The sequence below is a fragment of the Talpa europaea genome, assembly GCF_964194135.1.
Source record: "Talpa europaea genome assembly, chromosome: 5".
In the NCBI taxonomy this organism is placed as follows: Eukaryota; Metazoa; Chordata; class Mammalia; order Eulipotyphla; family Talpidae; genus Talpa; species Talpa europaea.
Window position 1 is genome coordinate 98,875,841 of NC_140071.1, and position 72,089 is coordinate 98,947,929.

General features: G+C 41.5%; 1 protein-coding gene across 1 annotated transcript; it reads right to left on the reverse strand.

Moving 5' to 3' along the window:
* Positions 1-51,378: 51,378 nt before the first annotated feature.
* On the reverse strand, positions 51,379-58,253 carry CCNG2 (cyclin G2; the record flags this gene model as incomplete). The annotated part of the gene is made up of 8 exons (XM_084233187.1): positions 58,223-58,253; positions 57,990-58,127; positions 57,254-57,391; positions 55,950-56,200; positions 55,679-55,757; positions 55,496-55,594; positions 52,983-53,188; positions 51,379-51,499 (listed from the first exon to the last, which is right to left on the reverse strand). Exons 2-8 carry the CDS (start codon positions 58,125-58,127, stop codon positions 51,379-51,381), a joined length of 1,032 nt encoding a protein of 343 aa, XP_084089313.1. The 5' UTR covers positions 58,223-58,253.
* Positions 58,254-72,089: the final 13,836 nt, after the last annotated feature.

The window sequence follows — 72,089 nt, forward strand, 5'->3', positions numbered from 1 at the left end:
TCTCTAATAATGTAAGAATGCTTTAGGGAACTGAAAAGCTTCTGTATAGCAAAAGAGACATTAAACAAAGATACTCCACTGATGGGGGAAAAAAACCTTTGCACTCCATGCAACTGATAAGGGACTCATCAAAGATATGCAAAGAACTCACAGGACTCAACATAAAGCAAAGTAAACAATCCAGTCAAAAAATGGGCAGAAATTAGACACTTCTCCAAAGAGGAAATGCAAATGGCCAACAGGCATATGAAAAACTGTTCAACATCCCTTATTATCAGGGAAATGGAAATCCAAACCACCTTACACCAGTAAGAATGGCACCTTAAAAAAAACTAGCCACAACAAATGTTGGCGAGGATGTGGTGAAAAAGACTCTTACATTGCTGGTGGGAGTGCAGACTTGTCCAGCCACTATGAAAAGCTGTCTGGAGGTTCCTCAGTCTACTAAAAATGGAGCTACCATATGACCCGGCAATTCCATTCCTGCTTCTTGCACACTATAATATGTAAAACCTGGAAACAAATGCCTAAAAATAGATGATTGGATGAGAAGATGTGGTATATTTACACACAATGTAATACTATTCAGCAATAAAAAAAGAAACTCATGCCATTCACAGTAATAAGGATGGAGCTAGAAGGAATTATGCTGAGTGAAGTCAGAAGGAAAATATCAGATGGTTTCACTTATAGGAGGAATATAGGGGAATCAAATAAGACATTAGGGGGAAAAATACAAAACACAACAAAAACAAAAACAGATAATTATAAACCAGAGACATCCTGCAGGGAAAGAGGGAGACGGATCAGAGGGAGGAAGGGAGGGAGGGAGGAGCACGGGGGACTGTGGTTGATGGTGCACGGGTGCATTGGTGAAGGAAATTCTGTGGCGAAATTCTGTGAAGGAAATTCTGTACACCTGATCGGGTTGAGGGAGGAAGCAAGCATTGTTTAAAATGAACAATGATGTAAAAAAATATACAAGAAAAAAATTTTTTAAAGAATGGTTTAGGGAATAGTAGCCTGGTTTGCAGAGAGGTATACTCCTGATTTGAAACCATGTTTATATATCAAGCAGTTTAATTCAACCAGGATGAACTGCATTGTCAAAGAGGAAGAACTGGGAGGGCATCATGGGAGGAAAAGATCGCTATAACACTTCAAGTCATGTGTTGGCATAGGCACTTGAAATTTGAAAGTAATGCATTCCAAGGGTGGTTATCACTAAGATTTAGTAAGTTTTTAAATCTTTCTCTTTGAAGTCATCCTGACAACTTCAGTTTAACAATATTTGGTCTGTCTCAAATGTTAGCCCTTAACCAAATGAGACAAAATCCACGAGCCCAATAGCTGATGCCATTTGTTCATAACCCAACTTCCTCCAAGGGGACTTAGATAACATAATCTAATTGCATGAGCAGATAAGGGGTCATCAATATTCTCCCTGTCTTCAAATCACAGCAGACTTCAAGTGTGCTCATATATCAAAATAGGTATGCAGTTATAATAGCACAAGCCATTCTTGAAGTTATGTTACATAATTGGAAAAATTATCAGTGAAATTTGAATTCTTGATACTGTGCATCTGTGAGACCAAATAGCTTTTTGAATTACAAAACTTTCTCAATTTTGCTTTCATCAAAAGATCCATGAATAGGAAACTCAGACCTGCAGTACATTTAAAATAGCAGAAAGAACCATAACTTTACAGAATGAAGTGACGAGTATTGAAGATGACTTTTAAAGATACACAAAGTAAATGAAAAGCTGTCAGAAGCTATGATGAAAGACTTCTCCATCCTGATCAGCATTACTAGTCTCCACTGGGAGTTATTAAAAGAGTGGTTTAGTTACTGCTATTCTTTGTAAGTAGCTTGGCTGTCAATCCAACCTAAACTGAATAAAATTAAGCAAATTAATTTGTGACATTAGAAACAGAGTGATTGAAGTACTGATATACAATTTTCATTCTACATAATGGTTTTCCTGATGTGCTACACCATTCTTAACTTTTAGAAAGATTACTACTGCCTAGAAAGCTAACCATTTTACTCCTGTGTCCCATTAGTTTCACTCGAAACCTTCCAACTAAAAGTAAGGTACTGTAGAGCAAAAATTGATTGCTTTTTGAAGACCAATCAAGCCAGTATATTGGGCTTCCATAAGTCCAAAATTTTCAGCTCTATCCTATCTCAAATCTTTTTTTTAAAGATTTATTTATTCATACAAGAACCAGAGTACAGGCCAGATTCACGGGATGGTGAGAGGATTCACCAGAGACAGAGTGGGGAGCAGAACAGGCAGACTGACGAAATATACTGCTGAGGGGAGTAGCGGGCACAACAGGAGAGGTCTGCCACACCATGTAGGATCCTCGTCAGCCGGCATCGAACTGGCTGCCAAGAGTCTCACAGTGCTGCGTTCAACTGCCTGCACCACCAGAGGAGTACCTCTCAAATATCTTGAGCAAATAGTTGTTCAAGAGAATAGCTAGTCTCAGGTGGGAAGGAGGGGTGTTGATAAATACCAACTCTAAAAGCATCACCTTGGGAAGAGACTCAGGCTAGTAAACACCCCAACAATGAGATTGGAGAATATTTATCAAAGCAAAGGTCAAGCCAGGGAGAGGACATAGTGGGGTCTAACTTCATGGCCTAGTGTTTGCAGAACCTTGGCCTTTGGTCAAGGGCTAGACAGGTGTGTCTAGGATTAAACACAAGGTGCTGCAACTTAAGCATTAAAATAGGGCATATCTCCAATCAGTGCTTTAAACGCATCTTCCAACAGGGGGTGCTTAGTGACTGTAGAAAAAAAAAGCTCAACTTAGTTGTGAAATCATGACTTCTTGCTGACTTGCCTGGAAAATTGGAGCTGAAAGTTTAGATAGTCCCACTTTAGAGGGGTAACTTACCATAGTGGCATAGACAGAGAAACTTTAGAAGCTACTCCTCAGTTTCACACTATTCCCAGAGGACAGTGAAGTTTAGAAGTCATGAATCTACCTTCATGCTTATTTCATCCAAGCTCTGCCTTTCCAATATAAGGGCCAAGCAGATACATTGATTCACACAGGGTCCAGGTTTATCAGAAAGGCTTAAGTCAGCTACTACAAGATTACTTAGGGGAAAAAAGACAAGTTAACAAAGGCAGAAGTTAGAAAACTCAAAGCAAAAGAAAAAGTGAAAAAATAAAGGTGAAAACAGATTAGCTGTCCATACGACAACAGAACAATCTTAAGCTGAAGTGGAAAATGTTGAACAAACAAGTTGGAGGACAAGGTCGATGATACAACTGGGTTAGTTATCTGTAATAGTGTATGGTGCTAACCATTTATCCAAAAGTAGGATAAGCAATTCACAGGGAACCAGGAATGAGGGTTCATCTATCACCCCATCATCTCTTCATGCAAGGGAGGCAGTGTCTGGTTTTTTTTAATTTTGCATAGAAGATCTAGGGTGCAAGCCAGAGGTGGGAGGAGGTAAGAGGATTCACCAGAGAAAGTGGGGAGCAAAACAGGAAGATCTACTGAAATACACTGCTGAGGGGAGCAGCAGGTGAGACCTCGCTCTGCCGTACCATATGTGGGTTAGCTCCCTTGCCAGAGATTGAACTCAGGCCTTAGCGATGATAACACTGATATGACATCAATGAAACTTATCCCCTAGGCCACCAGGGATTCCCAGTATCTAGATTTGGAACTAGGCCTGGGGTTCAAATCCTAGTGTCTTAGACTTTGGACTTTATGCCTCTGAGCATAATCTATAAAAGTTGGTTGAACTGAATAAGCTGAGTTATTTATCTGGCAGTGGGCCAGTGCTTAAAAGCTTTCTCAAATAATTCTGAAGCAGAAAACTGATGTCATATCACAAGGCAAGATTTCTATATGCGCTTGAGTTTATCAGGTGACAGGTATGAATTGCTTCACTAAGTCACATGTGTTCTGTTAAGTCAATCCAGATGTTACTAAGGGAATTAAGTACATACATGAGTTAATCGTGTGACAAGCAGCAGCCATTTACTGGTTTGACTTTATTAGAACAGTCTAGATATCCATTAGATGGAGTAAAGACACAAGGAGACACAGCAAGATTATGTTCCAAGTTATGATAGATTTACTCCGCCTTTTTCTCTTTTTGGTCATTTGGTCTGATGCAAATGGCCCATGACTAAGCTCATGCTATTTAACCAGTCACCTTGCCACACCATGAGCTTCTGTTCCATAATGGTAGAAGTTCCTTGTCACTCATAATTGACATTTGAGTCAATGTACACAAGAGCAGTGTAAGCAGATAGGACTTTGTGATACAGGAAGTGATTGTTTTTCCCCTAAGATATGTAGCTTCCTGTTGAGCAAGTCAAGAATGACATCTTCCTGACTAGTTTGGTTTATTTTAGAGATTCAAGTTAATATTGTAGTTATTGTTATCCTTTAAATATCAAGCCTTACTGTGTGAAGTTGTTTTATAGGCATGTTAAAGGTGAGTATATGGTAATCAGTCCATGAGGGATATGTTACAAGCCCCCCAGTGATTGCCTCACACCTCTTGTAGTACAGAAAGGGCTCAGTACCTATTCTTTCTATGATAAAGTTTAATTTGTACATTAGGTACAATAAGAAAATGAAATACAATTGCAAGAATATACTGCAATGAAAGTTGCGGATATAATAGTTTTGGACTATGTCAGTCATGGATAACAAACCCCGTGAAACAAATGGGATGAAGGGAAGACAAGTGTATAGTATACATAAAGGTACTTGAGAACAACCTAAAGTGAACGATTTCTTAGGTTGAGAGATTGAGAAGTGACTACCTCTGGGCATTTCTCGATGAAATGAAAATATCCTATCAGGTAATTGACTAGTAAGGACTAAGTGAAGCAGTATACAGGAAGCATTCGGAATAATGGTGTACAGGCTTAGCTACTGTTGCCATGATTCCTTGTCCATATCTATGTATTAGAGTTAGTCATAAGGGAGAACTAGAACGACTGATACCCAACTCGAGTTTGAAGTGCAGTGGTAAAACTGGATTAAAGATAGGAATTTGTACTCAAACAATAGGTGAGGAGATGGGATAAATGGTATAAAGTTGGGTTGGAGAGTAGATGTTGTGAACATGAAAATATGAGAATACTCGAGGAACACCAAGGGGCCCTGTTAAATGATCTAGTATAGAAAAAAAATTTGCTTTGAATTGACCTTACGGGCAATGTTATCTAGAATATGAGAACTTGAACAGCAGCATGTAATGGGAAATTTACTATGAAGTACACTGAGTAAACCTGGCTTCAACCTTAGAGATTCTCACATTTTCGAAACACTTGCATTGCATGCATTATTTGGGGTGACATGGCGTTGTTTCAGTAGTCCTGAAATTTTATGGAAACTAGTATTAGCTGTTGATCTGGTAAATCTTCCTCACCCTTATGAGGTGTAGAACCTTAAAGAAAAAATTCAACAATTTCAACAATAGGGATGGATAGAGAAAAGATGCAAATCTAATGCTTCGTAAAGCTTTGGAACTCTGATGAATTAAAAGATGTATGAGTTCAAGTTTTAGGTATCCCCAGAGAACTGAAGAGACATGGCAACTACAACCAAGTTGTGAAGTTTCTGGCACTTCATGTGTACCTAATAAGTGAAGACAAGCTGGTAAAACCCAATTCCAAGTTTCCAGGTTTGTAAAGTGCAAGAAAAACCCCCATAACTCATGGCAATGATTTAAGTAGCTATTAGAGGACACTTCATTACTGAATAAGGTCACTACCCATTTGCCCAAATCTGTAAGTTTCCAGTTGTCACAGAATCTCTGTTAGCATTACTTGGCTGAGGTGACAAACTGAATTATTTTACATCTTGGAATACAGCAGCTTAAGTTTCTTTCAGCCTGCTAAGTGTTAAGTCAGGCCAAATAGATACCAATCATATTTAGGTCTTTTGCCATTGCTGAGATAGAACCACCTTTGTAGGTATCTTGTTTCAGTAAGTAAGAGCTATTAATATGGTAAGAATTGCCTTTGCACTCATATCTGGCCAGTCTTTGCTTTTCATCTTTTAATCACATTACATTAGCGCAAGACCATAATTGGCTTGCAAAAACAAGACTTTTATGGCTGGGGCAGTGGCCAATGCTTAGCTTGGGAAAAACATAGGGTATCTGCCCTAAAACTAAGTAAAAGGAGCCATCGTTTGTTTAAAGAAGTTCAAATCAGAGTAAACTATCTTTGGAAGAACACACAAATTAAGTGTTACCTGTAAGAATAACTTCTCAGAGGTTAAGGTAACTTAGTAATGTGTGCCCTGCAGAGTGAAGGCAATCTTCAAGCTTTGGAGGCATCACAGACCCTGGTTTCCAATTAAAGAATCAAAACAGTATGGCTACAAAATAGGCATAGGTCAGTGAAACAGGATTGAGTGTCCAGAAATAAACCTATGTGCATATGGTCCATAACAGAGGAAACAGGAATACACAGTGAGGGAAAGAATCTGCGCAATGAATGGTGCTGGGAAAACTGGAAAGCCAGTAACAAAATAATGAAACTTGACCTCTACCTATACCATACACAAAAACTAAAAATGGATTAAAGATGTGACTAAGACCTGAAGCTGTAAGGTTCCTAAAGGAATAGGTAACAAGTTTTTTTGTTTTTTTTTTTTAAGATTTATTTATACAAGAACCGGGGTACAGGCCAGATGTGCGGGAGGGTGAGAGGATTCACCAGGGACAGAGGGGGATCAGAACAGGCAGATTGATGAAATACTGCTGAAGGGAGCAGTGGGTGGAACAGGAGAGGTCTGCCGAGCCATGTGGGACCCTCGCCGGCCAGCCGGATCCAACCGGCACTGCAGAGGCTGCTGACAGCTTCACAGTGCTGCGCTCAACCACCTGCACCACCACGGGAAGCCTGGCAACAAAGTTTCTTGACACTGATCTTAGCAAAGTTTTGGTTTTGTTTTTGGTTCTCACTTCCAAAAGTATGGAACTATAAACTAACAATCTTCTGTCCAGCAAAGGAAGCCATCAACAAAATGAAAAGTCAAGCTACTAAATGAGAAAATGTTTGCAAACTATGTGATGGAGGGTTAAAGTTCAATATATAAAGAGCTCACAACTCAGAAACAAGGGTAGAGGATCTGAATACACATTTTTCCCAAAGATATAGCAACAAATACATGAGCTGTTCAACATCAGTTAGGGACTTACAAGTCAAAAAACAAGATTTTCATCTCATATCTGCTTAGATTAACTGTCAAAAACAAGTACTGACAATGACTTAGAGAAAGGAGAAAGCTCATACACTGCTGCTGGGATATAAGTTGCAGCCACTATGGAAAAACAGTATGAAGTGCAAGAAGTTAAATACAAAATGCAGCAATCCCAATCTGGGTATTTATACAAACAAAACACTAACTGAAAAACAGTGTATATACATATGATATTCATCCATAAGAAAGGAAATCCTGCCTTGTATAACATGAATGACCCTTGAAGGCATTATACAAGTTGAAATAAGCCAAAGACAAATACAACACAATCTCATGTGGAATCAAGTTAATAGATCTGGTGACAGATTGGTGGTTGCCAGAGGTGAGGGTAGGGATCAAAACTGAAGGCTGTCTAAAGATAGACTTGCAGTTATAAAGTAGGCCATGGGATTAATGAATATGGCAATATAGGCAATACTATATTGCATATTTGAGAAGTTGTTAACAGTAGATCTTGATTATTTCACAAGAAAAAACAGGTTGTAACTAGATGTTAACTAGACCTGTTATGGTTATCATTTTAAAGTATATACAAATATTGAATTATATTGTACACCTGAAGCTTCCTATCAAACAGGAGTCAGTTTTAGAAATTAGGTGAGCTCACCTACCTGCCCACCAGGTTTAATAGAGTGGTGCCGGGGATGACAGGAGACCACAGAGCAGAGGTCCGAAGAGTAAGAATTGCATTCAGGAGCCCTATCCCAGGCAGGGTGGTCTCTAGGTCATGGCCAAATGAGGATGCCAAGATCTGGGAGCCACTACCCACAGGCATCTTCGAAGTCTAAATCCTTGGCCCAAGTTTGGAATGAGCCAAAGAAAAGTGTCCGGTTGTGGCAAGTTTTGTTTTGCAGTCCTGAAGCCAGAAGGCAGGAGCCTTCCAGGTGAGGGGCTGTGCCCTGGTGGTCTTCCTGCAGATCCACCTGCAGGATGAGGGTCAGGTGAACTCTGCTTCTGTCATCCTATTTATGGATCGACCTTGAGATGCCCTCACAGACCTTGGTGGGCTTCTATACTAGCAAGTTCCCCTGGAGCCCCTCTTCTCACTAGAGGCTACTTTGAAGTGGCAGATGGGTAGGAATTTGGGTGTCTACCCTTTGGTACTTCCAGCTGACTTGCTTTAACTACTGCTGAGAAGGAATGACAAATGTGAGCATTGAAACCTCAGCTACCCAAGGCACACACACCAGACAACCTACAAGTTCATTCCCGGGCTGGCCAGATTGATAGACTAAGCAGCTTCACCTGTCCTAGTCCTTGTTACACAAGGTCCATCCCCCTCAGTGAAGCTGGAATTAGTAACTTTTAGTCACTTTCCCCAGCAAGAGTTAGTATTGAAACTGGAACCACCTCACCCCCTTTTTGGGCTCAGGCGCTTGGCTCCTGAGCCCAGTTTTTGGGCAGTGCAAGTGGCAGCAAGAGGTGGGTATTTTACTGGCCACCACCAGTGACCCCACTGGCTTCAGGCTGAGGCAAGGGCCTGCAGTGAAGACAGGAAGCCATGCCCTACCTCACCGCCCCATGGCATGCATTCCCCGGGAGCCTCGAGGGGCCAGATCCCGAGCTATGGCTCCCTCCAGGTGCAACAGTGAAGAGACCCAGTGGATCTGGTGCCTGGATCATGTAATGGATTGATCAGATGTGTGTTTTGATTAGCAAATGGTCCAGTCAGACTGGCAGGTGGGGGATGAAACAAAGATAGAAGACAGGACAGAAGCCAGCTTGGGACCATGCCCGCTGGTTCACTGGACTGTTTCTCAGACAGCTGCCCTCCCGCACAGACTTGCTCAGACAGGACTCGCTGGACTTGCTGGGACTGGGCTGCTGCTCTCCCACACAGACTTGCTCTGGCTTGCTTGCTCAAACTCACTGGACTCACTTGCTTAGACTGGACGCTCTCAGAGGTGTCCAACAGTTGACCCTCAAAGAAAAGCTGAAAAGGTTTACAGAGGAGATAAAGAGCTTGGCAGAGGCTGGGCTGGCTGTACCTGCCTCTGGCCTGCCCAGAACATCACCTGAAGGGAGCACCAGGTCTTGAGCCTGATGCCTGAAAGAGCCGCTTGTTGGTGTGGGCCAACAACTCATGGAGAGATGTAACACTAGTGACTGGTAGTGACAGGCATTGCTGGCCGGTGCTACCCATCACGGTTGACCAGGGATTGGCACCCTGGGCTGCCTCAAGAGCTGTTGATAGTCCCAAAGCAGCCTAGCTTGAACTTGGGACTCCGTCTCATGCTTCTCAGACTCAATTCTGACAACTCAGGAGAAAGACCCATTTCTTCACATTCCTGCTCCCCAAACTGAAAGCTTCATCCTGCTAGTTAGAGGTCTTCAGTGACTACTCCTGGGAAAAGTCAGCCCAGCTGTTATAAATTCCAATCCAGGCTCAACCTGTTAACCTAGAAAACACTGAGTAAGGAAGTGTTGTCAAGAGTCCTCACTTCTAAGAGAACTACTCATTTTGTTATCTACTTACATTAAGTCCTTTGATACTGGCTCAATATCATCCCAGGCCAAGGAAATTAAAAAGGTCTATACTGTTCACTTATGAGGAATTTCCTTAACAGAGCACATCTCTGAAAAGCACACTCCAAGCTTAATTTGAGGGTAACAGAGGTATGTTTCCTCCCACCATGAGAGTTGGAGGGCGGGGACATCCTGGGAGATGTTCAATACTTAGGCACTTATCTAAGATACCAGTAACTCAACTTGGAAAATATTGAAAGACCTGCTTGTATTTTCCAGTGTCTTGTGCTTGGTATAGTCAGACTGTACTAAAGTATGCTTTGGGTACACATGGAATGGCGAATTCAGAGTTTGCCAGCAATAATCAAAGTGGTTGCTAGGAGAGTGCATGGTGATCATATTGCTGGGACAGGACAGCAATAAACACAAAGCGCAAATAGTTTAAGTGACTATGTTCTGGTTCTTGGAAATTTCCCTTAATATGTGCACTCAACTGACAACGAAGCAACACTCCAGTCAATTAGAACATATCTAATTAGATGGCTAATAAAATTCAAGAGGAGTAGTAGGCCTCAAGTAACCTTTTCTAATGTAACAGGACAGCCACTAGCCCTTAAGTATCAGATGGGGTTTGTCTACAACAAAGCACTTCAACTGAATGCAGAAAAAATGTCAAAGATTTGATATAAATATATGTTCATTAGTTATATATTGTTTTTACAAGACATGTTGAAATGTTTTTATATATTGGGTTAAAACAAGCTTTGATTAACAGGGCTGCTTAACTCTTAAAATGACACATGGCTTTTATTTGCGTTTTACATGATGTCTCTTGGATAGCATTAGAATCTAGACAGTTCTCTAAAGAATGAAGCAAACTGATCTAGAAGCTTTCCACAAATTCTTTCACTAGTTGAGGCTTCTTGGAAATGTGAAAACTTGATTTCAGAGCCAGAAGAGTTTACAAGATTGGTTTACACCATATCTCATATCCCTGGCAGTTCCTAAAACCCAGGCAGAGAAAAAAAAGGGTATTATCAGGTATCTGTTGGCATGGTCAACTGAAAGAATTATCTAAAGATCCCTCCAGAAATTCACCAAGCAGCTTCAGGAACCTCAGTGTCCGCTGTTGACCACTGTGAAACAAACTCAGGGTTTAGTAAAAGATGAAAGAACTAAACTGAGGATCCACACCTGGGAGACCAGACCTATTTATCTGATAATCTCCACCTTTATATAGGTATGTTACAATCACACAGTTACAATCACAGAATGCAGTATTTTAAGAAAAAAGTCATCTAGTATGATTGCCAACACTTTCAACTAAATGAAGTTGGTTTCATTCAAACGATCTGTTCATTGATAAACAGTATACATGACCTCAAAACCATCCCTTGACCTTACAGCGCTAATTTAGCCAGAGCTATCAGTTTGGAAGATGAAACCAAACTGGGTCTTTTGCTTCACCTAGAAAGTCAAACTCTGAACCATGAGAATGTCTTTGCACGGAGGTGCATGGCAGTGTAGACAACATGAGATAAGGTGTTCAACTTTCCCGGGAGGATTCTTTCTCAGAAATCGATAGATGTTTCTGATGTCACTGTCAACCTCAAAAGGGGCACAGAGTTTTATTAGGGATGTAACAATTTTCCAAGTTAACTGGCTTCTACTGTATTCCTGGCAATGGTTAACCATGAGGAGGATGTAACAGGAAGAAGGAACAAAGGGTGATTAGAGATTAAATCCACATTCCTAATTTCTAGTCGCAAAGTGGAAAGGATCCCCCTACATAAGGACAAAAAGTTATGTGACTCTCATCCTAAAAGCACCCCTCTAGATATGAGAGTGCAGTCAGGTTATTATCTCATGCTTCTTCCTCCAACTTGCAAACAGGATAGTGGCTCAGTCTGAGGGGCTTTTTGGAAGCGTTTCCACCCCAGGAAAAGAGTTACTGGTTCTAATGATTGGAACCAATAGTTCCAAACTCTTGAGGCAGCCCTGGCAGAGCTAAAGCAGACACTTTCCAACAGCACAAACAATTCTCTTAGCAAGACAAAAGCCATCCTGGAATTTCCCAAGTATCCCCATCATGGTGAAACTTGTTCTTCCTTCCACCAAGCTTTCATATCAATGAAGCAACCTTCATTTTGTTGTCATCTACAGGGTTTTCCTGATACTGAAGGGAATCGTCCTTCCCCTCACACTTCATACTTTGGAATAGGTTATTCAAATTTGATTTATCGTGTATTTCAGTAAGATTTAGCCCAGGTTAGACAGAAAGGACGTTGTAATGAGAAATTAACACCAAACTGAAGACTACTTCATTTTTTTCCAAAGTTATTTCAAAGAAAAAACCAACTTGAAAGTGTTCTAATTACCAGTCAAGAATGCCCTCACCCTTTTCTGTGGAAAGTTGCCATTGATTAGGCACAGGTGGCTGTCAGTTCCCAGCGTGTTCCGCACCGGGTTGTTGACTAGGTTTTTTCTATCATTGTTCATTTCTGTACAGTAATTAGTTTCTCGTCTCAGGTGTAGTCCCCATAGCTCTCCCACCACCATATCACCCATGTCCCATCACCACCTTCCCCTGTGCTTTCCTCCCCTTTTGATCCCCCTCCCTCTCCTTTCCCTGCTATATGACTCAAATCTAGGGTCAGCTTGCTTGTTTGTTTTTTCCAGCTTACTTGTTCTGAGTGTTGACTATAGCTGTCTTCAGACCAGTCCCACATAAGCAGCTTCAGGAAGGAGTTTTGTTTGCAACCACAATCCCTGGTCTCATGACCATAGTTCTATTTTCAGAGTTGAAAAAAGGAAATTGCTTGACCTGGACAACCTCTGGCCACCACAGCACTCACCCACAGGCTTTTAAAGGAGTGGTTCTCTGGAGGAAGAGACATCAGCCATGAGAGTCAGATGAGTTAGATGCTCAGGAGGGTTCTTTTTTCCTTTTTTTTAAAGAAGTGGGGTACAGGCCAGAGATGCTGGGGGCAGTGTGGGGGGTGAGAGGATTCACTAGAGACAGTGGGGAACAGACTGACTGAAATCCACTGCTGAGGGGAGCAGCAGACGAGACAGGAGAGGTCTGCTGTGCCATGTGGATAGCTCCCTGACCAGAGACCGAACATGTACTGCAGAGGCTGTGGATTGCTTCATAGTGCTGGGCCTTAACCCCTTGCACCACCAGGGAGGACCCCAGGAAGGCTCTTAAGTAACTGCATCAAAACAGTTCTGAACCATAGTGAAGGCCCAAGCTCCCTGTTCCCTATAAGAACGTTTTCTCCAAGTCCAAGACCATCCCATTTAAGACCTCAGACTTGACTGTAAGATGATTCAGCATGTGGTCAGCTGAACTTGATTTGAGATCTCCCATACACTAATCAATATTAGGTCTAGAGAAGGAGTTTCCAGGGGCAGTCTGAGAATCATAAAAGTTAACTCTAACCACACCCATAAACTTGAGGTGGCTTCCTCAGTAGACACTATTTTTAAAGGAAAAGTTGAGTGACCATCTTTCAATAAGGAAAAGTATTCAATATTTAGACGCCATTTAATACTGTTCTAGTTCCCTGGATATTCTTTGGCCAGCAGGCTACTGAAGAGAGCAGGCTTTTCTTCCACTTTTGTGAAATCTTTAGATGCAACTGTAGTGGCAAGCCTGAAGGCTGGCAAGGCAGGGAGGCCGGTAGCAACCAAGCCTCCCAGCCTCCAGTGAATCTTCACGCTTTTTCTCTGGGCTCTCTGGCATTCTCTGGCCAGCCATCTCATGATCTCGCTTTTTTTAAGTTTTTTTTTTAAAGATTTATTTATTCATGCATACGAGAACCGGGGTACAGGCCAGATGCACGGGAGGGTGAAAGGATTCACCAGAGACAGAGCGGGGAACAGAACAGGCAGACTGATGAAACATTGCTGAGGGGAATAGCGGGCAAGACAGGAGAGGTCTGCCCAGCCATGTGGGACCATCACAGTCTGTCCAGGATTGAACCCCTGCTACAGAGAGCTTCACAGCACTGCGTTCAACCGCCTGTGCCACCTGGGGAGGTCCATGATCTCGCCCTTCTGTAGAAACACTGCTTATCCTCTCACTGCCATAGCTGCCGCAGCTTTTATCCTGGCCTCCAGGCTCAGATGTGCATACCCATCCTCAGGGTGTCCACAATCAGGCACGTGTGACCCCGACCGCTTTCCCAAGCTGCTTCTGCAGCAACACGATCAAAGCCTCAGGTGATAGCCACAGAGGCCAGTGGCCAGTTAATAAAAAGCCCAGTTAATTCATTTACAAAGAGATTCAAACACCACTTGCTTGAAATACAACATCTAATATTGCTCACCTACATGTAGATTCATGGGGATTGGGGGTGTTGATAACCCTAGATCAGCTTATCTTTAACAAATCCCTCCAAAGACAAGAAGCTTCGCCCTGAGGCACAGTTGTTAGTTTACGAGGTTCTCACTTCTATCCTTGCGTTCTCACCTTTCACCATTTTCCTGTCACCTCCCCGCTTTCATTGCTTACTATTTGCCTGTGTGGCTTATTAGAAGGTGGTCTTCAACTAAGGACAGTTTTAGGTAGATTTGGTACTAAGAATATATGATTACAGTCAGTTTCCTGGGAAAGTAAGCACCCTGACGTTTAGAAGCTCTAGGTAAATACTGAATCCTAAGCGAAGCAGAAACCCCAAAAAAGTGAGTTGAACCTAAGCGACTTGACACAACTGAGCAACTTACTTAAGGCCATCCCCTAAGGGATAGTCAGTTTGAGCTTCTAAATAATGAACCCCAACAAGGCTTAAGGGACAATGTAAGCACAAGTTAGGGCTGAAATGAACCCAGTGGCTAGAAATCAGGCTGAATGCACATCGCATCAAAGCCAATTCCACAGATGAAATGGCTTTAGGCAATCATTAGCAGGGATTTTGCACTAATGTCTGTTCTAGGAGCAAGATGACATTTGAGAAGCTTGATTTTATTCAACCCTTCCTCCCAACTTTCCAATTGTGGTTTTAGTGGTGTCTTCTAACCCATCATCATAACATAGGTTGATACCTAGAGCAATGTGCCCATCCAGAAGTCTATGCAATAACCCCAAGTACCGCGAGTCTCTGAGGACTGACCTGTGGTTGAGTCCCTTAATTGATTAATAGGGAAAAAGTGATTTTGCCCTGTATCTCTCAATAGGAAAGCTTTTCAGTATCTCCACTCTTAGTTTGCTGTGGAGATCAGTTTTCTCTGCCCAGTAATCCACTGGAGTATTTTTTTAGATGAAGTGAAGTTATATATAGAAATTGCCTTTCCCTTGTGTCATAGCAGTTGATAGAAGTTTACATAAAGACTTCTAGAAGTACCCAGATCATGCACTTTATGCTGTAGAATTCACACTTGAAAATTTAACCAAATTCTTGGTTAAGAGAGTTAAGTTACTAGTGCATCAGTTTGAGGAATTTCTGAAAGCAGAACAATTTTACCACCAATGGAAATGACAGGATCAAGGCGAAAACTTAGTCATCAGAACATTGCTCTCAGGCACTCCATGAGGCAGTCACCCACTGCTCTCCCTGAGCTTCATTCACCCTGTGGGGTCCATCTTCCCATACCCTTCCCTTTCCCTATAAGGGATGCTTTGTCCCACAAGCTCAAGCAAACATCCTCAGATCTCTGGGTTACTGCCCTCTAACGAGATGTTTCCTCCTCATCCCAACTGCAAAGCTTCTCCTGACCAGTCACCTGGCAGAAGAGTGCTTTTGGGTGAGCAAATCTCTCCCTGAATGAGGAGCCCAAAGTGAGGTAATACATTTCCCCAACCTGCACATGCAGGTGAAAAGGTGAGTTTCATTTCTATAGGTCTTATATAATCTTCAGATGAGACAGCTGCTTTCAAAATGAATGTTACTAAGACCTTAACCGCCCAGTCAGAGCTCAGAAGCTACATGATGCTTCAAGTTCACTTCAGTTCTATCCTTCACTCAAACCCCAGAGAACATTTTCTTCCCTCAAGTTTTTGATGGACTATTCCCTCAAGTAGGCTGATTGAAAGAATTACATTTTCCTCCTGTATCTTTCACCTAAGCTGATCCAACTTATAGTCTCTGAAGCAGGGAAGAGAGGTGCTTTTTTTCCCTCACTTTCTGCTATTAGAAGTTTCTCTCCACTAGAAACTTTGGGAATCCAACAAAAAGCTAGAAGGAAGGTATTTAGAGAGTTCTCATGATGAAAGCAAGATTACTGAGTTTGCTTTAAGCATAGATGCTTTAAACCCATGTATTTCTTTTAAAAGTTTCCTACAACTGTAGTAAGTATTAGCTAGAAGTGATTTTGCTGAGAGTTTTTATGCTACGTAGAATTCATTGAAGAGGTGAGTTCAGAAAGATTTGAGCATGAGAGAACAAATCTCAAACTTCAAAATTCAATTCTTAAGCTTCTCCAAGAACTCTCTTTAGAATCTCCAAATAGAAAAATTTCTCCTGTCCCTATTTCGAAGAAGAGAAGACATGTCTGCTAATTTCAGGAAGTTGTCATGACCTATGAGGTATTTTCAGTTTGCACACAAATATTCCTTTGCCCTCTTTCAAGTTCCTCAATCTGTTTAGATTCTCTTGCCTTTCCTTCCTTCACCTTTCACTTTTACTGAGCTAACCAAAATTCCCCTCAAAAGCTATGAGAAGTTTGGTTCTTTCCACCCAAACCGCCCAACCGTCAGAAAACCTGGTAAGGCGCTAAATCTGCAAAACTTTGAAATAAGTTCCCCCAGACCAGCCCCAGACCACACCCAAAAGCAGAGCAGTCAACAGCCGCCTTTGACTTCCTTCTTTTTATATTCAAAGGCCCTCCTACTTCCTGGGTGCAGACCCAATGAGAATGCCTAGAAGCTACTTTAGCTCTACAAGGAATGGTGACTTCTGGCAGGTGAAACAAGTCTAAGGATGCCAGGATGCCTGGAGGCCTTCCCTGTGGGCTTAGTATTTTAAAGAGGCACTGCTCCCCCTCTCCTGTTTTATTACATTGTAAAGGCTGCTGAGTTGTTAAAAACATATTTTGAGAGGATAGTTAGCTTCACCTTGAAAAGTAGGTGAATCACCTTCCCCTCTAGCATTCAGTTTTAATATGGAAAAATTTAATGTGCATTAAGGAATTTCAAAATGAGAAATCGGAATAGTTATTTGACTGGTATTAGAGTCAAACATCTTTACTCTCCCACAAAGCTGATGATGTTTATGGATCATCAGTGTGTGTCATAAATTTATTCTTTCATCCTCACCTATTGAGGTCTACCTGTGATTCAAAGGAAATGACCTAGTCAGGCCTGGGTTTTGTTTACGCTTCAAAACCCATCTGCAAAGAAGCAGAAGCATCTTCAGGATATATATGTTCTGGGAAATCAACTCCACTTGTAGATTGGTGATAAAAAGTGTTGTTCTACCTTAAAACAATAGCAAGACAAACATAAATGATTTAATCCCTACATAAAAGGAAGGAGACAAATCTTCCTTATATAAGAATTTCAAGTAATAATACTATATCCATATTCCTCCATCTAAGAGGTGGGGTTCCACCCCCCTGGTGTGAGACCAGAAGAGACTAAGGAGATATGACAACTAAATGTCCTGTGATGCCCTGGGTGGGAAACTTGGGCCAGAAAAGATATTAGTGAAGAAACTGGTGAAATCCAAATAAGTTTGTGTTTAGTTCATAGTAATGAATAAATGTTGACCTTTTTGGTTTTAACATGTAATAGTGTGGTCATATGAAATGATAACATTAGGGGAAATTGGGTGAAAGGCATTTGCAGCTGTCTTTAATGTACCTGCTTCTTCTCTGTAAGTCTCAAATTATTCCTAAGTAAAACATTTATCTAAAAGAAAAAAAAAATAAGGAAAGACAATACAGAGTGAAATTTGGTAACTTTTTATGATAAAATCTGAGCCTTCAAAGAAATCTTATGCTTACAACACACTGCCTTAAACAATGCCCCCACTCCTAGATTTCTGGGAGGTGGTTTCCATTTTTAGGGGGTAGATTAGGGCAAAAATTTGAGAAGCAGCTTATTTAGCCAGATGACTCCCTTTTCTACTTAGAGGATGGGTATGAAGGGGATAAGACTGTAGGCTTTGAGGTCAGCTGGAATCAAGTTAGGATATAACCAAGACTGAGGCAATAAGTCAAAAGACAAGTAGGAAGAAATTAACCTGTTTATTCCTGAGATTGCTACCAATGTACTTTCTGGGAATTCATTCATTCCACCCATCACTTTCATCTTGAATGTCCACATGGACACAAAGGAGGTCCTATTTTAAGATAGCCAGATAGCATCAACAAAATTGCCAATTATGTTTGAGAAGAATATATTTTTTAAAAACAACATCTGAAAAAACAAAACCAAAATACCTCATCTGAGAATCAGGGTAAGTAGTGATTTAAATCATGGACTTTGGAAGTAGACAAACCTGGGTTTAATTCTCTACTACTCACTAGTTATGTGACCTCACACCAGTTACCCGCCCTAAGCCTCAGGTTCCTCATCTATGTAATGTGGATAAAAATAGTTATTACACAGAAGCGTGTCATGAGGATTGATTGAAAATATCTAAAATAGTTCCTGACACAAATACATACAGCACTATTACCCAAATATGCTCTATGTGCAATACATATTGACTCATTTAATGCTCACAACAATCCTATGATTAGTCTTTATGGTCGACATGAGAAATCTCTGCCACAGGAGGATGAGTAATTCGCCCAAGGTAACACAGTCTGTAATAGTGGAGCTCGACCAAAACCAAGCAGTCTGCTTCTAGAATCCTTGCTTTTGACTGATACACTGCCCTTGCTTCTTCTGTTATCAGAAAGTAAGGAACAAGAAAGGGCACATGGCATGTTGGAAAGTCCAATAAAAGAGGTGCTTTTATAAAAAGGAAATAATCAACATTTCTGTGACTTTGCAAATGTATAAATAATTCAGAGATTAGTTGGGATCAGATTCATGTTTAAGAGCCAAATGGAATGATAGCATTTGCTTCTGCAGGTCCAAAAGTTAATAAAGTCATGGGATAACACTGTAAAAGTAAAGCTCACCAAATTAGAGACACTTCCTTCCCATATGCTTATCACAGTGATTTCCCAGTTGATTTCCTGGACAGAAAGTCTAAATACCAGACAGTCCAGTTCAAAACTAGACACATAACAATCCTCACTGTAGAGGAACCAGTCAACATTCCACAGTTAATCATCATTCTTCAAGACAAAAGCCACCCCAAGCCTACAGCAATGTTCTTGAAGGCTGCCCCTGCTCTCCAGCCTAAGTGGATGACCCAGATTGGCTTCCTAATTTCAATCGCTTCCAGGCCTTTTGACTAAAATAAAGTATAATACCTAATGTGACCATTCCCTCTCTAGTTGACTGTTCAGCTATTAAAAGTTACCATCTTTTAAGCCCCTAGTCTGAGCCAAGTTTTTTATATACACACACACTTCAGCTAGCTTAACCCCCTTTTACTCTCATAAGATTCATGTAAATATTCACATTTATGACTTAGAAAATTTAGATTCAGAAGGAATCAGCAACTTTCCCCAAGAGGGTCACAAGCGTGTAGCAAGAGGCAGAAGCAGTATTTAAACCCAGATTGTTCTAATTCCAAACATAAATTCTTGCTTTTAAAAACTAAGCACTATAGTTGGGGTTGTCAAGAAAGTGAGCTTGACGGACTGTATCGGGTTGGCAGAGCCCATAACAATATGAGCCTCGTAACAATTTGTGGCCTACTATACTATTTTCAATGAGAGATCCCTAAAATTCACAAAAGATGATAAAATGCTCTTCCTGAGACAGGAGTTATCCTTAGGAATGGTGACACAGAGAAGGGTTGTGAGGATAGCTCTCTGATTTTTATTTCAACAGCTTTATTTCAGCTCTGTGGCCTTGGAACTAAGGCAAACTGCTTCAGAATCCTAGTCTTACCATCATTTTTCTTCTCTTTCTCATTCCTCACCACAACCACTACCAAAACCTGATTTGGTGGCATAGGAGAAACAGGAAGGGTAAATACAACTCCAGTTTCCATTTCCTTAACTCCTATTTTGATTTAGACTAATTCAGTGTGCTATTCACCAGAACTAACTGTTGATCTCACCACACTCTGATGCCACCCTGAATCCTAGGCCTGGTTTTTGATGAGCAAAGGCAGCCATTATCCACTCCAGCAGCAGGAAGAACTCCTTGTGTTGGTAGTTTGCCTTTGGAGCCTGGATTCTCTAACTCATTTGAGTGGAGAGCAGGGGGTGTTACATATCCAGATCTGACAGAGTATGTTTTTGATCTTTTACAACATTAATATACTATTGAACTTCAGAATGTACAAAACTAGTTTAGAATATAAACAGAGCTAGAACTTCCCGATTCCCTGTCATACCTATCTTTCTCTATCCCCTGTTAAAATAAGGGGGGAAGGGGTGCAATTGTATGGGGAATATAACCAAAATGAAAATTCATACATTGTGCAAAGATGAAAAATGATGTAAGAATTATATAAAATAATTTTTTTTTAAAAAAGTGAGAAAGTGGCTACAAGTGCTATAGTAAAAAGCCCATCCCTGTAGACTTTGTCTTGAGTCCTACATTGGCATCCACTCAACTCTGCTACTACCCTAGCCCAAATCCTTATTTCTCACCTATTCTTCCTTTGCTCTAGCTTCCCAAATGTCTCACTACCTTCAGGAGCCTGCTTTCTAGGCCATTCTCCACACTGCATCCAGAGAGAACTTCCTAAAACATAAAACCATTCTCTGGGTCCCCAGTTTGTTCACAATAAAGACAATGTTGGGTCTCCCTGGTGGCACAAGGGGTTAGGATGTAGCACTATGAAACTATCCGCAGCCTCTGCATCACGAGTTCGATCCCCAGCTAGGGAGCTACCCACATGGCCCAGCAGACCTCTCCTGTCTCTCCCGCTGCTCCCCTCAGCAGTGTATTTCAGTCAGTCTGCCTGTTCTGCCCCCCACACTGTCTCTGGTGAATCCTCTCACCCCCCACACTTCTGGCCTGTACCCCAGTTCTTTTATGCATAAATGAATAAATCTTAAAAAAAAACAAAAACAAATTTTCTTCCATGGCAAAGAGAGCGAGAGATCCCTTTACCAACTGGCCAAGCCTCCCATCAGTCATTCAAGGGCCATCTGTACTCTGGTCCCCTTTGCTTGATCCTCCTTCTAGCATTTTTTTCAATGCTGTTCCCGCTCCCAGTAATCTTCCTCTCCTGTTCAACTTCCCCCACCTACCTCACTGATTCCATCTCATCAGCCAATGATCAACACAAATTTTGTCTCTTCAGAAAATATTTCTCGGGTAGACTCCCCAAATGAGTTAAGAAACGCTGGCTCAGAGCAAAAATGCAAACATACCTCTTATCACAGCCCATTGTCACCATCTGTTCACTAGGCTATTTCCCTCATCAGAACTGAGTCATAGAAAATGACTCAATGTCTTCTTTACCTTTGTTCCCCAGTCCTGGCCAGAAATGGTTACTTAATCATGTTTTTTGAGGGAATGGGGCAGATGACTATATGGCTAGGTTGCTGGATCTGGAAACAAGTGATGTACTCACTCAGAAGGTATAATTGAGAAGTGTTTAATAAAGGGATTCAATATAGAGATGTAGACAAAATAATAGCAACCCTTTTTTTAAAGATTTATTTATTTATGCATAATTGGGGTACAAGAATTGGGGTACAGGCCAGAGGTGTGGTGGTGAGAGGATTCACCAGAGACAGAATAGGGAGCAGAACAGGCAGACTGACTGAAATACACTGCTGAGGGGAGCAGCAGGAGAGACAGGAGAGGTCTCATGCGCCATGTGGGTAACCTCCCTGGCCGGGGATCGAACTCGTGCTGCAGTGGCTGCGGATAGCTTCATAGTGCTGCATCTTAACCCCTTGCGCCACCGGGGAGCCTCTGTAATAGCAACCATTAAGAAAAAAATGAAGCATTCCTGGGGGTTGTAGGAACTAGTACCACCCACAGGCCTGAAGGCACAGGGAGAGACTAGCTCCAGAACCCAGAGAGAGTCAGTGTGGGGAAGGACCAACTAACAGGAGGGTAGAGCCTTCAGCAGAGGACGCATCCAAACTGCAGTGGCCTGACATAATGGGAGGGAATAAATGTCCTGAATTCACTCTCCTTGGGACTTCTGGTCTCCAAATCCTGCTTCTCACTGGCCAGACCTAGCAGAAAGCGGAGGTAAGAGAAGCCAGGAGGCAAGCAACAAGAACCAAACCCCCAGGACACAGAGCAGTGCGGGGAAAGCTAGGGAAGCAGATCTGGAAGAGCAAATGGAAAAATCTAACACATTTTCTCTCCAAGAAAATAATCACTGCATTCTAAAAGTTCAGAAGTTCAAGAATAGTGATCAGGGGGACATTTATCTTCTTTGAAGGTGGTAAGAGAATGGTTTTCAGGAAAAATACTTGGATAAGCCAGTTGTGATTAAGAAGAAAGCAATAGGCCAGCACCTAGACTTGCTGCAGAAGCGGCATATTTCTCTACATAAGAGGAAAGGGGGGAGAGAATGGGGTTAAAAGCCACCTTGGGGGAAAGTTTAAGAGGAAAAGGAGGACAATGACTGAGGACCAGGAAAGGGCACTAGGAGAAAAGAAAAATCTACTGGAGATTTTTTTTTAAAGTGAAATTGTGGGTACTCTGGGTGATGATGTATTTATATACCATTATGAATCACAGTCAGATCGGGGAAAAGTCATTGTATGCCCAGTATGAATGAATTTCTTATGGAAGTTAATGAAGGGGTTGAGTTCATTTACATCAAGATTGGTACCAGGCTACCAAAGACTAGGGAGCAAGGAAAAAGACATATTGCTTCATTACACAGAGAAGACACTGGGATTCTGGGATGTCAAGTGACTCAGTGAGGGCGACATGTTAGAAGGGACAGTAGGACTCAAAAACTGGTCTCTCTGATTCCAGACCCAGGCTTTAGGTGTTTCCCTCTGTGGATATCTCTTTCCATTTTGTCTCTGATAGGGAAGAAGAGAGGAGCTCATGAGCAAACCTATGCTTCCCTAAAACGGAAAATGATTATATAATTCTTATAATCTAAAGGTGCATTCTAACATAGGGGCTAGAATTTATTGAGTGCACACTGTATGCCCCAGGGATAATCTTGCAAAGTAACCCAAGAAAGCTTCTATTTTACAGATGAAGAAATGGATTAAAAGACCAAGTAACTTTCCCAAAGTGCAGAATTAGTATTCAGAATTCATACTCAGGCAATCCATATTTCTTGATCATCTCAATCGCTATCTAAAAACACTTACTGATCTTTAGTATTTAAAAGGAAACAATTATACTTTTTCCAGTGGAAACCTACAACTCAAGGTATTTTCTAAAACTGCTTTGTTATGAGCTGTTATCACAAGCATGAAGATCTATTATCACAAGTCTCCCTTGGTTTTTAGCTCCATTTCCTACTGGGTTTAGCCCCACTTCCTACACTCTCCGCTGCAGTTGTATTTTTTTCACATTTTCTTTTTGAACTGAGACTAACTGGGCAGCTTTGCAATCCCACAGTGCTTCCTCAGGATCCCATGTGTTAGAAGAAGTTCCCTACAATGATCTCTGCAGTGGATCATCTCTGCACTTGATCCTCTCTGCAGGTCTGCTTCTGGCCCAGCAAGTCAGTCAAAGCAGGAGGAAGAGGCAGCATTGTTATCTTCTGTGGTTTGTGTTTTTAATGGTAATTTCTTCAGATACTTGGATACCAATAGTATTTAATCCCACTGTTACTTCATCTTTGGAGCAGAATTCTGCCTTTATCTGGAATGTTCTTGATGAGCAACATGATCAAAAATACCGGTTTAACACTGTAGAGTAAATGAATTAAAAATCAGGCTTTTTTTTTTTACACTCTCCTGCCATTAGCCTATATGGCAACCACCTATGATCTTGCACAGCTTGATTGTGAACACCTGGGCCCAAAAGGCACGGGCGGAAGGGGGAGTGTGCATAAGTCAATGGAAGCACCTAAGGCTAAAAGGGTGGAGTCTCTCTGAGGAGAGAGGCTCAAGTTGCTTTGTCCCTACCTGGTCCTTTTCCCTGATTCGGTACTAAAGGCCCATAAAAATCTACCAAAGACTCCAAAATTATCTTTTCATCTGCAAGAACCCACAATGAACCTACCCTGTCTGGGATGGTTGCAAAACAAATGTCTTAGACTTTTCTTTGAAACACTTTATCCATGAGATATCAAATTTGTTAATATTGTCATTACTTTTCATATCATCTGTGAAATTATTTGCATTTTATAGACAACAAGAAAATGTCACATAGAAGGTAAGTCTACTGACATTGTCTAAGTCATATGTCAGTACAAAATGGGACCAATATCCAGTGTCCCTGGTGCCAGATGAGATTAATTTATCTCCTAAAAAATAGCTTGCTTTTCCTTTTCCAAAAGTCACCATTATCAACAGAGAAAAAAAAATACCAGTCTTTTAACCAGTTCCAGTATCTAATAAGCATCTAGTACTAGTTTATTCATGCTAAGAAACCAGCACCAACCTCTTAGTATACCTGTATAGCCCAGTAAACAAAAACTTTTGCATTGCAGTCAAAAAGAACTGAGTTTGAATTCTAGCTCCATCACTTGCTAGTTATGAATTTTGGAGCAAATTCCTTTTCATATCTGAGTCTTCATTTTCTGTAAGATGGTGGACACTACTAGTCACCTATCCAGTGTCTAGTCCCCTTTCTCTCTTCTACCAGAAACTAGACTATTGGTGTACCCAAGTAGAAACATTTGCTTCCACACTTTCTATAGCTAGGGGTACCTATTACACATGTGTCAAAGTTCTGGACAATGAGTCATAGCTGAGGGTTTCTAGAAAGCTTTAATTACATCAACAAATGGCCACCTATCCCCACCTCTTCTTTCCACTTAATCCCACTTTTCTTTTTTCTTCTCAACACCTGAATATTCATTTCCCTATGTATTTCCATTATGTTACAGGTCTTCCTTGATTTATGATAGAATTACATCCACATAAGGAGATTTCTGGACCTACTAAACATAGAGCTTCCATATGATCCAGCAATTCCACTCCTAGGTATTTACCCAAAGGACACAGAAACATCAATTCCAAAGAACACCTGCACCCCTATGTTTATAGCAGCACTGTTTACAATAGCTAAGCTTTGGAAACAACCCAAATGCCCAAAAATAGATGACTGGATCAAGAAGATGTGGTACATATATACCATGGAATATTACTCAGCATTCAAAAAAGATAAACACATGCAATTTGCTGCAACATGGATGGCGCTGGAAGGGATCATGCTCAGCGAAATAAGCCAAAAAGAAAAAGAAAAATACCGGATGGTTTCACTCATAGCAGGAATCTAGAAAACTTAAATAAGGGACCAGGAAAATGAATAACTATAAGAAAGTGAAAATCAAAATCAACAAAAAACTATGAACCAGAGACACTTTTAGGGGGGCGGGGGCGGGAGGGGAGGGATTGGGGTCAGAATGGGGGGCTGCAATTGTATGGGGAATATAACAATAAAATTTATAAAAAAAAAATAAAGAAGATTACTACTGTAAAAAAAAAATTTAAAAAGTAAAATGTATGATACATATGTTTTGCCATATTATACACCAGTAACACCTCACTGGAATCACAATAATATCTTATTCATTACCTCCAGAAGTTTCCTGAGGCTTCCTTATAATCTTTGCCTTCAGTCCATCTTTGCTTCCATCTCATTCCAAGACAATGGTTATTCTGCATTTAGTCACTATGGATTAGTTTCCTTTTTTTATTTTTTTTTAATAAATGGAATAATATAGTATGTTCTCCTTGCCATCTGGCTGCATTCAGCAGCTTAGTTATATTGAGATTCATCCATATTGTTACACTTACCAACAATTTATTCTTCCTTACTCTAAGTACCACAATTTAATTATGTTTTTATCTGTTGAATGCTATTTGAGTTATTTCTGGGTTTTGATTATTGCAAATAAAGTTTCTAAGAACAAAAAAAAAAAAGTGAGATTATGTATATGGAATGCTTCTTTCATGTATATTAGTATTTTTGATCCATTGTTAAAAACATTAAAAGTCATGGAAACTTTTTAAATTTAAAAAAAAAAAAAAAAGAATTACATCCACATAAGCCCATCATAAGTGAAAAATGCTGACTGGGAGCTGCAGCCGGCTGGCACTGACTGGCATTACACAGAGTACCTCAGTTTCTACTGAATGCATATTGCTTTCATGCCACCATAAAGCTAAAGGATCATGAATCAAACCACAGTAACTAGTTAACTAGTTGGAAGGAAAATTATTCTTCCCTTGATACCAACCAAAGTTAAATTGCCAATCACCCATCTCAGCGACTCCCAGGAGACCTGCTGAATCCAACTCTTCCCTGAAAAACTAAAGTTTTTATATATTTGTGTTTTCAGAATCTCTCCATTCTTGAGAAGCAAGTTACAGATGGCACAGACTGTTTCCTTCTCTCTCTTCTCCTTGTCATTTCCCTAGAGATATTCAGCACGATTATCTGCAAGTGGTTAAACACAGGAGGGCAGAAAACAGAGTGTCCTCTGTCAGTTCTTCAGATCACTTTCAAATCCTCTCCACTGTGCTGTCTACCCAGGGAACAGAAATCAACAGAATTCATCAACAGGGTTCTCCTGTTCTCTGACTTCTGGTTGGGCCAAGGGAATCCTCACAGAGATGAGAGGGAGGGAGCAGTGTGAGATCAGGATGTTTATCACTGGCTTCCTCCCTGAGGAGAGCTATGTTCCCTTAACCAAAGTCACAGACCCTCTCAAGTCACCGACCCTCTCAAGTCACCTTTTCTAAACAACTCTTTCTTTTGGGTTCCAATGACGATTTTCCTTTCATCCCTTAGGGCCTAATTTGATTACAGCTTTGCTGTTTCTGGCTCTGGATCACTGCACCATCCCTTAAGAATTCCCTACAGTTTACCTTTACCTGTAAAAAATAGTCCTTTTATTAAACTCTCTTTGAAATAGCCTATTCAGTGTGTCTCTGTTTCCCTGAGAACACTGACTAATACAGATGAGAAAATCAAGACAGTCCATTTGTGCTTCCAAATGGTGCTCCTCAGATTTCTCAGGTGTCAGAGCCCTCGCCCTGAAGGAACAGATACCCAGAGTTCACTCTACCTCAGTCCAGCAACACAGTATCCTCCACACTATCTCTGACCTCACCCCATATTCTCTTTCACCATATTTAAAACTTGACTATCCTGGAGGCCTCCCTGGTGGCGCAAGGGGTTAAGCACTGCACTATGAAGCAATCTGCAGCCTCTGCAGCACGAGTTTGAGAACTCCCAGGCCACCAGCGAGAAACCCACATGGCGCACGTAGCAGACCTCTCCTGACTCACCTGCTGGTCCCCTCAGCACTGTATTTCAGTCAGTCTGCCTGTTCTGTTCCCCATTCTGTCTCTGGTGAATCCTCTTACCCCCTGCATCTCTGGCCTGTACCTCAGCTCTTGTATGCACAATTAAATAAATCTTTAAATAAAAAAACACTTAACTATCCTGTATCCTTTTCCCACAGCTCTGTCTTCCAACATGACAATGGGCACTCATGCATTGATGGAAGAATGCAGACACAATGTTGAGTAGTCTTCTATAAAATAATCACTCAGAAAGTAAAAGAAAATTATCGGATGTTTCACTTCCAGGAGGAATGCAGAGGAACCAAATAAGTGATCAGGAAAAGAAATAATTATAATAAGTAAAAAATCAAAATCAACAGGCAATTATAAATCAGAGATGTTCTGCAGGGGAAGAGGAGGGGGAGGGATCAAAACAGGGGAGGGAAGCACACAAGGGACTATGGCGATGGTGCGCGGGTGAATTGGTGGTGGGAATTTCATGGGGACTACACCTGAGAGTAGAAAAAATACATTGTACAAAAATGAAGAATGATGTAAAATATATATAAAATAAAATTTAAGAAAATAATCACATTCAGTAGTTAACTTCCTAGAAGATACCCATTAGGCTTCATTGTCATATTCCATTGTTATCCCACAGATTACAATTAATCAAACCTGAAGATTCACCTAAGAAGTACAGGCTCTGTCTATTTCATTCCTTCATCACAGAAAAAAAAATCAAATAAATTATAGGTTTCAGGCTTCTAATGTTTTAAAAACTGTTGCAGCCTGGGACATATAACATTAGTTTACACTGGGATTTGAATAAATGTGAAACTTCTCGCTAAGATTGAAAAGTGCTAGCTTTGAGTGAAACACATCATCATCCTTTTCCAGGCTTAGTCTTAACTTCTCAGATCTCACAACTATTTTCTCAGTGTACTCAGTGAATACTAATTTCACAAGGACTGTCTCACTCTAATCAAAGTAGTAAGATATCAATGTGTAAATTAGAATGCCTACTTACTTTTTAATAATAAGTATCTGGTATATGGCAACTTGCATATAGGCTGTAAATTATGGGAACAAGGTAGCGAGTAACAAAACAAAAACAAGTAACAGAAAACAATGGATTAAACCATAATCAAATAATATTTATGCTAAGAGAATATAGGATCATGTCAAGCCAGGCTGCTCTAACATCCATTTTCTGCTGGGAGGATATTCCTACTGTGGGAACTCATCTCTCTTCTTTCAGAAAAGATTTTCATGCCCCCAGCCTATACTGGTGAACGTGGGCAAAGTTGACCTCTGATTCTCTGATATCCATTCAAGTCTCCTTGTCCTGTTGACTTATGCTTTTTTAGCCATGTTAAGTCCAGCATGGAATATTACAGCCTAGTCTGTTTTGCCCACTTGGGGCCCAGAAGATATTCTGCTTTTATCATTATTATTCATTTGTTTGCTTGTCTTGTTTCGCTTTAGGAGAATTCTCCAAATATTTCTTCCATTATGTATTGTCAATGTGATATCAACTCTCTGGATTTGGAGGCAGCATCTCTACCAATCCCTATAACTGCTTACACTATTCTTCTAGAGCCCTTTAAATCCCATCTGTCCTGGAGCATACTTTTCTCTGAGGAAACCTTGAGTCACTCCACTTGTTTACTTGCTCATTCAAACTTCATTTGTTAGGTAGCTACTATGTGACACACACTCAACTATATGCTGGACAGACAATGAAGAAGACACAGGCAATCTTCCAAGAAGCTCCTGGAAGCTGTTTTTAAGTTAAAGCTGGGGGGGAAGGAGAGAGGGGACGGGATGGGGGTCAGAAGAGACGAGATATAAGGGAAGAGAAGAGCAAATTCCTTATTAAAACTTTCCCACCATCTACATATTAAGCTCTCCATCCTCCATGAGACACAACTCCAGAGAGTTTCAGGCCAGCATATCCTGTCCATGCACTGGGTGGTGAACATGGATATGATTTGTTCTCTGGCCATTCAAGTTGCTTGCACCATCTGGCGCCACCTTCAGATCTCTGCTGCTGATAGCTGCCTGCCGGAGATGGCTTCTCTTGCCATGGCACTGCCCAAGTAGTGACTATTTCTGCCCAAGGAATACTTGCAGCACATTCACAAGTATGACTGTTAAGGTCTTTATCCTGTTTCTGTTTCTGGCTGCATTCATACTGAATGTACTCATTCCCATTTATAAAGGTGTTTCATTCCACTTTCCCACCATAATTATTTATATAATCATTTATCAGTTCTATCCTTCTAAGTAAAAATTAACAAAATTCAAGACAGACTTGACTGGGTGTAATCCAATGCTTAAAACAGACCCGATTGAATCATAGACTGGATGTAATCTTTAAAAACATGAGAACTAGAAATAATGACAGTTCTCTAGTCTAGGAATTAAGAAACCCTTCCCAAGAAGACAAGTCTTGAATCGTTTAGCATTTTCTTCTGTTTTGAAGTGAGCATGACAAAGCTACCATAGACCTCAGAAAGTCACCTAATACAAAACCCTCACTTTAAAAGAGGAAAATTAGCTCCCTAGCAGTAGAGTAGTTTGTTTAGGTCAAGCAACTATTACAGACCTGAGGCTAAACCCAAGATTCTTTACTCTCAGTTCAGACTCTCTCCAACAACTATCCCACGCTGAATTTGCCTGGTCACATTGGCTTCTACAGTTAATCCTCCTGCCATATTTTAATACCCACACTCCCCCTTCTTTTATCTGCAGCTTCTTTCTTCTCATTTTTTTTCTGGCCACATGTTTTTTTCCTAAAGATTTATTTATTTAAGCAAACAAGAGCTGGGATGTAGGCCAGAGATACAGGGGGTGAGAGGATTCACCAGAGACAGAGTGGGGCGAATAGGTGGATTGACTGAAAATACACTGCTGAGGGGAGCAGCAGGTGAGACAGGAGAGGTCTGCTGCACCATGTAGGTCACCTCCCTAGCTGGGGATAGAACTTGTGCTGCAGTAGCTGCGATTGCTTCATAGTGCTGATGCTTAACCCCTTGCACCACCAGGGAGGCCTCCACATGATTTTTTACATTCCTATTATTTCTGTATTATTCCCTCCTCCTGAACTCTGTTTTTGTTTTTTGCCATCAGTATGCACAGCTATCTTTGTATCTTCTACATTTGGTATCTTTATAAAAGCTTGATATATCTGGGTATTCTGAACTATTTTTAAATTACAATTCATTGAATAGACTATAAGATCTACTGGAAAAATACTGCTACCAAATTCCTAAGACTTAATACAAAAGCACTTCAGGGATGGCAGAGTAGATTTTTAAATTATTGTGTAGGGGCCTTAGGAACTTCAAGAAAAGGTGTAAAGTTCCCATAGGGGAATTGCAATCTTCTGTAATAGAATCAGATCAAAAAGTAATGGATGATCTTAACTCTCTGTAGTTGCAGAAAAATTGAAGGATGCAAACGAATAAACAAACAAACAAAAAAACCGAAGAACTAAATCCCTTCATATTAACTGGAGGAAGCTGCCTGCAGGTAAGCTGAGGTCTGACCTTGAACTCCAGTGACTCCATGAAGTATTTTCAACATGAGTTCTACCTGAATGTCCAGCCAACTTCCCTCGTTGGTATTGTGGGGCCCTATCTAGCTTCCGCAAGTTGATAAAAGAACAAATATCTATTGAGCATAATTGTATGGCTTTGACTATGGTCAATCTCATTGATTTTAAAAAAATGGAGTAGTGGCAATTAATAATTTGAGGAAATGGATAGCTCTGCCTGCTTCCCTCTGTGCCATCTTTTCCCATGTCCTTCCAACAGCCATCAAGAAAGCAAGAGGGGGCCTCCGCGGTGGTGCAGTGTTTAAGCGCTGGGTTGCGAAGCTGCCCACAGCCTCTGCAGCGCTGGTTCGATCCCTGGCTGCTGGGCGAGGGTCCCACATGGCACTCAGACCTCTCCTGCCGCGCTTCTCCCCTCAGCAGGGTACTTCGTCAGTCTGCCTGCTCTCCTCTCCCCTCTGGGTCTGGTGAATTCTCTCACCCTCCCATGCTTCTGACTGTACTCAGTGCTTGTATAAAATAAATAAATTAATTAAAAAAAAAAAAAAAAAGGAAAGCAAGAGGAAGCAACTGGGGCTGGCTCTGGCTAAGCAATCACACAGTTCTCTCTGCTCCCAGACAAAGGAGAAGTTCCTCTTGTAAAACCATTTCACTTCTTCCTTGAGCAGCCCTGTCCCTGGAACTCAAAGTCCTGGAAACTACATAAAGGAGCTATGTCACTGAACCTCTAACAGGGCTCCAGCCCTAAGTCCAGGCAACAGCTGTTAAGCAGCTGCACTGTTGTGCCCTAAAGCTCCTTAGAGTAAGATGCAAAGGGAAAGAGACTGGCTGGCTGAGGCTATGTGAAAACTGCAACCCCCGGTGACAACAGACGGCAGTTAACATATATCATGAAGACATTCGTGGCTTTAGAATAAATACATAATATATGACTTTTAAGTTAGTTTTTTAAGCTTTTCTTCCATAAGAGTATTCAGTTTAAGAAAAAATAATAGGGGGGAAAAACTAGGGAAGAACCCTGGCAGCTGGTTTAACACAGACTTGGAGGCAGGTAAAATGTGGCTCTGTCATCCTCGCCTCCTTTCGTGTCCCAAGCCCCACCAGAAAATAGCATGAAAGCCTTCCTTGGAGCAACCAAGATAAATGTCTGCTCCTGAAGACAGGCCCCAAGTTCAGGCACAGCACCACTTCTGAGAGTTGGCAGCTTGTCTAGCCTTTGATCACCTTTCCTTCACGGGACACGTCAACCTTGCTCCTCTTTAAAGTGCAAGATGGGGCAAGAGCTCAGGCCAGTAGGTATAGCTGCGGGCAGGGATTTCTCCAGCACTGCACAGCAAGGTTTCTGCCTGCCCGGGTTCAAGAGGAGGCAAGGAGCCTACTTGCCTGCCACATCCTAGGAAGGGAAGTCCCAGGCTTCTGGTGGCTGAGGACACATGTGTGCCAGGGCCTGGAACCAAATGGAAGGCAGGCAGCAGGATATTTTCCAAGCTTAGCTTTTGGGTCTATGTTCCTACACCCATTTCTTAGTGACATCTTCTTTGAACCCCTTAGGAAAATAATGATCCCATTAATTTTTTTTTTTTTTTTCCTGAGTCCTCCTCCTCTATTCCCATCAAAATCCTGTGGCACAGAAATAAGGAAACTCTACGGGGCCTCCCTGGTGGCGCAAGGGGTTAAGACGCAACCTATGAAGCTGTCCAAAGCCACTGCAGCAAGAGTTCGATCCCCAGCCAGGAAGCTACCCACATGGCGCAGCAGACCTCTCCTGTCTTGCCTGCTGCTCCCCTCAGCAGTGTATTTCAGACAGTCTGCCTATTCTGTTCCCCATTCTGTCTCTGGTGAATCCTCTCACCCCCCACACCTCTAGCCTGTACCCCAGCTCTTGTATGCATAAATAAATCTTTTTTTAAAAAAAGAAATAAGGAAACTCTTATTGACAAGCAGTATTGATGGAAATGTAAAATCCATACAATTTTTCAGGAGAGCAGGTCGACAGTATCTACATTTTAAATGTGTTTTCTCTATAGAGAAACCAAACAAAAGATCAGATAAAGTCAAACTTCAATATTAACCCTTGAAAGCTGCCCATAGGGCCTCCCCGGTGGCGCAGTGGTTGAGCGCTGGGTTGCAAAGCTGCCCGCGGCCTCTGCAGCGCCGGTTCGATCCCCGGCCGCCAGCTGAGGGTCCCACATGGCGCGCAGACCTCTCCTGCCGCCCGCTGCTCCCCTCAGCAGTGTACTTCGGTCCTTCTGCCTGCTCTGCTCCCTGCTCTGGCTCTGGTGAATTCTCTCACCCTCCTGCGCTTCTGACTGTACCCAGTGCTTGTCTAAATCAATAAATAAATTTTAAAAAAAAAGCTGGCCATAGAGCTGAGGCATCCAGAGCGGGAAAGGAGGGTCAGGGGAGAGAGCAAAATGGGGAGAGAGCACAATGGACTGTAGTGGTGGATTTTTTTTTTTTTTTTTTTTTTTTTTTTTTTTTTTAAATAAATTTTATTGTTATATTCCCCATACAATTGCAGCCCCCCCATTCTGACCCCAATCCCTCCCCTCCCGCCCCCCTAAAAGTGTCTCTGGTTCATAGTTTTTTGTTGATTTTGATTTTCACTATCTTATAGTTATTCATTTTCCTGGTCCCTTATTTAAGTTTTCTAGATTCCTGCTATGAGTGAGACCATCCGGTATTTTTCTTTTTCTTTTTGGCTTATTTCGCTGAGCATGATCCCTTCCAGCGCCATCCATGTTGCTGCAAATTGCATGTGTTTATCTTTTTTGAATGCTGAGTAATATTCCATGGTATATATGTACCACATCTTCTTGATCCAGTCATCTATTTTTGGGCATTTGGGTTGTTTCCAAAGCTTAGCTATTGTAAACAGTGCTGCTATAAACATAGGGGTGCAGGTGTTCTTTGGAATTGATGTTTCTGTGTCCTTTGGGTAAATACCTAGGAGTGGAATTGCTGGATCATATGGAAGCTCTATGTTTAGTAGGTCCAGAAATCTCCACACAGCTTTCCACAGTGGTTGGACCAGTTTGCACTCCCACCAACAGTGCAGAAGAGTTCCTTTTTCTCCACACCCTCGCCAACATTTGTTGTTGCTAGTTTTTTTAATATGTGCCATTCTCACTGGTGTAAGATGGTATCTCATGGTAGTTTTGATTTGCATTTCCCTGATGACAAGTGATGTTGAACATTTTTTCATATGCCTGTTGGCCATTTGCATTTCCTCTTCAGAGAAGTTTCTTTTAAGCTCTTCTGCCCATTTTTTGACTGGATTATTTTCTTTGTTGTTGTTGAGTCTCATCAGCTCTTTGCAGATTTTTGTGATCAGTCCTTTATCATTAGTGTTGGGTGCAAAAATGTTCTCCCAGTTGGTGGGGTTTCTCTTTGTTTTTGTTATTGTCTCTTTTGCTGTGCAAAAGCTCTTTAATTTGATGTAGTCCCAGCTGTTTATCTTTGCCTTCACTATCACTGCTTTGGGTGATGTGTCTGTAAAGATGTCTTTGATGTGCAAATCACGTAGTGTTTCGCCTATATTTCCTTCTATATATTTTATGGTTTCAGGTCTTATGTCTAGTTCTTTAATCCATTTTGAGTTGATTTTTGTGTATGGTGTGAGGTGGTGGTCAAGCTTCATTCTTTTGCATGTAGCGACCCAGTTTTCCCAGCACCATTTATTGAACAAACTTTCTTTGCTCCAATGCATATTCTTTGCTCCTTTGTCAAAGATTAGTTGACCATAAATCTGTGGGTTTATTTCTGGATTTTCTATTCGATTCCATTGGTCTGTATGTCTGTTCTTGTTCCAATACCATGCAGTTTTGATGATTATGGCTTTGTAGTATAGTTTGAAGTCTGGGAGTCTGATGCCTCCATTCCCTTCTTTTTTTTTCAGGAGAGCTTTGGCTATTCGGGGTTTTTTGTGATTCCATATGAATTTCATCAATAATTGTTCTATTTCTTTGAAGAATGACATTGAAATTTTGATTGGAATAGCATTGAATCTGTATATTGCTTTTGGAAGGATGGCCATTTTAATAATGTTTATTCTTCCAATCCATGAGCAGGGGATGTCTCTCCATTTCTTTGTGTCTTCTTCTATTTCTTTTAACAGTGTTTTATAGTTTTCTTTGTATAGGTCCTTTACCTCTTTTGTTAGATTTATTCCCAAATATTTGATTTTTTTTGTTTCAATAACAAAAGGGATGGTCTTTTTGATTTCTTCTTCTTCAGATTTATTGTTTGTGTATAGGAAGGCTACTGACTTTTGCGTGTTGATTTTGTATCCTGCCACTTTACTGAACTGATTGATGAGTTGAATTAGCTTTTCTGTGGAGTTTTTGGGGTTCTCTATATATAATATCATATCGTCTGCAAATAGTGATAGTTTGACTTCTTCTTTTCCTATTTGGATTCCTTGGACGTCTTTCTCTTGTCTTATTGCCCTGGCTAGGACTTCCAGTATTATATTGAAAAGCAATGGTGAGAGTGGACATCCTTGTCTTGTTCCAGATCTTAATGGAATTGCTTTCAGCTTTTCACCATTGAGAATGATACTGGCTGTTGGCTTGTCATAGATGGCCTTTATGATGTTGAGGTATGTTCCTTGTATCCCAAGAATTTCAAGGGCTTTTATCATGAATGGGTGTTGCACTTTGTCGAAAGCTTTCTCAGCATCTATTGATATTATCATATGGTTTTTATATTTCTTTTTGTTGATGTGTTGGATAACGTTGATTGATTTTCGGATGTTAAACCATCCTTGTGCCCCTGGAATGAATCCAACTTGGTCGTGGTGAATTATCTTATGGATACATTGTTGGATTCTGATAGCTAAAATTTTATTGAGGATTTTTGCATCAGTGTTCATTAGGGAGATTGGCCTGTAGTTTTCCTTTTTTGTGTTGTCCTTGTTCGGTTTTGGTATTAGTGTAATGTTGGCTTCATAAAACGTGTTTGGTATTGTCCCTTCCTTCTCAATTTTTTGGAAGAGTTTGTGAAGGATAGGCACTAATTCGTCTCTGAATGTTTGGTAGAATTCATTTGTAAATCCATCAGGTCCTGGGCTTTTGTTTTTGGGGAGGTGTTTTATTACCATTTCAATTTCGCTAATTGTAATTGGTCTGTTTAGGTGTTCTATTTCTTCTTTATCTAGCTTTGGGTGATTGTAGAGTTGTAGGAATTTGTCCATCTCCTCTAGATTGTTGAACTTGTTTCCATATAACTGTTCATAGTAGTTACTGATTATTCTTTTGATTTCTGCTGTGTCCGTTGTGATTTCTCCTCTTTCATTGATGATCCTGTTTATTTGTGCTTTCTCCCTTTTTTCCTTTGTGAGCCTGGCTAGGGGTTTGTCTATTTTATTGATTTTTTCAAAGAACCAGCTCTTGGTTTCATTGATCTTTTGGATTGTTTTTTTAGTTTCAATTTCATTTATTTCTGCTTTGGTTTTTATTATTTCTTTTCTTCTACTGGTTTTGGGGTTTTTTTGTTGTTCTTTTTCTAGATCTTTGAGCTTCGAGATTAGGTTGTTTCTTTGCGTTCTTTCTTGTTTCTTGATGTGAGCTTCTATTGCTATATATTTTCCTCTTATTACTGCTTTTGCTGCATCCCATACATTTAGGATATTGGTGTCCTCCTTGTCGTTCAATTCAAAAAATTTTTTAATTTCTTCTTTGATCTCCTCATTAGTCCAATGGTCTTCCAGTAGTGTGGTTTTTAATCTCCATGAGGTAGGAAAGTTCCTTGCCTTCTTTTTATGGTTTATTTCTAGTTTGATGCCTTCATGGTCAGAAAAGATGGTTGATATGATTTCAATCTTGGTGTATCTGTTGATGTTTGTCTTGTGCCCCAGTATGTGATCGATCCTGGAGAATGATCCGTGTGCGCTTGAGAAAAATGTGTACTCCGTTTTTTTGGGGTTTAGTGTTCTATAGATGTCTGTTAAGCCCAATTGCTCTAGGTCCTTATTTAGAGCTTTAGTTTCTTTACTTATTTTTTGTCTTGTTGATCTATCCATTGTTGATAGTGGTGTGTTGAAGTCTCCCACTACGTATGTGTTTTCTCTGATGTCTGTTTTCAGAGAGGACAACAGTTGTCTGATATATTTTGGTGCTCCTTCGTTTGGTGAGTATATGTTAATGAGTGTTATTTCTTCTTGAAGTATTGTCCCCTTGATCATAATGTAGTGACCCTTGGGGTCTCTTTTTATCTTTTTGAGTTTGAAATCTGTTTTATCTGATATAAGTATAGCTGTTCCTGCTTTCTTTTTTGGTCCATTTGCTTGTAGGATTGTTTTCCATCCTTTAACTTTGAGCCTATTTTTATCTTTTGTAGCTAAATGTGTTTCCTGGAGACAGCAAAAGGTTGGGTTTTGTTTCTTAATCCAGGCTGCAACTCTGTGTCTTTTTATTGAAGAGTTTAGTCCATTTACATTCAGAGTTATTATTGATATGTTAACATCTGTATTTGCCATTGTGTTTGTCTTTCCTTTGATTTTATTTATTTATTCTTTTAATAACTTTTTTTTTTTTTGGCCTTCTTTCATTGTTATTCGTCCCTCTGAGGTTCTGGCTTTAGGACTCCTTGTAGTATTTTTTGGAGTGGGGGTTTAGTTGCAATGAAATTCCGGAGTTTCTGTTTGTCTGGAAAGGTCCATATTCTTTCTTCAAAGAGGAAGGAGAGCTTTGCGGGATAGAGTATTCTTGGTTGGCATCTGTTTTCTTGGAGTCTGTTGACTATATCCCTCCACTCTCTCCTTGCCCGTAGTGTTTCTTCGGAGAAGTCTGATGTCAGCCTGATTGGTTTTCCTTTGAATGTTATCTGTTTCTTCCCTCTTGCCAGCTTCATTATTTTTTCCTTGTCCTGGATTCTTGGGAGCTTTACTATTATGTGTCTTGCTGTATTTTTCCTTTCGTCGTGGAAGTTTGGTGTTCTTCTTGCTTCTTGTATATCAATTTTCAGCTCCTTCTTCACATTTGGGAAGTTCTCTTCAATTATCTCTTTGAATATTTTCTCTGTTCCTACATCTCTCTCCTCTCCTTCTGGTATTCCTATAACTCTTATATTTCCTTTCCTCATGGAGTCAGATAGTTCCCGAAGTCTTTCTTCGTTCTTTTTCCTTCGTACTTCTCTTTCCTTTTCTGTTTTGGTTCTTTTTATTTCTATGTCTTCAAGATTACTTATTCGTTCTTCCATTTCATCTATTCTGCTTTCATTGCTTTTCCCATAATTCTTTAGTTCTTCCATTAATTCTTTGATCTCCTGCATTTCTTTTACTTCCCTCTTTAGGGACTCAATTTCTTTCTTCTGACCATTGTTTTCCCTCTCTAGGGACTCAATTGCATTCTTCTGATCGTTGATTATTTTTCCCTTATCATTGTTTTCCTTTATGACTTCTGTTAGTTTTTTAATCACGGCAATTTTAAATTCTCTTTCTGGAAGGCTCAGAAATTCTTCCAAGTTATTGTCTTTGCAATCTGGGGGCTGGCTTTCTTTTTGTGGTGTGCTTTTTCTCTGGAGAGTTGCTAGGTTGCGTGTGGTTCTTCTCTTCCCTACTGTCTGTTTTCTAATTTGCCGTATGCGTTGGGACAGTGTGTTGTTGGGACTGGCCGGCATCTTGGGTGGGCTTCTCTGTTCCCCTCTGGTTCTTCCAGGAGTCATCTGTCAGTTTCAAGCAGTCTTTACTGGAGAAAGGTCCCTGTTCTAAAATGCCGATGTAGGGACACACTCCCCTGTGCGCCTGGTCTGCCCCGGCGGTGGGTTCCTGCTCCCCTCTGGGCTTGGACTGCAGGCCAGAGGGGGTCTGGCGTGGGCGAACTTCCCCCGCTCACCTCTGGCTCCTGAGGAAGCCTTCTGCAGGTAGTCTTTACTGAAGAAATGTCCCTGTTCTAAAATGGTGATGTGGGACACACTCCCTGCGTGTCTGGTCTCAGGCACACTCTTCTGCGCACCTGGTCTGCCCCGGCTGTGGGTGCTCGCTCTCCCTGTGGGCTCAGACTACTTGTTCGGAAGGGGCCCGGTGTGGGCAAACTCCCCAGCTGGCCACTAGCTCCTTCAGGAGCCTCTGCTGGCTTCAAGTCGCTAGGTGGTGCCAGAGATCTCTCCTAGAGCCCTTGGGGAGCTGATTTTCCACCCCGTGGGACAGGGAGCAGAGCGGGGATGGTAGGGTACACCTCAACGGCTTTGGGGTGCTGTGTCTGCCTTGTGCCCCACCGTCGTGAGGAACCCACGCCCCTAATTTCGTGCCCCGGGTCTCTGTTCCAAAGCCCTCAGTTCCAGGACACGGGCTGTAGCCCAGATCAGTGGGGCGGGAATGGCGCCTTTTGAATCCTGCTCCCCTGCTTGGGCGCCTTGTTCCTGCTCACTCAGGATGGGCCTCCGCCGTCTCCCCCTAATTTCGTGCCCGGGTCTCAGTTCCAAAGCCCTCAGTTCCAGGATGCGGGCTGTAGCCCAGATCAGTGGCGCGGGAATGGCGCCTTTTGAGTCCAGCTCCCTTGCCTGGGCGCCTTGTTCCTGCTCACTCAGGGAGGGCCTCCGCAGTCTTCCCCTAATTTCGTGCCCCGGGTCTCAGTTCCAAAGCCCTCAGTTCCAGGACGCAGGCTGTAGCCCAGATCAGTGGCGCGGGGATGGCGCCTTTTGAATACAGCTCCCTTGCCTGGGCGCCTTGTTCCTGCTCACTCAGGGAGGGCCTCCGCAGTCTCCCCCTAATTTCGTGCCCCGGGTCTCAGTTCCAAAGCCCTCAGTTCCAGGACGCGGGCTGTAGCCCAGATCAGTGGCGCGGGAATGGCGCCTTTTGAATCCTGCTCCCCTGCCTGGGCGCCTTGTTCCTGCTCACTCAGGGAGGGCCTCCGCCGTCTCCCCCTAATTTCGTGCCCCGGGTCTCAGTTCCAAAGCCCTCAGTTCCAGGACGCGGGCTGTAGCCCAGATCAGTGGCGCGGGAATGGCGCCTTTTGAACCCCGCTCCCCTGCCTGGGCGCCTTGTTCCTGCTCACTCAGGGAGGGCCTCCGCCGTCTCCCCGCAAGCCTAGGTCGCAGGCGCGGGGACCTGGGCAGCTGCGATCCGGTCCGGATCCGCGCCGCTTTCCGCACGCAACCTTACCGGGCGGCCGGGGCTGTGTGCTGGTGCTGGTCTCCTCCTGGGGGGCGTGGCTCTCTTTAATGGCGCCTGGAGCTCACCTCCGCGGCGGATCCTGCAGGGTTCGCCTCTCCCGTTCACAGGGTGTGGTGGCTGCAATAGTTCCTTTCCACTCACAGTCCCACTTGCTGCGTCCGTTTTTCTTGTTGGCCGTTTTGGTTTGTTGTTTCCCTCCTTTCTGCCGGTCGGTCGGAGAGTGCCGACTTTGTGGGCGGGGGAGGGGAGCAGGGTTCTGCGCTTCCCTCCCTTCTCGTCCTCTTTTATGGCAACTTTCTTCTTCGGGCAGTTTGCTGGAGTCGTCCGTTTATCTTCCGTGTCCCAGTTCTCACTGGGACCTGCCGCTTTTCCTCCCTATTAACTTTTTTTAATGGGAGATCTTACTCGCAGCGTCTCCTCGCCGCCATGTTGCTCCGCCCCCTGTAGTGGTGGATTTTGAGCGTTTTGATGGTGGGGATACTATGGTGATCACTGCTGAGTGAGGGAGAGCCTACACCTACAAAATACTAACCACGATGTAAACCAACTGCACTTCATAAATAAGTACATCTATACATCTATAGATACATACATACGTTAATAGTCCTTAGAACAGACCCAAGAATTTCACGTCTAGAAATGTAGCCTCAAGAAATTATTACATGGGTAAGCGGAAATGTATGTACAGAAATGTTTATTGCTACTTTTGTTAAAAATACTGAATAGGGCCTCCACTGGTGGCGCAGCGGTTGAGCACTGGGCTATGCTGCTGCCCGCAGCCTCTGCAGTGCCGGTTAGTTCCCCAGCTGCCAGCGAGGGTCCCACAAAAAAAAAAAAAAAAAAAAAAAACTGAATAATTAGAAACAATATAATTACCCATTAGAAGTCAATCTGAAATAAACTTTCACATAAGCATACAATGAAACACTCTGCAGCTATCACAAATAAGGATGGATCCATTGTCAGTTGATACTGCCTAGTGCCCCAATACACTGTTCATGAGAAAAGTGGGTTACAGGATCACACATAGAGTAGGGCCACAATTATGTTTTATATTCGCATAAAAGCAATGAAATGATGACAAGTATTCTGTTGTCTGTGATTTTACTGCGGGATAGCATTGTAGGTATTATCCATTTTGTATTATTTACATATTTATAAGAGTTATATTAACAGATTTTGATGTATTTTTCAAAACCTGCTCTCAGGAAAATACCTGCAATGGCCTCACACTAACAACTTGTACAGCAGGTCCTGAAACAACGTCACCTCATTTAACATGTTTCATTAAAACATCTATGTGAACATCATATATGCCAACCAAGGCTGAAGAAAGCAATCCTATTTGAGGACCTGCCTTTGTTATATATTTGTTTATGTAAAGTTGCGATTTCCAAGACTTGTTGATGACATTGAGTATTTGTAAAGAGCTCTGCACTTTATAGATATTTTTATTTTCTTCATTAACTTGTTCAATCCTCATATGTCTGGGAGGTAGGAAAGGCAGATCTTAGCATTGAGGCAGAGAACAAAGCCCAACATTAGTTAAAGCTGTGAAAACAGACACTAGGAGAAAGAACTGCTCCATTCCTAAATTTGTACAGTGGTCACTGGGTGTTTTAAAGAAAAAGCAAAGGCATAAGGAGGGGAAGTGAGTGGAGATTACAAGCTGGTGAGAGTAAATGATTGGCCAGTTGTGTCTGCTATTTGGCAATTGTCAAAATTAGGATTCTGTCTCCCACTGAAACTAAGAAACAGGCCCTGTCCTTCCTGATTCTTACATTTCAGATAATTGAAAAATATCCCTGAGTTCCAGAAGGTACATACACATCTCAAAATGACAGAAAAAAGATTCACAATTCTGAGGGGGTAAATGCTCTAGAAAAGGGAGGTCAGGTATTGTCTAGAACAAACTAAATTCCTTTAGCATTTGAGTTTTTCCAGATAGGAACTGAAAATAGGGCAAGATTGCCTCAGGGGCACAGCCTTAGGCTGCTAGAAGTCTTTCAAAGTTTGGTCAAGTCTCTTAGTGCAGAAGTTTGAACGGAGTGTCCTTGCCAAGAGTTTTTTCAGTTCTCAGCATCTCCCCTTTTTAGATTAAAAAATTAGTTCCCAGAGAAGTTATATGGTATGGCATCTTGGAAGTGAGCCAAACAGATCTCCCTTCCAGAAGGAACCAGCCATTCCATTACAAGGAGGGCAGGGACTATCAGTCTCCAGCTGCAACCCTGAACTTTGGGAGCCACCTCAACATTAAAGCTGGAGCCATGCTCTTCCTGAATAGTCCTCAGCCAGCAACTGCGCACTCAGGGTGCTAGATTTGGCCATCTTCAACCACCATGGAATTCAACTAATACAGAATTTTGTTCCCAAGTCCCATATTGTCTGAATTTATGTCAGATCTGCATCACAGTCCCAGGTTCTCCCTGCCCCTTTCTCACTCACAGGTGCCATTTCCAAATACACCTATTGCACTTCTGACTTCATCATACTATTTGCTACCTAAAGTACCCTACATACATGGCTTGTCCAAAATTACACTCACAGAGAATAGATGCTCAAACCTTGACTCATATAATAGGTTATAAATCCCATTAAAGTGTAACTTCATTGGAGGTATTTGCATTCTCACCATACTCAATGTCTTTAGCTAAACTTTACCTAATGAAAAGACTTTCTAAAAGTGGGAATGAGCTAAAAGGAAACATGAGATGAGAGGCACTAGAAAGGGGGTAGACCATCAGGAACTCCCTGGAATGACTGATATCATACCAAATAATCTTTCAGCTCCAAACAGAAGATTTGAGAATCCACGCAGTCTCAAAACAAGGACTCTAACACAGGGCCTTGTACATATTTCTGTTACTGTACTTCTTATACTACATGGTAATTGATATGTCTTCTCTGCCTTTGGAATCCTCAATGATCAGAACTATGCTTTGATTCTTTGATGTACCCTTTGTGCATTCAAGAACAAAACCTAGTATCTCATAGGAGCTCAAAAGTTGAGTAGTGGAATAAATAATTGAGTTAAAACAGTGAAGTAAGAAGGTAGGGGCAAAAGTAGGTTTATAATTATTATAGCCAATACTTACTGGTGAATCATACTTTAGCATGTATCATCGTGTCATTCAACACACAAGCAACCCCATGAGGCAGCATTGTAGGTGGTGGTGTCCAGGTAACAGACTCTAAGACGCAGTTTAGTGTCCTCCCACCTCAATCAGTCATTATATACTGGCCCTCCCAGGAAGGGCGCGTCCTTGAATGAGGCTGCTCTCTTGGTAAGCTGGCCAAAGGGGCTGTCATCTGAAGTCTGTGTATCAAAAGCACTCCCAGCACCTGGGGCCTCTAGGCAGTGCACTTCCCTGTCCCTCACAGGAAGCTGATGTTATTGACCTCTTTATGTAGGTGAAGAAACTGAAGCACACTTTAGTTAACAGCCAGTCAGGGCAGATAGTGAGTGGCCAAAGTGTACTCAAACCCTGACAGTCTGGTTAGAGAGTCTGTGTTTCTGTTCATTACATCCTATTCACATAATTGTAACAGTGGGGTAGGGGCCTCCTGTATGCCCCAATCTACAAAGATTTGAAATCCTAACTTTGTAGTGAATTCATCCTTGTATGCAGGGAAGTTCACCTTTACAAACTATGAATCATGGCAATCAGTGAGACAGGGCAAGCAAAGGTTATTAGGCAGTTTTAGGGACAGTGCAGGAGGGGACCTCTGAAAAATTTAGGGAGGCTTCAGAGATAAGGACAAGCAAGGGAAAGTAACCCATTCCATTAGGAAAAACAAACATGCCAGGACCAAGGACAACATTGTTAATGCTGGTCCTGGTTTCCTTCAGGTGGTAAAGGGAGGCGGAGATTGGAGAAATGGAGAGTGGTTTAATTTATGGTCACATTAGAAGGGCAGCTGTTTAACTTCAATGCAGGGATGCCCATCCAGAAGACTGGGCCATAAATTTAAAGATGCAACAAATGGGGAAAGAGAAAGCTGTTAGAAAAGGAATGTGAAGATCCCCACTCAGTAGCAAATTAAGTGAGACAGCCGAGAACTAACCAATCACAAAGAGACTGGGGCAGCTTTAGAATAATGAGGGAAAAAAGGTCTATATTCCCTAAGACACGACTCTACTTTGGCTTCCTTGCCCCTCCCAGGCCTGGTTCCCTGGCCTGGGAGTCCCACTTTATTTCTGCTCTTTTTCTCCTCAATAAACTTTTTTCTTCTAAACAAACCTGCGCTTCTCGCTTGCTTGCCTGAGCGTCTGTGAAGTTCCTGCTGCAGCTTCGTGAGACACCAACCCGTGGGGGTCTAGCGGCTGGGGCTCAGCGCTGCCCTGCAGCCTGAAATCCGATCCTGGCTGGGAGACTAGGCCTGACAATTCCGGCACCATCAGGAATGGAAAAGACGGTCAGTTGTAATATATGTAGAATAATGTTGACATGTTTATCCCAGCATTACGCTAGGCACCTTGAAAGACAGAAGGGAAGCATAATACATGGTCTCATCTCAAAAGAAGCTTTGAGTTTAGGCAAGGGGATAAACCCCAGACACATGAAATATTTATCGGAAAAATTCTAAAGCAGTAGATGAGTAAGGGGGAGACTATTGCTATGTTAATAGTAAAATAGGCAGAGGGAAAGCATTTCACCAATAGTCTTCTGTTGTTACAAAGTTTCACCCACATTAATGCCAAATGAATATGATGAGCCTGTGGATCTCAGATAAGTTGAACTATAGTCTAAGTGCAAAAAGAATGAGGGGGATAGGCCTCCCCTTGTGGCACAGCAGTTGAGTGCTGGGCTGCAAAGCTGCCCGCAGCCTCTGCAGCGCTGGTTCGATCCCCAGCCACCGGCGAGGGTCCCACAAGGCATGCAGACCTCTCCTGCTGCACCCACTGCTCCCCTCAGCAGTGTATTTCGTCCGTCTGCCTGTTCAGTTCCCTGCTCTGGCTCTGGTGAATACTCTCACCCTCCAGCACTTCTGACTGTACCCAGTGCTTGTATAAATAGATAAATAAATCTTTTAAAGAAAAAAAAAAAAAGAAAGAAAAGAATGAGGCATGGATGGGCCTAAAAGCCTGAGAGCAAAAAAGTTCCCAGGGCAAATTAAAATCCCCAGCTTCTGATGAGGCCTCATCTTCTCTACCACTAAACTGCCTTGAATTTTTTACATTACCATCTGTGGCCCCTGGGTGACTGCAGATATTTTAATTATGAATTTTAGCCATATTTCCTTTATATGGGTGAAAACCTTTAAAAATTAAACAAAAGAATACTATAGTTTATTACTATAGTTTATTATGAGGATTTTCCTTATATAAAAAAAAACTTTTATGTCATTCTGATACAGGGCAGCAAAGGGCACTAAAATTGGCCAAGGACAGTGTCCAAATATTTTACCAGTCAGCCTGAGTTCTTCACCCACGTGCACAATTGCAAGAACTACTCAGGTTCAGAGAACAACAATAATGGGATCTATTTAACAAACAAGGAAAAACAAAGAGTCACTGAGGCCACAAATGGCCACTTACCTCACCCGAAGCAGTGTCCAGTGTTTTAAAGTCCAACATGCATAGTCTCCTAAGACAGAGTCATCCTGCCATTGAGGGCTTGAAGCACGTGGCAACCAGACAATAGGCCGGTTTCCAACTCACAAAGATAACATAAGACACAACAGGAGCTGCTCACTGGGGCTGCTGAGATGTGCCAGCACATCACCAGACAATTGACACTGAAAATAGCAGCTGAGCCACCTGAGAACAGGCCCACACTCATGCAGCACAGAGAGGCGCCCAGCTCTGGGTCCTTCCCTTCTAAGCTGTAACAGCAGCAAAGCTGGGAACAGTTTCGTTCGCATGGCTACCTGCAAAGCCTCTGGAGTTTTCTCTGAAATTGGCAGATGGGAGCCTCTCCACATACTTCAGAGGCCCACAACAGCCTTCTGGGAGATCAGCATGATGGGGACAGAAATGGATGACCCTGGAAGCACTGAAGATCCTAAAACGCTGAAATACGGTTGAATCCTGGGGGCTGCTTCTTCAAGTCCCTGAAATTTCTTATCAGAAACTCCACTCCCACCAGCACTTTGTTCCTATTTCCCCTGGGGCTAGTCATCCTCACCACCACCCCTCTCCAGGCAGTGCCATCTGAAACATTGTGTTTGGCTTCAGCCCCTGGTTACATTTCAACAATTGGTTAAATTGTACCATCAACATTTGGGTAGTAGTTTAGCATTGTGTTAAGAACACAGGGTTTGGAAGACAGATTTAGTTTGAATTGTAGCCCTGATCAGATATATGTCAAAGTACTTCCCTAATCCTTAGTTTCTTTGTATGTAAAGTGGAATTTATAGCAGTTCTTTTCCAGGTGACTGTGAGAAGGATTAAATAATTCATGTAAAGTGCCTGGAGCCATTCAATGGTCAGTAAAATTTCTTCTTGCCAATAACAGCAGCAACAGCAGGAGGAGTTTGAATGAGATACAATAGTGGATGCTGGGGATTCAACAATGAACATGATAAATAGCACCTGCCTTCCCAAAGAAGCTAGGTAAGGTAAGCAGACAGGGGACAAAGCATTTACTGCCAAGAGTTTTTATGGAAACATGTAGCACTGACAAAGAAAGGAGAGCCAGAGAGTTTCAGAAAGATTTCTTGGAAGAAAACATTGCCTTTAAAAATTATATTTACTATGAATCATTTGGTTCTGCCACTAGAATGTAAGTACGTGAGGGCAGGGATATTATGCAGTTTCATTTTATATATCAAGCACTTAGTGTGGAGTTAGCAAATCAGAGGTTGGTGGGTAAATGAGAGAGTAATTCAAGTGATACCACAGGTGAAAAGGTAGATCAGGATGACAGGAAAGGTATTCCAGGCAGATGAGCATGCATGAAGTCTCCTTAGTGAGTGAAAGCATGGTGAGTGGGAGGGCTGCAACTTGGCTGGAAAATACATGTATCTGGGGTCTCCCTGGTAGTGCAAGGGGTTAAGCACAACATCGTGAAACTATCTGCAACCTCTGCAGCACAAGTTCAATCCACAGCCTGCCAGGGAGCTACCCACATGGCGCAGCAGACCTCTCCTGTCTCGCCTGCTACTCCCCTCAGCAGTGTATTTATTTCAGTCTGTCCTGTTCTCCACTCTCTCTGGTGAATCCATCACCCCCTGTACCTCTGGCCTGTACCAGCTCTTGTATGCATAAATAAATCTTTCAAAAAAAGAGAGAAGATATGTCTATGTGGATGCCATGAGAAATGAGGCTGAGAAGGGAGCAAGGACCAATCATGCAGGGTCCTGTAAGCCGTAGTGAGGTCTTAGAACTTGATGCTAGGGAGCAATGAAAGCATGAAGGATTTTAATCAAAGTAAGGATATTATCAAGTTTTTTTAAGCACCTTCTTTATTACACTAATACACTAATAATTCAAGAAAAAATGGAAACTACAGATATATCAATAGAAAAATCACATGTAATCCCACCATCCAGATAAGTACCATCTGTACATAAATAATAACCTGTTATCTATTGCTATGTAATCAACCATTCTAAAATGTAAAACGTTGATGTATTGCTGTTCATGAGTCTGTGGGTTGATTGGGTCACCTTAGTGGCTCCTCTGTTGCACGCTATAGTTGACGATACTCATGTGTGCTGCATTCTACTGGGAGCTTAGTGAGGCGTGGATATGCAGAATGGTCTCTCATACTCTACAGCCTCCCTCCACATGTCCACATGCCTTCTCATCTTTTGATAATCAACCTGAATTTCTTTGCAACATGGTGGCTGGCTTCTAACAGGAATAAAAGCAAAGTTGCCAGGAAATCCAAGGCTGGGACAAGCGCTGAAATTCTCCCACTATGCTTGAATAGGCAAAGCCAGGCTCAAGACCAAGTGAAATTTGAGGGGAATAGACTCCACCTCTTAATGGGAAGAGCAACCTGTGCACAGGGATGGGAAGACTCACTGGCTATTGTGAATCTGATTTCTAACACAATGGTCAGTAACTTGCTCACCATTTCTGGTACAAATAATTACAAAAAGTCAGTTCAAAAGTGACACATGCAAATAAATGGACTTGGTTCTAACAAAAATCTGTTAAATGGGTTGCCTAAGTAAGTTGAAAATTTGCATGAGCGCAGTGCAAGGTGGGAGGCAAGCAGAAACATATTAGAGTCTAGTTTTGAAATGAGTTAAAGGAAAAACTCAGGTCCTAGACAACAACAATGGTTAGAATTATCATTAAGTGTTTTGCCACCAAGGCCTTTACAGTTATGTTGAGTATGAACTCAGTGTGACAGGTGACCGCAACAAGTTATTTGTCTAGTATAACTTTGAAAGAGTCAAAAGGATGGAGACCAAGGGACCAGGCAGAATAACACTTCAGCAGGACAATTGCAAGTGCAACAAAATGTGCATACATTCCTAGGAGATGACGGGCTTGAAACTTGAAAAGTCAAATCTCTTGCCAAATCAAGGATCAAATACAAGACTATAATGATAGCCTTCTCCTCCCACCTCTGCTGTGAATGAAGCAAGAGTCGTCTCAATTCTATTCATCACAACCACAGAAAAAACCACCTGGTTGATGGTCCAACGGGACCCTAATGATGCCAAGAGAACAGAGTGTCTCTCAGTTCCCACCAGTTTTCCTCCCCCTCCTTAATTCAGTCCTTCTCTTGGATTTTTGGCAGGACTTCTGATCAGATTCCGTGAGATCTACCTGCTTAAGTCCACCTTCCACATAGCTAGCTGCCAGTTACCTTTTTTTTTAGATTTATTTATTTATGCATAAGAACTGGGGTACAGGCCACAGGTGTGGGTGTTGAAAGGATTAACCAGAGACAGAGTGGGGAGCAGAACAGGCAGATCTACTGAAATACACTGCTGAGGGAAGGCAGCGGGTGAGACAGGAGAGGTCTGCTACCCAATACTGTGGTGGCTGCGGACAGCTTTATAGTGCAGATACTTTACCCTTTGCACCACCAGGGAGGCCCCTGCCAGTTACTTTTCTTTACATTTTCTAGTTTTAGGAAATGGCAAAGAAAAAAAAAGTCAAGAGACAGGTGGTGTTCCAATTGAGACTTGTACATCATGATAAGGACCTATTAACCTGATTGCGGTACCTACTGAACAACTTGTCTGGCGACATAATCAAATGTGCACATTTTTCAAGGTTACCCAGGCAGCAAGGGGAAGAATAAGCCGGGAGGTTGAACCACCACAAAGAGATTTTTGTAAACCTGCTGATAGATTACAGGCCTCAGCTAAGCCATGACCAACAGAGACAGTCAGGCTCTATAGTAGAAATCATGTAAATGATGAATGGGGACCTCCAGTGAACAGGCAGGAAATGAGGCTATCACCTAAGTTTCCAGTGTGAGACAATGAAATACATAGCCACCAAGATAAACATTCAAGAGGTTTGGGAGTGATCAGAAATTTCTAAGGTTGGACAGTTGTGAATAAACAGGTTGGGAACTCAGTAAAAAGATCTACCCTAAACATAATGAAGATCAGAAAGGGGACTGATAAGTCATGTGTGGACAGACTCTAGCAGAATGAGCATCTAGTAAAAGAAAAAAAAAAGGCAGTAAAATCTTAGAGGAACAGAAAAGGGTTTCAAATTTGAAGTTTCAAATCACTTATATTTCAACAAATCAAATTCTGAAAGAATATATTGTCTACTATTTATTAAGAAATGGAGGAGTCATCCTCAAGCACCTTCTCCATTAAGCTGGTAGGAAAACATGCTGTATCTCTGGGAGAGACTACATGAAAATCACTCTCAGCTATCTGATTTTCTAACCTAGAGAAAATAAAGGTCCATAAAATCAATCTAAATGAGGAACCTGTGCTACACACACACACTGATGCTTACTCACCAAGGAACCTTATGATTAGAATTTGGCTGATCTGCAGAAAGAGTATACTGACCTGAGTATTCCAGTTTATTCAATACCTATTTGCTTTCACTATAATTTGATTGGCATTCAAGTTAATACTTAACTCTTTTAATGAGTTTACCCCAGACAGAGGTCAATTCTCAAGTGACAGATACATTTTCATTATCTCTAAAGCTAAGGGCCAAACTGTGCTGAGGATACATTACCTGAAGGACATTTGGTAACAAGATAGATGGTTTATTTTGAAGGAAAACCAAGCCATATTTCAAGTCATCTCATTGAAACACATCAAGGATTTTTTTCTTTTACCCAAAAATTAAAAATTAAGATGTAATACAAAAAGGAGTACAATTCATTATTTTTATTTGGAATTATGGTCATTACTTGAAAAATATCCACTTCAGAAAGCATCCAATGGATGTTGACTTACCAGTAAAAAAGTAAGTCATCAACGTATATTTATAATACAGAATACACAATAAATTATATTTACATGCAATGACTAGACTATCACACACACAAAGTAAAAAAATACAGTATTTTATGTACATTTTTTAAAATTTACATTTCCATGTTCGGCTTATAAAGTTAAAAAATTCTCTGTACAAAATCTCACGTGTACAGAGTTTTATAAATTTCTATTTTAATGGCTGTACCAACACACAGGAATGCTTCAAACTCTACTACTACAAACACAGTTTTTTTTTTTTAACTTCATATTCATTCTTGGCACCCATACACTAGTATCATCTGAAATGTGAATTACAAAGGAAACAAAACTTAAACATGCAGACTTTTTTTAATATAAGAAAAGATGCACTACTCAATTGACATTTATCAATTCCATACTTAAGTTCTGGTCAACTTCCTGCACTGCTTTCATACAGGTGCATGCAAAACTAGCAGATTATGGATTGTTTTAATAACATTAAAATAATACTACAGTTTGACAATACTTAGGCATTAGGAATGTGACTAAAGACCCTCGTCTGTCAATTATTTTTGCTGTAGGAAAAACCTCATTTGAAACATTACCTAAAAGTTTACAGAAATGTGAATATGTAATTCCTAGCTTTATAGAGTCTGCATCAGATAATACACTGATCACTTAAAAATCAACAAAAAAGGTGTTTGACATTATTCTGTTCTGAGAATGGGAAGGGGAGAAAGAGCTAAGATAACCATTAAAAGATTATCCATTGTCCCTGCTAAGGAAGCACTTGCACACTCCCAATCTGTTTAAATAGACACCTGAAGACTTTATAAAAAGTTTAAGATAAGCTACACTATTCATCTTTAAAAATCTTGTTGAAAAGTAATAAATTGAAGGTTTCAGCACCTTTCCTCCTTCCCCAAGTAGCTAAAAGACCAACGAAAAAATAAAGTGCCAGTGTCTAAAGTACTGTTAACTGTTTTAGAGGCACTAACCCATTTGATGGCTTAGGATTAAATATGAAAATAGGCCAGATCTGATCTGAATAATAAATAGAAGATAGGTATTCCATTCTATGCAATTCCTGCCTAGAGTGGGCGCCGGGGGTGGAGGTGGGGGGGGGCACTAGACCAGAAAACTACCTACTCCCCCATTTATTGCTTTAAAACTTACAGACACCTTAAATTCTGACACAGAACAATTAGATTCCTAAGATGGAAAGCACAGAGTCTGTGCCACTTTGAAGTTGAAAAAGAAAGCACATTCTTGATCACTGGGAGAGCTGCTGAGACACTCTTCTCCACAGCTCATATCTTCACAAGAGTCCTCACTGAAAGAAAGAAGTCAAAGAAGATTCCATTATTTAAAATACACTGAAATGCTTTATAGGCAAAGTAAACTGTGAAACAGGTATCTGGTATTAGGATTTATTTTTATAATTAAATTTAAGTTTTACAGAAATAAAACTTCTAAAAACTTCCTTAAGTCTATTATAATCCCATTAGAAAATACGGATTATCTGAAGAGCCTATTCCAAACTACTATTTGTCAAACTATTATACCAATTAATAAGCATCATTAACTAAACATAGAAATATTTTGAATCCAATATAGAGTAAGGCCAAAATATATTCTATTGCATGGTTTTGGTATCTTTCTTGCATCATCAGTACTCACAAATATCAAAACAAAAGCCAGTGAGCTATGAAAATGGAACTTCTGGTCCTTTATCTCTATAGTATAAAAATCAAATTTAAACTAAGTAATAAGTCACTTCACAAAGATCAAGCAGGAATAAGAAAATGGCACTTGATAAACTAAATAAATCTAAACTGTAAATATTAATATACTGATAGTGGTGGTTTTCTTTACTTCCTAGTCATTTAACCTGTCTCTTTCTATAAAAGCGCACTAATATTAAATTCACACTAATATTAAAAACTCCACTATGCTGTTTTGGTTTGTTTTAACTATATTGTCTTTCAAAGGTCAAAGGAAATGGGAAATAACCAGTTTTTTAAAGGGGGAGAGTGAAATAAGTCAGAGATATAATGATTATCTTCAACTAATATACATAACTATATATTATACTATATATTATGTATATATTTTATATATATCGTATATATTAGGTCAGATAATAAGATGAGGGCCTCCCTGGTGGCGCAAGGGGTTAAGCACCACACGATGAAGGATCAATCCTCAGCCTCTGCAGCACAAGTTTGATCTCCAGCTGGCCAGGGAGCAACCCACATGGCGAAACAGACCTCTCCTGTCTGGCTCGCTGCTCCCCTCAGCAGTGTATTTCAGTCAGTCTGTCTGTTCTGCTCCCCACTGTCTCTGGTGAATCCTTTCACCACGCCCCCCCACCCCGCATCTCTGGCCTATACCCCAGCTCTTGTATGCATAAATAAATAAATAAATCTTTAAATAAGTAAATAAGATCAAATGCTATCTGATCTCACTTATATGTGGATCTTTAAAAAAACGGTACAAGGAATCTGAGACAGGTTGGTGGCAGTTGCCAGAGGTAGGTTATAGGGCATTGGGAGTTAGGGGTGGGGGCAGTGGCAGGCAGCACAGTAGGCCATGGTGGTCAAAAGGTATAAACCTTCAATTTTAAGTCCTAGTAATGTAATGTAAAGCATAGCATTTTGTTTTGTCTTTAATAAAAGAGTACACTTCTAGATAATTATTATTTTAATGAAACAAAGCTTTCTCTGAAGCCTTATAATATTCTATTGTTCCATTTTGATTATGAAATCAGTAATATTTAGTCTGGGGCACTCTGATTCATGAAGAGACCCACTTACCTTTCACTTTCATCAAAACAACTTCCCTCTGGTATTGTTGGCAGCTCAGGAACACTATAATAGCTGTTGTGGAGGTTCTGGGCTGTGCGCCTCGAAACAATCCAAACCAATTTCTTAAGATCAGGTTTACAACATTCAGGAGAAGAATATTCTGCCAGGCATTTAGAAACTAATTCCCTCCAGTAAATGAATTCAGTGTCATTAACCTGAAAAATATTTTAAAGACAAGGTTACAACAGTGGTTCCCAAACCTTGCTGCATCTTAGAATCACCTTGTCATCATTAAAGCATCCTGATGTCTAGCTCTCATCCTAGATATTCTTATTTAATTGATATGGGACATTACCCGAGCATCAGATTTTTTAAAGCTCTTCAGTAGAGTCTAATGTGCAGCCAAAATTTTATAACTGGTTTATAGGTACATCAGCACAGGGATAAATAATTTAATACATATGAAAAGCTTTGCCTATTTTCCTAGTGACCTAAAAACACTAGATCTGTTAACAAATCAATTACAAAGTATAATCACTAACAGTCTCAATGCAATGGAATTTAACAATTTAGGATTCTGTAACACAACAGTATTCAGATTGCTAACAATATACATTTACACTAAGACACTAGTTACCAGATATATGCTAATAGAGAAGATAGCAATTATGAAAAGAGGAATTTCCCAAAAAGGAATAGTTCCTCCACCACTAGGGAGTGTGTCAATTAATTTCACAAAATCAATTTTCACAGAAGATATTATAAAAGGTTTAGATTAAAACTAAGACATTTGTGATAACAAAACCTAGGAGTTATCTGTTAAAAACAAAATACTTCACATTCATGCTTTTTTTTAACCACTAACAGAATACTTTTCTATCATCTTGACCTCCATTTCCATTTAATCCAGTTATGTACTAGCCTCTTGCAATCTGCTTTCAACTATTCCCTTCCACCTCTACTATCACCACCTCTGAACTATACAATGACCTTCCTTTAATTCTCATTATACTGACTTCTCATCAAAACTCAACACTTTCAACCACCTCTTTTTTGAAAACCTCTTGCAAATCTCACCAGAGTCTTAACTTGTCCAGCAGATCTTCCCCTTCACTTGGTTCCAAATGGGGAAACCATCAAGGCTGAAAATCCACTTTCAATGGACCCCTAAGCAAACTCCCATTTATTTCTTATAGAAGTTGCAATTATTATTTCTTCATGAGAAATTTCAAAGCCAATCTCCAACTATGACTTCTCATCTGAGTTTTTTCCTAGACTGCCAAATAGCTACTAGACACTTAATGTATAAAACTACTTAAAATCACATTTTTTGAACATAAATTAACTTCTCTCAAAATTCTCTCAATGGGGCCAATAGTGTCTCGATCCTTAAGTCTAAATCTTATTTGTGAACCCTTGCCTCATTTTCATGCTCTGCTTTCAAAATCATTACTTAAGTTAAATATTTGAGTTAAATATCCGTATTTCTCAAATAACTATTTCTATTTGTTTCTACCACTTAGACAGTCTATCTGCAAGTCAGTCCTAAAATGAAACTCATACCCCCCAGCCCACCAACTCCCGGGCCATAGCATTTGCTGCTTAAACTTTCATTAAGGTTCTTTTGGTCAAAGCAGACTCCCAGGCATAGTGCCTCTCAGTCTGCCTTACTTCTCTAACAAAACTTCATTATTCCTTATGCTCGGTATTATTATCTGGCACTGAAACAGAATAATAATTAACAGAACACATCACCTCATGTTATGTTCCATATTTCTCCAACTTGAGCACTAGTTTAAGGAAAAAAAACCCTGTGCTATTGTTTTATACCTCTTATGACTGCAAAAATGGATTGAGCTTGCCTAAGGGGTTTAAGAAAAACACAACGGGTGTTATTTTGGTAATGCTACTAGTGATGATTCAGCCCCACAAATGTAATGGGATGCAATTAGTGTGTTTACTAGTATGCACTTTATTTTTCTTTTTGAGATTTATTTATTTATTTATACAAGCACTGGGTACAGTCAGAAGAGCAGAAGAGTGAGAGAATTCACTAGAGCCAGAGCAGGGACCAGAACAGGCAGACTGACGAAATACACTGCTGAGGGGAGCAGCGGGCGGCAGGAGAGGTCTGCGCGCCATGTGGGACCCTCTCTGGGGCCGGGGATCGAACTGGCACTGCAGAGGCTGTGAGCAGCTTCGCAGCCCAGTGCTCAACCGCTGCGCCACCGGGGAGGCCCTAGTATGCACTTTAGAACAATGTGTATGTGGCACAGTAGATCACTGTATTATTAACTATCAAGAATACTACAGAAGGGATGTCTGAATGCTGAAAGAAGTTAGGCTACGTGACTGAGTTCCCATCCACTTTAATACTTTTGGGTCGAACCTACATTTTGAGAATTCAACATTTGAAATACAGGGAAAAAATGCAGTATTACTTTAATGTTCAAGTCATCACAGGAAAAAAAACACATTAGGAAGGACACTTGCTTTAAAGAATAAGTAATGATGACATTTACCTTGGAATGTTTTTTAACAAGCAGTAGAATTTCCAATAATTCAATAGATTTCAAAGTTTCTACTTCCAAATTGAGAAGGCACAAGGCTAATACAGAGGGCTGCAAGGAATAAAAGTAAAAATGTAAATCTTTTTTCAATTCAAAACAGAAACTATGAAACATGCAAGCAGGAAATCAACTTACTTTTGCTTTTGAAAAGGTAAGTCGGCAACTGCAAGCTTTCAGCTGAGCTTCTAGTTTATCAAGACTCAATATTTCTTTCCTAGACAATGAAAAGAATGAGAAAGTATTTATTAAACTTCCAAAGACTTTAATGATTTTAAGGGCTTGCCATTAAAAATCCAAACAAAGTTTAGCAGGAAGAGTAAATATAAATTCACTGGCATTCCAATCATTCACTCTTAACTACTGTAATGCTAAAAATACAAAAGTTTAATTTTTTAATCCCACTGACCTTTCTGAAGTATGACAAAGTACAATAGTATGGTATAAGTGCAAAAAGTTTAAGGCAGTAGTAGCTTCCAATTCATAGTGCAATTTTTCTGAAATTATTTTTTCCATCCGTTTTATATCAGAAGCAGTACATTTACACTGACTAATCCGGATTACATCATGAATGGATGGAATATTGCATTCTTCTTCAACTATTCTAGCAGCCAGCAAAAAGCAACAGACTCCAATGCACGACAAATGTTTAGGTTTCACCTGAAAAACAAAAAACAAAAGACTTCTATCAATTGTCACTTCGATTTAGCAAAGCAGACACTTAAAAAAATATTGTAATGATGTCCCCAGTCCTAAAACAGAACACAATAAGCTAATTCCTTGTCCTTACCCTTATCTACAATTGCATTTCATCAATTTTGCATCTTAAGTTGCCCTAATCTTTCTTCTTTTTTAAGAAAAAAAGACACTTTGTGCATTTAAATTATTTAGTTTAATTGCAGGCCAAAATTTAAATATAAGTTTCTAACAATGAATTATACTACTTTATATTTCAAACAGGAAATCTCTAATAGTATAATCTCTCCCAAATAAAATCTTTCAAAATAAGGAAACATATTTGATTATAAAAATAGTACATTCTACTTTTTATCTTATCTATTTATCTTCACATTCCATGCCTCAGTGGAAATGTGCCCAAGAGAAATGGTGCCTCAATTGTGCAGAGTGGAGCATACGTAAAAGCTGCCATGGACAGATGGCTTCCCTTTTCTTCTCAGTGCCCTGAAAACTGACCCAGCAGCTGACAGCAATCCTATTGGCAGAAGAATCACCACATTTTCTAACAGTGGCCTGTAATTGTTATTAAGAGGGTGGCTCTCTGCTTTGAAAAGAATTCTCATCAAAAAGATAGTAGGTCACCTTTAGCATACTGCTATACATGTATTGTTTTAGTATTTCAAACATCTAGGCTCCAACAGAAACGCCATGGAAGATGAAAAAGTTATCTGAGGACTGTATACCTAAATAGAGAATACCTAAAAAATCATCTTCATTTTAATCACAAAGAAAAAGTATGTAAGAGGTACAACAAAACCTACCTTAAGAAAAAATATGTTTGAATTTGTACTCTTGATCTGTCACTATATCTGAAACTAAAGACCACAATTCTGATTATTAAGAACGTCTACTCAGTAAATATTTGGCAAGTGAATGTAATAATGTTACTGAATCCTTGGGTACTAGGTATTGTGCTAGGTACTAGGTATAGAAAACTGAAGTTTTTTTTTTTTTTTTATAAAAATGAAGAAATACCTTCATAAGAGCCAAGAAGCGGTCCAAAATATTCACAGCCAGTACAAAAGTTTCAGTGCAAGATCCAAAAAAGTTGGTTAAACTCCTTAAATCGTCTACTTTGGCATTTCTCAATCTTGGACACAAAGAGTTATCATTCTGCAATGAGAATCAAGAGCCAAAGTTTATGACTTTCTTCCCACTAGATACACATACTCAAATAATATATTTTTTCCCCCTTAATCTTCAAGACTATGGGAGTAAGAGTGGTCTATACATTATACAAAACATATATATCATGGCTCTTAATACACGTAATAGTTTTAGCAATTCAATATAAAGTTAACCATAACCACACGTTCAGAGGGCTTATATAACCCAATTCTCTTGTAAAGGACAAAGAGTTCCCCTAGTTTGTCTTTTTTTTTTTTTTTAAGTCATTTAAGTGCTTACTATAAATAAATATTTCATGGTGGAGGGTATTTCCACAAATGAACGTCACAATTCTCAGGGAGTCTCCCATCCACAAGCTGTAGGCCCAGAACACCACATTTGGAGAAACACTTCTCTAGACTTGGTTATCACTCTCATTCTTGTTAAGAAACAAAAGCAAAACCCTGTATATTAAGACCTATCTTAGTATTCCACAAAGACAGATTTGGGTCTTAAACTTTTCAGCCTTGTCTTGATATCAACTCAAAAAAACAATGATCCTGTCCAAGTCCTCACAGCAAGTTACCTTCCCAGGGAAACGTACCTCTGGTGTGGCCTCGATCAAACTCAGCCCTTTTTCTCGAGGTTGGAATCTCTGCTCCTGTTCTAGGTAGAGGTTCAACACTCCAAAGAGCTGGACACCTTCACAACCTGCCAAATACTCTGCCCCCAAATCCTTCATCTGCAGCAAAAACATCACACAGTTAAATCAAAGTGTGTCCTGGAGGGAGGGATGGGGTGGGGGGAGAGAAGGCATAAAAGACCTGGTGCCATTACCTCCAGCGAGGGGCGTCCCGGCCCACCCCGGAGAAGAGTGGCTGAGGGCATCAGTCACGTCCAAAACTCCGGGGCAACCCTCCCCCACCGCCGGGGAGGTGTGGCAGGAGGAGGGGCCGCGGTCTGACCGCCGGCCCGAGCTGGGTCGGCCCAGCCAGCACCGAGGTCGTTTCACAAACAGGAAACTGTCCCCGAGCGGCGTCCCGGCCAAAGCCGCGGGGGCAGGTACATCGGCCGGGCGCACGCACCCGGGGCCGCGGCACCAGGCTCTGGGGAGGGGGCTCCGCACAGCAGGGAGGAGGGAGAGACGCTCTCGCCACTGAACAAAGAAGCGGAGGGAGGAGACTGCCGAGCCCCGCCCCTCCCGGAGCCCCGCTCCCGAAGCCCCTCTCGCCCGAGCCCAGCCCCCGAGCCTCCCCCAGCGCTCCGGCTGCGCCTCCTCCGACGCGCCCGGAGGCAGAGGTCCCGGGCCGAGCGCGCGGCGCGGGGCGCAGCCCACAGCGGCTTGGGGGGGACAGCGCCCGGCCGCCCCGCGCCGGGCAGCACCGTCCACCCTCTGGCGCCGGGAGCTCGGGTGCTGTCAGCGCCCAAACACCACCCCAACGAGTCCCCCTGACAAAATGGGGGCGGGGAGCACCGACGCAGCAGCCTCGGGGTCCTCCACCTTCCGGGCGCCCCAGCGGCAGCCAGCTCCCCGCCCCCGGGCGCCCACCCCCTGCGGCTGAGCGCACGGCCCGCGCGGCTCCGGGCTGAGGTGGGCGCCCGCCTCCCCCCGCCCCAAGTCCCGCGCACGAACAAAGGAGCCCGCGGCCCACTCACCGTGCCCGGGACGCGCGGCCCCCGGCGCGCGGCGTCGCGGCCCGGCGGGCACCGGGCCGGGCAGGGCAGAGGCGTCCGGACCTGTCTCCGGGGTCGGGGCCGCCGCCTCAGCGCTGCCCCCGGGCCGGCCTCCGACCCTTCCCCCCCGCCGCCGCCGCCACGCCGGCCTCACAGCCCCAGACTCATTCCGCGCCCCGAGCGCCCATCCGCCAGCCGGGGCGCAGCGCTGCCCCTCCACCGGCACGGTCGCCGCCGCCGCCACAGCCGAGGCCCCGGCGAGCCCCTTGTTTTTGTTGTGAGTTTCCGACGCCCCCAAGGGGGCGGGGCACGTGATCCCGCGGAGGGATCCGCTTCCCCAATGGGACTTCGAAAAAGAGTCCCTCACCTAAGGCTCTGTCTTCGGGCGAGTTCGTTACCTACCCTGCTCGCTCTTGCTTGCCGAGCCACCCCTCCCTCTTCCCATTCAGGGCGGAGGGTAGAATCTGGGGCGTCGTGGCTTTGCCGCGATTGAGCTGGAGGGAGAGAGGAATTTGTGGGCGGAAGGATATAGTTCCTGTCGCATCACACCTTTTAAAGGTCCCCGATTTGTTTTGTTTTCGCTGTTTTGAAAAGTCCGCCCAAAGGAGCCGGCTCTCCGATTGGACGCCGGTGGGGAGCGCCGAATGCGGAGGCTCTGATTGACTCTCGAATCTGGATTGGCTACGTGATTAGTCTCTGCGCCCTCTCATTGGCTCTCTCCGTATCCGGCTCTTCTGTCTTCCTTGGGGCCTTAGCAACTCCGGGGTCTTCGTTGCGCATGCCCGGGTGGCCGCTGAGGGGGACTTGATGGACCTGGCCCGAGGGGCTGTCGATCATCGCCGCGTTCCGGGCGGGTGCAGCGCTCGGCTCGCGCTTCCCAAGCCCGGGAGAGTTTTCTACTTAATTCTTAAGTAGTTCATTCTTAATTTTGTCCTGCGAGTCCATTTAGCAATAACCAGTATAGTTATTATATAATTTGGGGATGCTTGCTGGAATATTTACGATTAAAATCTGTCATGTTTTGGTATTTGCTTTAAAATGTTTTAGGACGAAAATTGAAAATGGAGAGGACAGGTGAGAGTTGCCCGCGCTGGGTGATGGGTACGCGAGGGCTCGTGCATGTGTGTACCATGAAATATTCCGTAATAAAAGTAAATGTTCAGGGAGGGACTTGCAAATACTGCCTCTGCACACGGTGAGGGCACATAAAAGTCTAATAACCATTAGCGTACCTCCAAAGGTGGTAATTGTGCTGTTGTTTTAATGAAGACCTGAGAAGCTTCTCGATCCTTGGTCACCCATAAACGATCATTTATTGTCCATTGCAATTAGCGATGTAGTAACAGGCGACACCTCTCATGAGGCTGGGCGAAACAGAGCAGAGAGCCTGGGCTGGAGAAACTCATCTTTGGGGGAGATGAGTCTCTGCTCTCGGGCATTTGTAGTTTCTTGGTTTTCTCCCTCCTCCGTTCTTTATCTTACCCAGCTGCCGGCCAAACATATCATTCAAAGGCACATTTGCGAGTTTTAATCTAATCAGTTCCTAGGCACAGATTTCTCTTTTCCGTCCTTCTATGTCTTCTGTGAATTGTTTAGTTACTTGTAAAATATGGGAAGGCACATAACAGCTTTAGCATCAGCTTTCACTTCTTTCCAGAGCAGCCAAGGAATTTTAGAAAGAGATCCCTTTGCACATTAGCTGAGACTGAACACAGACATCTGAAGCGCAGAGGAGCTGGGGGAAGGGAGTTCCGTGAGCTAATCCTATTTCGGCGTAGCCGTGTTCAGGGTTTTGAAAAATGAATAAAATTATGCTAACAGACTACTTTTAAATAATTTACAGGTTGCATGATTTTACTCAATACTTGTTGGATCTCTTAGGCATTATTAAAACGATTACTCTTGTTTGGTATATACTTCTTGCTGAAAAACAGGAGGGCATGCAACTAACACAAAAAATAGAGCTGAGGTTAGAATTACACAGATGACAGCTCACTGTACAGTGCATAAAGAAGCTCAGTGGACAAAGTCCAGAGAGAGAGAGAAAGCAGCTGGGTGGAAAACAGGAGAAAGGAGAGTTTGAGACCAAAACATGAAAAGAGTAGGGGCCTTTTTTTTTTTTTTTCCAAGAGAGGGCAAAGGTAGAAAAGGAACATCAGATATAAAAATAAGTGATGTGAAAGAGGAAATGTCAAGTTATGTGGTAGATTTTTAAAAGAATAGAGAAAATGTAAGACAAAAATAAATTGTCCTTGCTGAGCTGTTATAAAGTAATACAAAATGTATATACCATATGATACTTCACAGTGAGTCTCTTAGTATCTTTTAACAGGCAACCTCTTAAATGGTGAACAGTTCTCTAAGAGTAAGACAAGATCGCTTTGTTACTGGTGTTGAATTTCCTGTTCTTGGCAGGCCCTCTCTGTTCAGTACAGGAGAAAAGACTGATCAAGTTGTTCAATATGAAGTCCTTTAAACATTTTAATTTGCTTATCTTTTAAGATAAAGGAAAGCAATGATTAAAAAATACTGGCTCAGTAGTTTCAACATACTTCTAATCAAAAGATCTCCTTTTAACAACAATATTATTCTAGGGCAGAAAACAGGACAAAGTTTCTCTCTTTTCTCTGCTGGAGTTTTTCTTAGTTGGTTGTTAATATGTCCTTTATTTTTAATTTTGTTTTATTGATAGCCTTTCTCCAGATTCTATGTGTCTGTCTTTACCACTTTGATTTACTTTGCTACAGCTGTATGTCTTACTTATTAAAAGATATTCTTCCCTCAGCTAATCAGCCCTTGCTTGTCAGCTATCTTTCAGTCTTTCCTAAAATTTCTTGAGGGTGACTTTCCTGTATCATGCACAGCTACAAAATAGGGCATCAGAAATCTGGCTGTCTCCAAGAAGGTTTTTATTTCATTATAAGATATTTGTTCTACTGCACAGTGATAGGGGTGGGGGGGGTGAGTAATACTCTGTTCTCTAGTCCCATGAAGGCTCATGGCGAACCTGTTCTCCTCAGGGCCATCTGAAACTGTGAAACCAGAAGGTGAGTACAGAGCAGGAAATATGGAGCATCACACCCACAAGGAAACAATGCCTTCATTCAATGAATGACTCTTGAGGATTGTACTGCAAACCCACTCAGACTTAAGCTTCTACCTTGAAAAGAAAACAGGGCATTCCCAAGTGGCTGCTGCAGTGCTTCCCTAAATGATTTATGCTCAGATTTTCCTGAGCTTCATAAAGCATCAAAATTCCCACAACTTTCAGGATATCTTTCTCCTTGTAATTGATGGGTTTTGGCCATAAATCCTGACTCTTTGTTCAACAGACAGTTACTAAATACACAGTAGGTGTCAGGCAGAGTACTTACTAGTCCTGGGGTATACAAAAATAGATAAATAAAATGCAATGCAAACACACTAGCCAATGAATCAGAATGCCTTACTTTGAGATCCAACTGTCCTATTCACTTGAGATGGTATCTTAAATGCCTTAATTAATTTGAATTGTCCTGAACCTCAGCTTTTCTAATTTGAAATAAATAAACAAACATATGAGGGGACAGAGTACAGGGAATAGTTGTTTCTACTTCATATGCAAACATTTGTAAAGGTATTTGTTCTACTGATATATACAACCTAGACTGCTAGGGCTTTCACAAAGCTGTGGCTTCATGAAAGGAAAAGAAGGGATTTATTATTCCTGACTTCACAAAGGAACCTGATAGGAAACAATCCAGGAGGGAAAGAATCTCAGGGTCAGGACTGTTAATACTGAATCAAGCTACGCCCTGCTTCCCCTCTACTCAGGATTTCTGGCTGCCTGCTTAGGCTGTTTTTTGTGGTAAAGGGTGATTTGCAGCTCCAAACTTCCTGCTTAGGTTAACCTTGCTAGCTGAACCTTGCTAGGAGACAAGACTATTTGTTCCAAAGAGGAACAAGGAAGATATGACCTAAGCGGGGTGCCATCTTGGTGATTCGGATTTTTCAACCAAGACACTATTTTTAAACTAAACTTGAAACAATGAGATGATTTAAATGTGCATAATTAATCCTTTTCTTCAAGTAATCAGAATAAATCAATAAGATACCATATATTATCCTTTCTGTTTCTCAAGTATGTAACCACAAATCTAAAATTGGCAAGTCCAACATTTTAAAGTCTGTTTTCTTTTCAGACATTTCCTTGTTGTTGTTAATGACAAAAGCATGTGGTATCTTTCCAAGGGAGAGTTTATCCATCAAGAGTTGGTGATATTTATAACTCAGTTAATTCCCACAAATTGATGTGCCGCTTTGAAATTATTCACATGTAGAGACCATCTGATTGATTACACAGGCCAGTTTTTCCAGCCAACCAGGTTAGTCCCTCCCAATTCTAGTAGCCTTTTAAGTGAGTTGGCCTTGTAGAAACCATTTCTGAAACCCAAGAATTCAATGCTCATTTGACTCTATGGCCTGACTCATCACTTCAGTATCCAGAGCTCTTTTCTGTTGTGCTAAAAGTCACCTGAAATAAATGGAGTAGCTTTGACATGAAACAGAAAGACTGGCACAAGAGAATGCAACTGAGAATGTAGCCAGTGAAATTGAAGCTGATTATCCCAAAATGCTGGTTCTGCCCCAAAGCAAATAATATTTTAAGTGGACCAGGCTGCATTCTGGGATATTTGTATATTATTATTTACATAACACATTCTTTTATGATTTGTTCCAAGAACCATAACTTAAATCAGATATTTCCTTGACATTACAGTACTTTGGGAAGTTTACATTGTCAGCAAAGTATCATTTATGAGACATCTGTTGAATATATCATCTTCTTCCTCCTCAAGGAGCTCTTTATTTTCTATGCAAATTATTATCTCTTCTTTTGATCTTAAATGGAAGATGATTTGAATAAATAAATACGTTTAAAGTTTGCTTTTGTTAACATTTAAATTGTTAGTTTTTTAATGAAGTTTTTTTTCTTTTTAGCTTCTGAAAAATAAGATTGCTTTATTTCAAAGATCCTTGTATATTAATACACTTTTCAAATCACTTTCTGAACAAGAAATTCTGGCTACACAGGAGAAGAACCAGATTTTTTTTTTTTAAAGGGAGAAAGGAGAATTTTTTTTTTTTTAGATTTATTTATTTTTATACAAGAGCTGTGGTACAGGTCAGAGGTGCCGGAGGGTGAGAGGACCCACCAGAGGCAGAGCAGGGAGCAGAACTGGCAGACGACAGAAACACACTGCTGAAGAGAGCAGTGGGCGCGACAGGAGAGGTCTGCGCACCATGTGGGATCCTTGCCAGCCATGATCGAATCCGCACTGCAGAAGTTGTGGACAGCTTCACAGCCAGGCACTCAACCTGCTGTGCCACTGGGGGGCCCAGATTTTTTTTTTAAAGGGGGACCAACTCTATATGTAATCTGGAGGGGTTCTCTCTAGAAAATAAGAATTTATAAATATAAAATTAGATAGGAAAAAGAATTTTAAATGAAACAAGTTAAGAAAAATTATAAATTTTTTTGAAGTTGACATATACCCACTGTTCCAATTATCTATTACTATGTAATGAATCATCCCCAACACTTAGTGGCTTAAGAGAACAACGATAATTTTATTATCATCGCCCAGTTGTGGGGTGGAGCTCAGCTAGACTGAACGTTCTCAGGGTCTTTCATGAAGCTGAATTCAGATGGTGACTGGTGCTAGAGTCATACTGTGGCTCACTCATTCATGAGTCTGCAGCTGGTGCTGATTGTGGGTTGGTACCTCAACTGAGGCTGGCTCCCCAAATGATCTCTCCATGTGGTCTCCACCTCCTGATGGCATTGAGACTAGAGTTGAAAAAATCCAAGTGAACACCTCTATCCGATTATGAACATGCTTTGGCAGTCACATTGCTTCTATGCTAGTTTCGTGCTGATACTATAACAAATTACCAAAAATTTAGTGGCTTAAAACAACATAAATTTATTCCCTTATGGGCCTCCCCTGTGGCGCAGCAGTTGAGCGCTGGGTTGCGAAGCTGCCTGCAGCCTCTGCAGCGAAGGTTCCATCCCGGGCACGTGGCAAGGGTCCCACATGGCACATAAACCTCTCCTGCCGCCTGCTGCTCCCCTCAGCAGTGTACTTTGGTCCTTCTGTGTTCTGCTCCCCGCTCTGGCTCTGGTGAATTCTCTCACCCTCCTGTGCTTCTGACTGTACCCAGTGCTTGTATACATAAATAAATAAATAAATAAATAAATCTTTAAAAAAAAAATTATTCCCTTACAGTTCTGCAGGTCAAAAGTTTGAAATGGGTGTCACTGAGCTAAATAAAGCCAAGGTGTGTGTGCAGGGCTGCCTCCCTTTTGGAAGTTCTGCGGAAGGATACATTTCCTTGCCTTTTCCAGCTTCTAGAGATGACAACACACTTTGGTCTGTGGCCTCTTCCTTCAATGCCAGCATGTATCATCTTTAAGTTTTTATTTACCCAGACTCCTCTGCCTTCCTTTTCTACTTATAAAAATCTTTGTGATTATATTGGGCTTACTGGATAATCCAGGATAATTTATCTCCAGTTAACTAGCAACCTTAATTTCACTGCGACCTTTATTCCCACTTACCATGCAACATGACAGTCACAGGTTCTGGGAATTACAACATGGACCTCTTTGTGGGACTATTATTCTGTCACGTTCATCATGTTCCTTCAACTAAAATCACAAATTGGCTCAGGATGAAGGTTGAAGGGGAGGAACATAGACTCCACATTTAAATAGGAGGGTGAATCACCTTGTAAGAACTGCAGAATGGAAGATACTGTGAGTGGGGTGGTCTCTGGAAAGTAAAACCTTTCACACTCATTAACATCAAAAATCTAGGAAATGCCACTGTAATTTTGTACTAATAAACTGCCTGACACATAGCTATAAAACATTTTGGCAATATTTTTGGTTGAAAGCTCTCTGATCACCTCTACATAAGATACAATGTTGTAATATAATTTTATATGGAGAATTTTTTTAATTTAGTCTTTTACATGGCTGTTCATTTTCTTAAATTGTTGGTATATAAAAAAACTTTCCATTTCACACTTCATTTTAATGTTATATTTTAAAACTGACTTCTGATTTGAGAACTTTGTGCAACTTTTTTCATGTATAAACTGAAAATATCAGAGCATCAGCGAAGGTTGAACATACTAGTTAATTATCTTGTCTATTTTCATGTTGCAGAGCCATATTTTGAGGTTTATGTTACCTTTGTCAATGTCAATATTTTGTATCAAATAAGTAAGACATTTCTATCTTTTCAAAATGATATTATGATTCCCTTTATTGGTGAGAGTATCACACAATCCAATAGCCCTGTCCTTGGATTTGAGTTCTACTAAATGTTAGTTTTTGTCAAAAAAAAATTTTTTTAAAGATGTATTTATTTATGTATACAAGAACCAGGATACAAGCCAGGGGTGGGGGGGAGGGGTGTGTGTGTGTGTGTGAGAGGATTCACCAGAGACAGAGTGGGGAACAGAATAGGCAGATCAAATGAAATACACTGCTGAGGGGAGCAGTGGGTGAGACAGGATATGTCTGCTGCGCCATGTGGGTAGCTCCCTGACCCGGAATTTAACCCATGCTGCAGTGGCTGCAAATAGCCTCATAGGTCGTGGTGTGCCACCAGGGAATTTTTTTCCTCTCCCTTTTTAAGGAAATACTGCTTTTAGAATGATCTGGATAAAAATCTGGTATTTTGTTTCTTTTTGTTAAAAACTTCCTCTTTAGTCAAGGGTTTTGGCATAAAACAGATTTTTGGATAAAATGGAAAGTTTCCAATACATTGAAATATAAATCATCATACATCTAACACCTGGCAGGGAAAAAAAAACAGCAAGTTTATACAATCCTCATAACCTCATAATCTTGGCCTCAGATGCTTCCTCCATCTGCCAAGTGTGCTCTGCTGTTTACAGAGCTCAACATGGCTTGTGGGGTCACATTCAGTTGAGGCTGCAGCCCAAAAAGCACTCATCTGGCTGGGCCACAGTGCTGTTGGTCTGCTCAAGAAACAAAACAGTCACCAGCACAATCACGAAGTGTATTGAACATCCTTTAAATAGCAAAGCAAAAAGTAAGAAAGCAACATTATAATGTCACAAAGATGTTAGCAAGTGAGGACAACTATTTCAAGCTTGAGGCTAAAAAATGGCAGGCCAGTTTCATTTCAATACCTTTTTGGGTAGTGGTGAGGGTAACAGTAAGATGTGAGGTTTTGGTTCATAGATTATATAATGGGCCCATCCCTGACTCTGCTGAGCAACAAAATTATTCTATTCAGATTCAGATATCAAATGTGTTTTATGGACCAGCAAGGCTATGTCTTTGGGCAACCTGATATGCAACCTGAACTTGTCCAAACAGTAAATTTGATGTGTGACATGACCACTCTGCTTGAGGACCATCAGGCCCGCACCTTCATCTTCCAAAGAATTTCACAATTTGCTTCTTGATGTCTAAGCACATCCAGTTGGTTTTATCAAACATTTTATCACTTTTATTCCATATTTTACTTATCTTAAAAAATTTCTTAGCTCCTTAATAAAAGCACTTGTAGATGTCAAAAGAAAGCATCTTTCTTTTACATTCAAAGTAGGAGTTTGTAATTTCTAAATTGTTTTATTGGAACATCCCAGAATGTTATCCTGAAGTTTAGTTAACTTTAATTAACTACATTAGTCAACGTCCCCTTAGCCGGACCCAGAAATACTGGTGAATAATCACATCTCTGAGAACAAGAGAAAATGGAATTTGGCATGGAGAGGGACGTCAGCTTTAGTCAATTGTAATTAAAATGTCTTACTTTTGGACCTCCCCCGTGGCCCAGTGGTTGAGCGCTGGGCTGCGAAGGTGCCTGCAGCCTCTGCAGTGCTGGTTCTATCCCCGGGCTGGCCGGTCGGCCGGCCGGCGAGGGTCCCACATGGCACACAGACCTCTCCTGCTGCGCCCGCTGCTCCCCTCAGCAGTGTATTTCATCAGTCTGTCTGTTCTGCTCCCCGCTCTGGCTCTGGTGAATTCTCTCACCCTCCTGCGCTTCTCACTGTACCCAGTGCTTGTATAAATAAATAAATAAATCTTCAAAAAAAAAAATAAGATGTCTTACTTTTGCAAAACTCAAAAATATATGTGAACACTTTGTGAGACCTCTGCAAAGAGCTTGTGTAAGTGAGGGGTTCTGAAGCTAAATTTCATTCATTTAAAAATAAATCCAGGGCCTCCCCGGTGGCGCAGCGGTTGAGCGCTGGGTTGTGAAGCTGCCCGCGGCCTCTGTGGCGCCGGTTCGATCCCCGGCTGCTCCCCGGCCACCAGAGGAGGGTCCCACATGGCGCGCAGACCTCTCCTGCCACCCGCTGCTCCTCTCAGCGGTGTACTTTGGTCCTTCTGCCTGCTCTGCTCCCCACTCTGGCTCTGGTGAATTCCCTCACCCTCCCGTGCTTCTGACTGTACCCAGTGCATGTATAAACAAAACAAACAAACAAATAAATAAATAAACATGCCTCTATTAAAAAAAAAAAAACACTTGGTTTAAAAAAAAAAATTAAAAATAAATAAATAAATAAATCCACTTTGGGCCTCCCCAGTGGCGCAGCAGTTGGGCGCTGGGTTGCGAAGCTGCCCGCATCCTCTGCAGCGCTTATTCGATCCCCGGCTGCTCCCCGGCCACCAGAGGAGGGTCCTACATGGCGCGCAGACCTCTCCTGCCGCCCGCTGCTCCCCTCAGCAGTGTACTTCCGTCCCTCTGCCTGCTCTGCTCCCCGCTCTGACTCTGGTGAATTCTCTCACCCTCCTGCGCTTCTGACTGTACCCAGTGCTTGTATAAATAAATAAATAAATCTTCTAAAAATTAGATAAATAAATAAATAAAAATAAATCCACCTTTACAAATCAATAATTAACTGTCAAGAGTTTCTTAAGTGATCTATATGTGTTGAAATAATGTTGTGGGGTTTTTTTAAGATTTATTTATTCATGCATACAAGAACTGGGGTACAGGCCAGATGCACGGGAGGGTGAGAGGATTCACCAGAGACAAAGCAGGGAACAGAACAGGCAGACTGACTGAAATACACTGCTGAGGGGAGCAGCGGGTGAGACAGGAGAGGTCTGCCACTCCATGTGGGTATCTTGCTGGCCGGCAGGGATCGAACCTGTACTGCAGAGGCTGCGGACAGCTTCACAGTGCTGAGATCAACTGCCTGCACCGCCAGGGGAGGCCTTTGTGTTGACATAATGTTAAAGCCCCCAACGCAAACACGTGGAAAGTACTACTTTGCAGAGGCAGATGGACCGAGTTTGAGTAACTTTATCTCACAACCAGAGTGGTGGAATCAGTATTCAATAGCAGAAAATCTGACCCAAACCCAAACTCTTGACCACTATTTTAGCCTATCTGGGTAGTCAGGAAGAAAGAGAATAATAATCCATATTGGACATAAGCCTGACACATTTGACTATATTTCTATCAAATTCATGCCAAACGGTTGCTTCAGTAGTTTAGGTTAGCCTGAATTAAGGCAATTTAGGTTGTTTTATAGGAAAACTAACCAATTAGTTCATCGTGTGTGTGTGTGTGTGTGTGTATGTGTGTGTCCTTATTTTTGCTTTAATAGCAAGTGAAAAGTGTCTGGGAAACCTGATTCTAGTTTCCAAATTTGTCTGAAAATTGTCCAGATAAAGACAAACCTACCAGGATTAACAGCTCTCCCCCTGGAGCTTTCGATAACATGTTTACAATAAAGCAAGTCAATTATTTCATTATAGTCAGTACCGTTGACTACCCAAGAAAGCCCAGAGAGGAAGAAAAAAGAGGCTCTTTCTTTTCTGCCTTCTTTAGACATTATAGGGAGATGTCTGATAGTTTTTGAAACATCATGTGAGTATGTCATATCATGTTTGCAAATGTTTAAGTGCCGGAGGGAAATTGCTGCTGTGTTTGTTGTGTTCATATTGGTTCTTATAGGGGCTATTTTGCAGGCATTTGACTGTTTTCCACTTTATGACACAGACGCTTTTTTTTTTTTTGTCTTTAAAACGGCTTGAGATTGTAATCAGTTGCTGATTCTACTGTCATATTCTCAGAAGCTGCATACAACAGTCATTCTAAGTGGAAGGCAAGGCACTCTGAGCAACACTGCTAATGATAGTAGGTTTGAGCTTTATGCCTATCAATCATCTTTATATTTAAAGACCACTAATAAAGCAAAGTGATTGTATCTCCACCACCTAAGAAAGTAAATAGAATATAAAGATTTATTTATTTATGTATACTGGGGTACAGACCAGAGGTGTGGGGTGAGAGGATTCACCAGAGACAGAGTGGGGAGCAGAACAGGCAGGTGTACTGAAATACACTGCTGAGGGGAGCAATGGGTGAGACAGGAAAGGTCTGCTGCACCATGTGGGTAGCTCCCTGGCCACGGATTGAACTCGTGCCACAGTGGCTGCAGATAGCTTCATAGGTTGCATCTTAACCCCCTGTGGCACCAGGGAGGCCCAAAAGTACATAGAATGTAATCTGTGCCTTTAAAACCTCTGGTGCCTTATTCAGATCACATGCCTTACTCTTTCTCCCGAAGAGAAGCCCTACCACCACATTTTCAATTAATCATTGCTTTCCTTCTTAAAATAGATTACTTGTATCCCCAAATAATATATTGCTAATGTTTTGATTTTATGTAAGTGGAGTCACATTGCATATAATTTTCTGGGGCTTTTTTCAACATCACGGGTTTTGTTTTTTCTTATTTGGGAGATGACCTAGATGAAAGTCCTCCTAAGAATACTGAGTGTATCAGCCTTTGCCACCCTTCCCAAATCAACATAGTGTTTTTGAATTTCATCCATGTTTCCTATCACCATAGCAATGTTTATTGCTGTATAATGTTCCATTGTTTAAAAATCTCTATGTATACTCTATGCATTCTACTGTGGATAGACCTTGGGAATCTTTCTAGTTTATCAGTATCACCAAAAGGGTCTCCCTGGTGGTGCAGGGGTTAAAGACAGCACTATCAAGCTATCGTTAGCCAGCCAGCCACTGCAGCCTGAGTTCGATCCCTGGTTGCCAGCCAGGGTGCTAACCCAGATGGTGCAGCAGACCTCTCCTGTCTCACCTGCTGCTACCATGGGCAATGTATTTCAGTAGCTCCGCCTATTCTGCTCCCCAACTGTCTCTGGTGAATCCTCTCACCTCCCCCGCACTTCTGGCCTACACTTCAGTTCTTGTATGCATAAGTAAATAAATATTTTTAAAAAATCACCAAAAATACTATATTTCAGGGACTCCCTGGTGGCAGAGGGGTTAACAGCCACTGAGGCATGAGTTCGATCCGTGGCCAGGGAGATGAACTACATAGCACAGCAGACCTTTCCTGTCTTGCTGCTGCTACCCGTGGCAGTGTATTTCAGTAGATCCACCTGTTCTGCTCCCCATTCTGTCTCTGGTGAATTCTTGTACCCTCGCACCTCTGGCCTACGCCCCAGTTCTTGTATGCATAAATAAATATAAATAAATCTTAAAAAAATACTACAATTCATGTCCCACCATCTCTCTGTGTACACATCCAATAATTTCTCTATAGCAGATACCTCCAGTGGAATTTCTGGATGTTAGGATGTGAATCTTTAACTGGACTGTGTAACATTGTCAGTTTCCAGAGCAATGAACCAATTTTCACCTCCATTAGTTCTCTGTGAGAGTTCCTTCTGTAGCACATCCTCACCAACATGGATTACCTATTTTCATAATACTACCAAACAAGGGACAGAATGACTAATACTCTGTGTTCTCTTTATTAAGGCTAAATACAAAATGGATGCTCAGAACAAAAATTCTGTTTCCTTGATTTTGGAGAATATATTCTATAAAGTTAAAGAATGTGCTGTATTTAAACATGCAGTCATTATTTCCATGTATAAGAGTAAGCTTTGCTTTTATTTTTAAATTAATACTATTTTATAAACATGTTCAAAAACATGCTCACAAATGGAAAAACA